The sequence below is a fragment of the Salvia miltiorrhiza genome, chromosome 6 (assembly GCF_028751815.1).
Source record: "Salvia miltiorrhiza cultivar Shanhuang (shh) chromosome 6, IMPLAD_Smil_shh, whole genome shotgun sequence".
Lineage (NCBI taxonomy): Eukaryota > Viridiplantae > Streptophyta > Magnoliopsida > Lamiales > Lamiaceae > Salvia > Salvia miltiorrhiza.
Window position 1 is genome coordinate 9,956,609 of NC_080392.1, and position 71,574 is coordinate 10,028,182.

Sequence of the window (71,574 nt, forward strand, 5' to 3'; positions counted from 1 at the left end):
AATCCTATTATATAATAGATTAGTGTTAGCTAGTTGGCAAATTTATTTTATTTCCTAGTTCGAATTAGATTTGTTTATTATATATAGTTGTATATGGCTATGCATCTTTTGAACATTTTCGTAAATTTTAATATAGTTGTGTTTTATTATAGTTTCTTTGTGTATTTTTGTTGTTGTTGTTGAGATAATATTACATTCTAGTCTTTCTCATATATTGTAACGACTCACTTTCTAATTGTGTTAATTTATTTTAATTAAAAATTAGTATTTTTTGGCGATTTGAAAATGTGAATATTGCTGAACTTGAGGGAAATGTGTAGTTGATCCCCTAATTAGAAATTGAACTTGAAAATTATTTAATCTTAGGGCTTTGAGATTATTTTGTAAAGAAAATAAAATAAGTATGGACCATATTGAGGAATTAATGTATGGGTTCATTATTTTGTGTTTTAATTCTAGCTATTGGGCTTTGGGTAATGAATAGGAGGCAGAAGTTTTATTTATTAAGCCCAAATTTTGTGTTATAAGTTATAACCCCTGCAGAGTGAAAAGAATATCTAGAAGAATTCGATCACGGTTAGATTTCTAATAGGATATGATCAAATTATTATATATATATATAGGAGGGCTACGGTATAAATAATTCTTAACATATAAAATATGAACTAGTTAAAATGTGTAAATTCTATGCAAAAATACGTATGAATTCGATGTGTAACTGTATGAATTGTGAAAAATAATTTTTTTGCTACTTATGAGATTCGAACTCGGAACAATGAATTCATCCAACAAGGTGATGAATCAACCGTAGGTCTTCATGATCCGCTCGCGAATTATTCGGAGCTCGACTTGAAAAAAGCTCGTTCAAATTCGTTTAGAGAATTCCGATAAATAAACAAATCAAACTTGAGCTTGGTAAAATTTGGCTCATTAGCTCGTGAACAAGTTCGTTAAGTGATTCATTTTGAAAAATATAATTATTAGTAGATAAAACTTATATATACTCATTAAAATTAATACTCTCTCCGTCCCATTACAAATGTTTCACTTTTCATAATGAGATGTCCCATTACAAATCTCTCATTCATTTTTTGGTAATATATTCTCTCTCTCTATACCTAATATTTAAATAATTTCCACCAATCCACTTTATCTACTTTCTACAAATTTCTTAATTTCTATGTCCAAAAGTAATGAGACATTTGTAATAGGACGGGTGGAGTAATAATTGTATTAAATCTCTAATTAACTATGTTTGTTATAAAAAATAATTAATATAAAAAATAAAAAAAAATATTTTTAAAAGAAAATAATCAATATTTTGAATATAAATTTAGAAAGTTCATTTAGGCTAGCCTCAAATTATTTGGTAAATAAAATTCGGGATTCGATTCAATACTAAACAAACCAAACTTGAGCACATCACTATTCGATACTAAACAAACCATTATAAGGTCATGTTATAATTGCGATTAAATTGAAAATTGGTGTATTTTCTAGTCAAATTATAAGGTCATGTATAAACCATAAAATTGACAAATTATGGGTATTTTCCGACAATAACCCCTATTAGAAACTTAATCTTGATCGTATAGTCTCATGCATATTTCTAACCAACATCATGCATATATGTGTTTATGTATATAAATAATTATGGCAGTGGTCATGCCAAAAAAATTCAAATTTAATTCATATTTTATCCACGTGTGTATTTTGCCTTTAAATGCCTTAGAAGGCATTTGTCATTTATCACGCTCCTAATTCGCCACATACATACAATGTGTGGTCCATACTTGAGATCTATATACTATGATAAGGACCACACATTGTGCGCAATGTGACGCATTAGGAGCATGATACATGACAAATGTCTTCAAAGGCAAAATACACGAAAGGGTAAAATAAAAATAATTTTTTGAATTTTTTTTTAAAAAATACTCCTACATTATTATTACTCCCTCCTTCCCATTATTCATAGCTCGTATTCCTTTTTTAGCCGTCCCATGTAACTTGGCTCGTTTCCTTTTTGGGCAATAATTAGGGCTAGATTAGTTGCTTAATTAATTACCGTATAAAACTCTAATTCTATCAAATTTTAGTTCTAAAAAAAATCACTGCTCTATGCGACTCTTTCTCTCTCTCTCTCTCTCTCTCTCTCTCTCTCTCTCTTTCCAGTTCGCTCCTCTCTCTCTCTCTCATTTCATCGATTTTTTCACCGCCTCTGTTTCTACACTCTTCTCTTCGACGCTCTCTCTATACTCGATCTAGCAACGGCGAGACGGTTCGCGAGCTTCGCGCCTTACAGCCGCAGATCTCTTCACTCGCGGCGCCTCTGACGAGGAGCATTGGCGGCGGCGCAGAGGTGAACCGCGACGCCGACCTCCCTCTCTCTTCGGCCCCTTTCCCTCTCCTCCACTGTTTCTATTCCCAACGCCTCCCCCTCTCCTCCACAGGTCGTGCCTGCCCGGAGAGGGCTCGGACCTTCTGTCGTTGTTGTGGTCTTACTGAGGTTGCTGCAGATCTCGGATGTCTCGGCTAAGGACGGTGTACGAAAATGGTGCAGCAAATCTCTGAAATCATTCTCTCTTTTAGGTGTTGTTGTTGAGTTTGTTGTTGTTGGGTTTGTGGGCGAAGGGAGGCGGTGTTAGGTGGGTGGCGTCGCCGTCGGCGGGAATTAGAGGAGGGAAATGAGACGAAGGGTGGTGTCGGTGGATTTAGTGATATAGAGCTTTGGCGGCGGCGGCTCTATTGCTATAAATCGGAGCAAGAGCGGGGCGGGTTTCAGGATCCGGTAGTGAGAGAAATGAGGCGGTGGCGCGGTGGTTTTTGTCGTTGTTTCGCCGGTCGGATTGTGGAAGGAGATTAGGGGAGAGAGCCGACTGCGGAAGGAGATTAGGGGGGAGAGAGAACGGTGTCAACAATTCATAATTAAAATTAACACTAAATTAAGTTTGTAGGATATACACTTACCTCTTAATTATACTCTCCTAAATACCCGTGCCGAAAAATTTTGAGCCATGATTAACGGGACGGAGGGAGTATTATTTTGGTCGAAAATTCTTTTTTTGGCACGGTCACCGCCGTAATTATGCATATAATTGAACACGAATATGCATAAACATAAGTACATATAAGCATATCATTGGAATATATATATTTATGGGACTATATGACCCATCAGGTCCTCTCGCCGCTGGTTACCTGATGGGTCGCATAGTGCTATGCATATTTGTGTGTAATGTTATGCATATATGTGTCTTACACAAATATACATTATTATGGGGGTGCCGAACAACAATTAGAGGCACCTGAGGAGTCGCATAGTGATATTCATATTTGTGTGTAATGTTATGCATATGTATATTTGATTAATCTTATGATATCATATTCGGTTGGGTGGATACGGCCCGATATTCAATCTCGGGACAATGCCTTGGATTATGAGTCTTGACCTACCTCCTATGACAAAATTAATCTCGGGTAAACTCAATCTCAAATAATCTTAGGCTAATTTAATCTCGGCAACTGAACGCCCCCTTAGAATATTCATGTACATGAAGATATCAAGACTTGTTTGGATGATTTTGTGGAAAACTGTTTGTGCAGGCAAGTGAGTGGCAAGAAAAATGACGATATATTTTAAAATAAAAAAAATTAAAATAAAAGTTAATATTACTGTTAAAAAAAGTTTTAGAAAATATATTAACGTTTGAATTTAATGAAAAATATTAACGATTGACTTTTAAAATAATAAAAAAGTACTAACGACTAAAATAACAATCGAAAGTAATAAAAATAAATAAATAAATAATTATTATTATTATTGATCAAATTTACGATCGTTAAAAAATAATAAACAAATAAAAAATATTTGACGATGTTAAAAATATTTTCAATCGTTAAAAAATAAAAAATCATTTCAATCACTATTCGGTTGTTAATGGTGTTAATTAATGACCGATAATATCGATCGTTAATCGTTAGTGCCAGTTCGAATATGCAAAAGTTTTTTTTTGGTAATTAGAATGATTTTTATTATCAAGTAAAGTAGTGTAAGCAAAATTTTACAACCAACAATCCAACAAATTATTCAATTCTATCATCTACTCTATCTTCTGTGACTTCAAATATTGTACTCCCCCCGTCTCATTGATCTTGTCCTATTTTTCTTTTTGGTTATCCCATTGATCATGTCATGTTTCTATTTTGGGTAATAATTTTACATTACAAACCAATATGGCTCCACACTTTTACTACACTAAATTAACTCTTCTTACTAATCGTGCCAAAAAAAAAATGGGATAAGCCCAATGAAATTGAGAGAGCATCACTTTTCTATATTGATCCCCTACTATGACAATGAATAATTGACATTGTCATTGCCTTTGTAAAGACCTTTCCCAATTATTTGTGACCATCAAAACTATTAATCAAATTATAATAAAGTTTCAAAAGGCCAAATAATTCAAAAGCTTTGTAAAGACCTTTTCCAATTATATGCGACCATGACAAGTACTAATCAAATTATAATAAGTTTTAAAAGGCCAAATGATTAAGATTTTGGTCATTAATAACTTCATGAAACTTAATACTCATAGCATAATACTCTCTTCGTTTTATAAGAATGTATTATCTGAGAGATGATACGAATTTTAAGAAATATTTAATAGATAATGTATTAAGTGGAGAAAGGATAACACCATATAGAAATGAATGGTTGAATTGAATATGATGTCATATAAAAATGAGTGATTATGATTAAAAAAAATGAAATATATAAAAAAATAATAGTATATTCTTATGAGACGGAAATGGGCATCTTTAAAGGATCAAAGATTTCCTTGTAGCATTTGTTTGTATTGTATGCTTATACCTTATCATTAAATTTAGACGGTATAATTTTGAATTCAAAACTGCTGATTTAATTTTAAAATTTGAACAATAAAATAGAATAGGTGTTAAATTGATTGACCTCTGATTTTTTTTTTTTTGAACTGTAAAGCAGTCGCTCAATATATGAAATGAGACGAATAAAATTAAATGGGAATATAATTTAAAGTTCCATACTTTTTTAGCATCAAAACTCTTAGAATATACTAATAGACCCTCAGATCAGAAGATATTATTGTATATTTCTAACTAGCGTCTAACCCATCGAAATTCGACGGGAATTATTTTATGTTATTATTTATAATTATTTTATGTTATTTTTATTATTATAGCATATGAAATAGTTTATATATAAATTATTTCTTTAATTAATTTGATACGATCAAATTAAATTAGTAGTACAATATTTGAAATAATATTAAATGTAGGTTGTGATAATAGAAATATATTTTTATATAAATATTCATTTGATGAAGTTTATAAAATAATTGATGTGGGATTGAAGATTTTAGAAGAAAATAATATGTAATTTTGAAGTATGATATGATGTACGATCGATGTGTCGCATCTGCTGTTAATCGTATATTGATAATATTTACTCCATCCGTCCCTCAAACATTTTCTTCTTTTTTCTATTTTGGTTCGTCCCCCAAACATCTTCCTAACCTATTTTTGGAAACAATTTCACTAATTATTACTTTTACAATTTCACTTTTTGTGGGACTCGTTCTTCACTTTCACTAACTATCACTCTTATAATTTCACTTTTTGTGGGACATATTCTCCACTTATCAAATACATAATCTGTGGCATCCTCTCTTAGGAAGATGTTTGGGGGACGGAGGGAGTATTCAGTTTGTACGAATTTTTTAAAGGGGTTAATGCCCATAAATCCCGTAACTATTTGTGTTTTCGCGTTTTGCATCAGTTTTAAAATTTCTGCCACAGTATATCCCAACTAAGCATCAGAGCGATTTTTGCATTCTATGTAGTTTTCCGGCAAAATTGAAGCTGACTTGGCAGCCGGACTTATCTATGTGTCATTTAATTCCGATAATCAAAGCGACGTCGTTTTGCCTCATGTTTAATTGAAATTACTAATCACAAAACGACTTCGTTTCGTCTTCTTCACACGTTTCTCTGTTTTCGCGGCCTCCGCGCTCTCTAGAACACTCCCAATCAACTCTAACCCCAATTTCCTCGCTGCATCTGCCATGATTTCCAAGACCCAGGGCTTGTTCTCGCATAATTCCAGAAGCGTACTGTCCTCAATGCACGTGGTACACCACGGGAGGCCGGCGATTTCTTTCCATTCTGGCTTCAGTTTCGACCTCCACCCATGGATGGTTGTCAATCGGCGAAATGTCGGAGAAGAACTACAAGACACTCATGCTGGCCTGACTCGCTCGGGACTCGGCCCGAGTCAAGGCGATTCAGACTCGGCTAGATCTGGTGAGGCTGGGAGACGAAGAAGTTGGAGGGGCCGGTTGAGTGACGGCTCGAGTACACGGCGGTGGCTCTGCTGCTGCTGCTGTTCATCTGAGGGCAGGGGGTGCTCCATTGGGTGGCTTCTCGCCGGAGTTTAGAGGGGAGATAAAGGGGGCGGCACTACCGCTCGAGATACGAGCGACGGTGGTCGGGGTTCAGCAGTGGAGAGCCAGAACAGAGGGGTGGCAAGGGTTAGGCGGCGGTGGCGGCTCTATGGCTGTGCGGTCGCCGGTAATTGAAGGAGAATGGTGGAATTTGGGAATCTAGGGTTTTCTTTTGGGGCTGGGAGAGAGATGGAGGTTGAGGGTGACGATCTCGCTGGAGAGAGACGATCGACTGGTGACTCGGCCGACAACTTCTTGCCGGAAGGGAAGACCCGGCCGACAGCTTCTCCCCGGAAGGGAAGCCACATCCTTTTGAGGGTTTTGGAAGCCACATCATTTAATAAATAAATAAATAATCCATGTAATTGACACGTCAACCAATTTAAGCCACGGGGACTTTATTTCATCTTGTCATCAAAAAATTTGACACATAGATTAAGTTAAGTCGCCGGAATTCTTCGCCGGATGCAAAAACCGCTCGGATGCTTAGTTGGGATATACTATGGCAGAAATTTTGAAACTGATGCAAAATGCGAAAACGCATATAGTTATAGGATTTAGCGGCATTTACCCCTTTTTTAAATTTGACGGATAAGAAATAATTTAATTAAACATATGTCATCTGAGTATCATCTCATATGGACATAATAAGACCAGATAATCATCTGAAGCTCTAAAGACCACATATGACATTTGAATGTCAAAATTTTGAAAATCATATTCTTTGGAGTTTGAAATACCACATCTGACTTTTGAGCACCATCTTGTATGGAGCTTAAAGATTATAACTTACTTGTGACTATCATTTTGTCTAGAATTTGTGAAACTATAATTAAGTTATGAGAATAATCTTGTTTGGAGCTTGACATGTCGTCTCTGACTTTTGAGCACCCTCTCATGTGGAACTTGAAAAATCACAACTTAATTTTGAGCATCATCTTATAATTAAAAACTGAAATATATTCTATTTTTGTTTTTATCGACCCTAACAATCAATCATTAAGCAATAAATCTTATGAAACCAAATGCTAAAAATAATTATGTTCTAAATATATGTCTTTCATGTACCACCATATTCATATAGAAAGAAAAATCATCCCTCATCTTTATCAACCGCCGTCATTATTATTTCATTAACCATTATTTGCTCATCTATCAAATAGGGATATAGCTTAGCGTGCTCTTGTTTCATTTCTTATATGTTGTAAGACATCTCTTCTAATATCAATAGATTTTCTGAATTAGATATGACAGTTTCGTTTGGTAACGGCATGCCATGAAAATTGACTAAACTGGTGGAATTAGCAATAAGTAACTTCTCAATTTCAACCAATGCTAAATTTTTTAATTGGTCATCTGTCAACTGCAAATCTATTTAATAAAAGTCATTAGAACAATGTAATATCTAAATCAAAACTATAAACTATAAATCTTAGATAAATTGAAGCTGGGTCAATATATGGCTCCAATAGTTAGTATTTAATGATATACAACCAAATATTAATAAGATCATGGAGTATTATGTTTAGTGCAAAATATTAATATTTTTTTTTCTTATTTTGTGTATGAAATTGTCTTTACGTACTATTATTTTGTGTATTAAACTTTTTCATTAGTACAATAGATTAATGTTGTTTGAAATTAATGCTTAAATTTTTGTTTTGATGAGTAATATATTGATTCAGATTCAATGTCTCTCTATCAAATTATTTATTTTTAATAGATCATTAATAACATTTATAATCAAAAACTGAAATTTTATATATTGTATTTTTGTTTTTATCGACCCTGACAATCAATCATTAAGTAATAAATCTGATGAAACCAAATGCTAAAAGTAATTATGTTATCATTTGTAGGATAATAATTTGTCCCTCACTAATATCCATTACATCAATTTCATTAAACAAATTAGATCGAAAAATCTTCAAGTTGATCACTAAAATCCCTTTTTCTTTTTCATTTTTATTATGTAATGTATTTCCTAAATTCGGTTATATCCCGAGATGGGTTATATCTAGGGTTGTAAACGAATCGAAGTGAAGCGAATATCACTATATTCGATTTGTATTTATGAAATTATTCAAGATTCGAATCGATATTCGAATACCTTTTGAATAATAAATCTGATTCGTACTCGATTCGAATTGATATTCAAACTATTCGTATTTGATTCGAATATTCGATTCAATTCAAAATTTTATTAAAAAATATCTAAAATAATATTCTAAACAATATAAGATTCTATATTCAACCTAGAGATATGAAAGTGAAAGAAAGGTGAGCGTTTTGCTCTTAAATTTAGGGCTTAGAGATATTAAGATTTAGTTTTAATCATTTTAATTATAATTTATTAGCTTATCTATTTAATCATAAGGTTTAGGTTGGTTGTTGTTATACGTTTCTTTATATATATATATATATATATATATATATATATTATAAATATTTAATCAATACTTACTAATATCGAATCGAATATCAAAATTTTCAATTTGTATTTGGTAACTAATCGAATCAAAAATATTATTTGTATTTGGATTCGATTCGTAAATTTTCGAATATGAATATCAAAATTCGAATATGGATACCGATTCGAACAAAATTATTTGATTCGTATACAACCCTAGTTATATCACATCAAGTTATTTTTAGTTTATATAATGCAAACAGAGATGAAGATGAATAGATGATACCTTTGAATAATTTCCGATGAGAATGGTTCTAATTGAATTTAATTAATGGTTATTTAATAAAATTAAGAGATATGGAAAATTGTTGGAAACTTTGATTAAAAATTTAGAAAAAAATAAAAATGAATGAGAATTGGAAAAAATTAGAATAGAATGATTATACGACGCCACGTAGGATATAATTTATTTTTCTATTATATATATAGATTACTGAGTAACACCTTTATATACTTTCTGCTATATAAGTATTTAAAAAAAAATATTTTAGTAACTACAAAATTATTCACTCAACTATGTTAAATATGAATATAATTTTAAAAAGATTATTATATCTACATATAATATACTAGTAGTACATCACAATATTTTATTCTTAAATATAAGATGGTAATCAGAATTATGTTAATAGGCAAATATACCCGATTTCTTATATTGTATATGAAAAATGTCTTACTTTATAAATTTAAGCATTTTATGCCTTAGTTAGGTGAAGTACCTATTTTTACCCTTTGATGTTGATGGGTGGGTTTGCTTGATTTTTTGTGAAAGTCTTACACATTTGACTCATTTAACACCTATCAGTCATAAAAGTCAACGATTTGACAGCTATCAGTCAAGAATACATATGATTCTATGACTGGTGGGTGACTAGATTATGTGTCCGTCCGGCCGAACATGATCTAGCCACCCACCGGTCATATGTATTTTTGATTGATAGTTGTGAAATCGTTGACTTTTATTATGACTGATAGCTGTCAAATCGATCAAATGTGTGAGATTTTCATAAAAAATCAAGCAAATCCATCAAATCAAAGGATATTTAAATAATAGGGTATAAAATGCTTATATTTATAAAAAATGACATTTTTTATATACTCCCTCTGTTTCACGAAGCATGACACAGTTTCCTTTTTGGTCTGTCCCACGAAGCATGACACGTTTCCAAAAATGGTAAAAAATTTACCCTTTATTCAGATTTTCACTTACCACACTTAACATACAAAATACTCCCTCCGTCCGCCAAAAGTATTCCACTTTGGCTGGGCACGGAGTTTAATAAAATGTGTGATGATGTTGATGTAGTGGAGAAAGGGCCCCACCACTTTATGAGATGTGTGGTTGAGATTGAATTTGAGGTGGGTTTTTTGTAAATAAAGAGTGTTTGTAAGGATAAAATATAAAGACGGATAGTGGGACCATGGCTTAAAAAGGAAAGTGGAATACTTTTTGCGGACGCCAAATATAGTAATTGTGGAATACTTTTGGCGGACGGAGGGAGTACCAATTTCTTAATTTCTCTGCCGAAAAGAACTGTGTCATGCTTCATAGGACGGAGGGAGTATAACTTAAGGAATATGACATTTTAATTTTTTGGGTTATTAGCCTGTAAATACACGAACTTTTTGCATTTTCTGAAATTTAACATGACTTTTTTTTTCAGCCTACAAATACATGAACTTAGCGCCTTTTCTGATTTTTGACACCGAATCGGAAAAACGATAATTGACAGCTGACGTGGAGGCCGGAATACATGACGTGGACTAATCGGACGATATAAAAAACGACACCGTTTTGGACTAAGCTAAACGACGTCATTTGAACCTCAAATTGAAGTTAAATTTAGAGGCACGAAAATTAGGGTTCCCAGACACCATTCTCTTCTCTGAATTTCTATCGTCCATTCCTTGCTACTGTTATGGAGCAACGCATGTGCAAGTGTGGTTTGCAAGCGGAGTTGAAGACATCTTGGACGGACAACAACCCTGCAATGCGTTTCTTTCATTGTTCGAAAGATGTAAGAGTTGCTACTTTTATCTTGTTAATTCGCTCTATTTTGCTTTTATCTTGCTGATTTCGTTTAATTTTTTTCGCAGGCTAAGCCATGTTCGTACTTTGAGTTTATTGATCCCAAGCCCACCTTGATGCAAAGGAACTACATAGTTAAATTAAGGCGTGAACGAGATGCATTAGAAGCCGAGCTTAGAATTAAAAAATGGGAATGTAACGAACTGAAAGAATCTGAAGAAGTAGCGTGGGACAAGGCTGGGCGCATTATTGTGGAGAATCACGAAATGGAGGATGAATTGAAAATTTTGAAGGAAGAAATGAAACGATTGAAAGCTAAATGTTGGTGGAAGAATCTTGTGCTATGTGTTTTGGTTATGTGGCTTGTTGTAGTTGTTGTTTAGAGTTAGTGTAATTCTTGTTGGCTTTCAATAACTCTTGTTGTTGTTCCTGAAATGTTATGGTATCATGTTGTTATGTTATGGAATGAATATAATGTTGTTTTGTTGTCTGTCAATACTTTGTATGGGAAAATAACTAGTAGCTTTACAGGAGCTTTACAGCATGCTCAAACAACACAATTTTGATTGGGATTCTGTCAACGTACCAGGAGCTTCACAGCATGCTGCTGCTGCACCTATTTTAATTCATTAAGAAATTGTTTCAAAATATACAACAGGAAATGCAAACAACAATAACTGACTCTAAGCATGAAAGTTAGAAGGTCAAACAGCAGGAAACCCTCTTCACCACAAAAGTCAGAAAGAGATACAACAAAAGTAAATAAATTCAATCAAGCTCAAAATATCTCATACCAAAAAACACAAGAAAATAGAACCTCGGTGATGTAAAACGACTTCATAGACTAGAACTTGCAAATGACATCAACTTTGTCCAAGCATCCACATCTCTAATGTAATGTGTAAACAAAAGCTAATAGTTTCTGAACCAAAAATAATGTTTTGTAAACAAAAACCAATAATTTCTTAGCTATTACATTCACAAAAACTGAACTCAACATATGTTGTCTAATTGGTGCTTTCTTGAGTTGGTTGGGCCTCAGTTATAGTGTTTTCTGAGGTAGTGGACTTCATTCTTGGTGGCCTCCAAGTTGTAGCATTAATTACTTTCCCACTCTTCCTAGAGCTTGACTTCACGTAGATATTACCGGACTCAGTTTGCAGCACACCTATTCCCTTGTTTGCCAATGCCCTTTCCTTTGCAATAGCTCTCCTGTCAAGTGTTGGGTTTGAAGATGCTTCTTTGGTTATAGTTGCTGCAGAGCTTGCTTGTGAATTCGTATTCACTTCAGTGGATTTCTTTGGTGGTCTGCCTCTTTTTCCCTGCATTGAAACAACATAATCTGAGTATCAACTATAAATGCATCAGAGAAATAAGATTATAGGCTGCATCAAATGACATCCATCTAACCCAATGATTGGCCTACAACCATTGATGAAGCCTTTTTTAAGTGAACTGAACCCAACATATATACCCTTAAACACAACCTCTTGACCCAAAAGTAATTCAAATCTGCCTTCTTTATCAACCCTTTTCATCTCAGCTATATATCTCCTAAGCTTAGCATAATGCTCGGCTACTGTCCCTCGCAAGGTATCAAGTGCTATAGTTCTTGCCTTATACAACCTATTCTTGCCCACATCCACTTTAAACCTCTCCATCAAGTCACTTTTCAAATCAGCTACTGTGAAGTTGTGCTTCACTCTAAAAACATTAAGATATTGCTTTGCAATCCATTTAGAACTCACAAGCAAGTTTTTCATTGACCTATGACAGTTATGTGGTTCATCGAGCACTTTGATTATGAAAGTCTCATCACCTTGAACCATACTGCCATAGCACCTCCAAGGGCATGGTGGAGTGCATCTGGCCTCACATCTCTCTCTACAAACCCTACTGAAATGAATCTCCCACCCCTCAACTATTGCCTTGTTTGTAAGTGCCTCTCTACATTGGATACCACTCTCAAACCTCATCCCAAGCTTAAGTTGTAATGTGTTATGGTCACATTTTGGATCATATGTCACTTTCTTTCTTTTTCTAGCATCATCATCATCATCATCATAATCTATATCAGAATTTACCTCAGCATCTGAATCATCATAGTCAGACTCACACACTATATGCTCATCTGGTACAACCTCAACCCCAACAAACTTCCCAATGTCATTAAAATAGGCCTTATCTATCCTAACATTTCTCCTGCTGCTCACATACTCTTCATCATCAGAGCCTAATTCATTATCACCAAGACTATCATCAGTGTCTTCATCATCACAAGGCACATAGTCCTCATCATTTTCAGATGGCTCAACATGAGAATTATCTAAGGTAAGTGTAATGGTGTTAGGCTCAGTTCGAATTACATCGGTGGTTTTCTCACCCCGTCTACTCTTCCCATTTTCAGTTATTTTATTTTGTTTACATTTCCCCTTCGCACTGACATGCTCTATTTCATCATAAGCATCAGCTATGTCCTCTTGTAATTTACAAAAAGGGTCTTCCGCGTATAGCTCATCTAGGTCAGCTGCACTCAATTCCTCTACCTCTACTGGAGCAAAATCCCCTACTTTAGTTCCACCATCAACATAAATATTTGCATGCCTACATGTCAATGTCAGATTGCTTAACATATCAAGTATATCTTGGTCATTCTTCATAGGCCTATAACTCTCAGAAGAAGGGATTCTATAGCATAATTTCAACCAAGACTCATACCCTAAACCCTTAATCACATCCTCCAAATCAAAATATCCAAACCTGTCTACATCACAATGGTGCTTCGTAAATATATCACCCTTCATATACAGTTCTTTACCCCGATATTCAATAAATTTGCCACCATGCGTGATATACAATGCAAAAGTGTCTCTGCAACAAAAGGTTTGAAAAAAGCCAATCAATTACTTGCAAAAGGCAGAAATCTCCCTGTTTCAGAGAAGGGATAAAAAAGCCAAAAAGCTATAAAACAAAACCTTGGAGAATAAAGAATTAAGAAAAGGGACCTACCTGTTCCCCATTGTAATAGCAGAAATATGGACCACCACAACACAACCCTACTTCGAATTAACAAATAAGCACGCCTCACGTGAAATCCTAACCAAGCGAGAATAAAATTCTGGAGTTGTTTCTTCCAAAGACTTGGGTGTTCAAAGCTTTTCCTGCTTTTGTTATGGCGGCAGAACAAAAAGCTTGCAATTAAACTAAACAAATGGGTTTGACAAATTCAAATAGTTTCATTGATTAGTCGCCCATTTGTTGGGGATTATTCAAATGGGTTTCACGATTTGTGTTTGGGAAGAAAACAAATAGGATTTTGTTTGGGAAGAAAACAAATTAGATTTAAACAAATGAGTTATGGGTTATTGTGCCTCGTTTGGGAATTGCCAGCGCATTTGAGTTATTCAATTTTTTTTTTTTAAATGCCAACAAATTTTTCCAGATCAGCAAAATAATTAGCCATGTAAGCAGTAGATTACACGTCACTGTAGTAAGTCGCCGGATTCTTTATCGGTGTCAAAAATCAGAAAAGGCGCTAAGTTCATGTATTTGTAGGCTGAAAAAAAAAGTCATGTTAAATTTCAGAAAATGCAAAAAGTTCGTGTATTTACAGGCTAATAACCCTAATTTTTTCACGTAAGAATTTGTAAGGCAAAGCTCTTATAAAAATTAGAGGGGCAAAAAGGTCATTAGCGAGAAGTAGATTCGCACAGACCGCAAGCATAAAAAGTGATGATTGTAGGAAAGTCCACCGCACCATTCCTCATTTCCGTTGGTTTCACGCTATCATTCTCTCCCCTCCCTTTCTACACACACCACATTTACCACTGCTTCTATCTTCGCTTCTCCAGCGCAACCATGTCGTGGCAATCATACATAGACGACCACTTGATGGCCGATATCGACGGCTGCCACCTCACCGCCTCCGCCATCGTTGGCCACGACGGCAGCGTCTGGGCCCAGAGCAACAACTTCCCACAGGTCTGCCATCTTTTTCTCGCTCCTGCTCACTATTTTCTGCTCGTTTTTATTTGCTTCAATTTGCGGATCTGATGGATAGAGTCGTGTTGTTTGTTGATTTTGAACTGTTGTAGCTGCTTGTGACGGCGGAGATCCGTTACTTCAGTGCTGATTGTGTCCGTTTTTTTTCCGTTGGTTATACTTTGATTTAGTATTAGGGTAAATTTGTAGTTGTTGTTTATTGCCTTTTTTTGTCGTTTGATTTGGTTGAATTTGCGGATCTGATGGATGATTGATTCGTTTACTTTGATTTGACACCTTGACGACTTGATCTGACTAGCGGCGATGCGTTCAGTTGTTGATGAATGTTGAATTTTTTGTTATATGGTTTGATTTGGTAATCGATTAGTTGGCAGCGGTTGTTTGATAATTTTGCTGTCTGCACAGTACTAGCTATGTTCCCATTAGTTTAAAGTACTTGATTAGGGTTTATCATAACTCGATTAATATTAGTGTAGTTCCTCGTTTGCATCAAAGTCGAACTATTACATCTTTATTATTATTAGGACAATTTCTTAGACTGGGTTTTGTAAGGTACTAGTATTATAATTTTGTTGTTGTTTGAGCACCATTTCATTGGAAAGTGATGTTGATCGTGAATCTGTAGATCCGTTTTCAATTGAGAGAACTTGATAATAGTTTTTGACTGATATATACTCATTAAACTCTCTTAAAAGATACTCGAAATGGAAGCAGAACAAATTAACAGTTTTGGATGCATGGTATATTGGTAAATCTGTTAGTGACTGATGCTCATTTCTTTTGTTTATTTAAATAATAATTGAATGCCCCTGCAGTTCAAGCCTGAGGAGGTAACAGCTATCATGAATGACTTTGATAATCCCGGTTCGTTGGCTCCCACTGGATTGTACATTGGGGGAACTAAATACATGGTGATTCAAGGTGAGCCCAATGCCGTCATCCGAGGGAAGAAGGTATTGTGATCTAATCTCCTTTTTTAATCTTCAAGATTTGTTAATCAGGAATTTGCCTTTACATTTCAAGAGTCTTGAAGTTGTGGGTAGCATGTCTAATGGCTTACATCACTGGCATGATGATTAGATCCTATTACTTTGCCAGCTAATTGGGGTTATTTATTCTTCTTTCCTTCTTGGATGGGGGGTTGTATCCCATTTGGAAAGTAGATCTCCCACAATTGAAATGTAACTTTCTATATGTCATGACAGCCTGTAGTGATATGTTGAATTCATTCCTTAAATGAATATTGTTTAGGGATCTGGTGGTGCCACCATCAAAAAGACCACTCTGGCCTTGATCATCGGAATCTATGACGAGCCAATGACTCCGGGACAGTGCAACATGGTTGTTGAGAAGATCGGTGACTATCTCATTGAACAGGGCCTTTAATTGTTCGGTAAGTAGTTCACCTCTGCCATTGTTTCCTTTTTTACTCGAGTGTAACTTTGGCATTAACCTTGGACTTGTTTCGTACTTTTGAAATGCTTTTTCAGCGCAGCATTGTCGTGGTTTATACGGTATTCTGAAGTTGTGGGTATTGTTGGTTGTGACAGAAATGAGTTTGGTGTTTCAGAAATGATAGATGGTATCTCTGCCTAAATTCAAACAGGGTTTGTCTTTGCATTTTCTGGTTATGATAACTGCTATGATTCCATGCGAGTAAATTATGTATTTTTGGTTGGTTCTTCCAATGGATGTTCAAATTTTTATAGACATCTTTGCAAATACAGAGTTGGGTTTCATATACATATTTCAATTCGTTGCATGCGCGACTCGTCTAATTGTCAGTGTCACAGGATTTCAACTTTTGTTAATGGACCTTTGACCACCCAATACACACACAAACCTATGTCCTATTAAAAAAATTGTTTTTACAAAATTTGATTTGTTTTTATTTTTTCCTTATCATATGATTAAATTGGGAATGATAATGCAATCTCATATTATATTTATAAAAATTACAATAATGTTACAAAACGTATGTTCTATAAAACATGCAATGCTCCTTTAGTAATTGCTTGATTTAAAGGTAATTATATCTTTGTAAGAAAGTAAATGATATTCTCTCCGTTTCATTATAAATGTTTCATAACTTTTTATCATGAAAATTAAGAAATATGTAATTAGTAGACAAAGTGGGTTGGTAGAAATTATTTAAATATTAAGTATAAAGAGAGAATATGTTGTCAAAAAAAAAATGAAACATTTGTAATGCAACATTCCATTATGAAAAATGGGATATTTGTATTGAGACGGAGAGAGTATATCATTATAGTGATACTAATGTATGAGTCAGTATATATAGTGATAAATAAAGTACTCCCTCCGTCCTACTTCAAGTGACTTGTTGTCTTTTTATGTTGTGCCATTTCAAATGTCTTGTTTCCCTTTATGAAAAAATTTGCCTCAAAAAATGAGAATTCATGGGGCCCACATAATAATCTAATTAATTTTTTTCTAAATAATCGCGTCGAAAAGAAACAGAACGTTTGAAGTGGGACAGAGGGAGCATATAATTTGAATAATGATATTAAAAAATTTAATAAAATTTTCGCTCTCTCTAAGATTCGAACTTTGGTAAAAATATTTCTAAATAACGATATTCAAAAAATTAATAAATTTTCGTCTCTGTAAAAAAAAATTCTTTATATAAATATCAGTAATATAATACATTAAAATCAGCATCTACAAATCAATTTAAGGTATCACTATATATTATGAATCTCATTGCAACCATTCTCTCTCTATATATATTATTATTAATGTATATATATAGTGAGACCTTAAATTGATTATTATTATTATTATTATTATTATTATATACGGGTAGCAATGCATTACAACAATCAATTACTCTCGTCGTCCCGCGAAACTTGAGAAATTTTTTTTGGCACGAGTTTTAAGAATTACTCCATCCGTCCCAATAAATATGGCCACTTTTCCATTTTAGTTTGTCCCACTAAAAGTGACCACTTTCTTAAAATGGAAATATTTACTTTAATTAAGCTTAACTAATTAATCTAATTAAAAGTTCTAATTAAACCTAAACCCTAATTAAATACACACACAAAACACATTTTCAGCACACACACAAACCCATCTCGCCACTCTCTCTCTCTCTCTCGACCGACCCAATTTCTCTCAGCACCTGTCGCCGCCGCCGTGGCTACTGCCTCCTCTTCCCTCTCTCATCCCTCTCCTCTCACCCTTTTAACCGTTCACACCCTCTGTTGGCGAAAATAGCACGGCAGACGCCCCGCTGCCGCATTCTTCATCCTTGCGGCAGATCCGCCTCCGCCTCAAGACCACGCCCGACGCCATTCAACACCACGGTCGTCGTCGCCCATCTCGCCCTCTCCCTCTCGTTCTCTGCCGCTTCCTGCCTTCCGTCATCTCCTGTTTTCCATCGCCGCCTCAACAGCGGCGCCATCGATGAGGCCTACCACCACTCCAGGAAGTCACCGACTGTACCAATTTGAGGGTTTAGAGATTTGGTTTTGGAGTTCGTTTGATTTTGGGGTTTGGTTTTGATTTAGGGATTTAGTTTTGGTTTTGAGATTTGGTTTGATTTTGATTTTGATTTAGGGATTTAGTTTTGGTTTTGGAGTTCGCCGGAGAAAAAAGTGAGTTTCGCTGGCGACAGAGAATTGAGGGATACCGGTGGTGGTGGCTCCTGCTGTTGCTCGCCGGAATCGAAGGAATGGGGCTGAGCGGTGGAAATTGAGAAGAAGATAGGTTGGAGAAAGGACTAATTAACTCAATAATTTTGGTGGACCATACTCAATTAAAACTTAACTATCACTTTCTTAATCTCTCTGCCGAAAAGAAAGTGACCACATTTATTGGGACGGATGGAGTAGTATTTTGTGTGTTAAGTGAAAATGTGAATAATAGAGAAAAAAAGAAAGTGCTCCAGCTTCGTTGGACAACTTAAAACAGAATAGTGTTGAAGCTTCGCATGACGGATGAAATACTATTTTACATTGAATTTTTCATATTTTTATGGTAAGTGTCATTTTAAATTTTAAATTATTTTTGCATTATTAATTATACCTTTAATTGTTACACAAATTATGGACTATTGGTTTAGTATTAGAGCATCTCCAACGTGGATCTTCGATGCCGCGTCGATCCGGATCGTTGGAGGGGCAGTCGCGTTGGAGACCCGGGGCATGTCGAAGCCGGGACGAAGCAAAGACACGAGGCGAAGGAGGGGGTTTGGGGAAATTCGTGAATGTCGCGCGAAAGAAAAAAAAAATATATATATATATATATATATATATATATATATATATATATATAGGGGTGGGCTACCGTGAGAGCACATCTTAAAATAAGAAATAAGAGCAATTTTTAATGTATGAATTTTATATAGAACACGTATGAATTCGCTGTATAAAGATATGAATTGTGAAAAATAAATTTTTGCTACCTTTGGGATTCGAACTCAGGACCATAAATCCATCACACAGGATTATGAATCAACCGTAGATCTTATGATCTAAGGGCTGAAAATGATTCTTATTTTATATCTTAAGAAATGCTCTTATTTTAGCCCATCCCTATATATATATATATATATTGGGTGTGGTTCTAGAGAGAACTACATTATTTGTGAAAACGTGAGGACCATCAAATCTAATGCATCCACTGTAAAAATTAATGCATTCGCTGTTAAAATTAATGCACTCAAAAAAATTAAAAAAAAATAGCTCCCTTCAGGATTCGAACCCAACATCTGCATTCATCCAACAAGATGATGCATCCACCGTAGATCTTAATGATCGAATGACTGAAAATGGTTCTCCGTTCTTTTTTTATTTAGTGGTTCTTTCTTGAACATCTCCCTATATATATATATATATATATATATATATATATATATATATATATGGGGCGGTTATTCAATAAACCACCCTTATTTTAAGAATTACGAACCAGCAAAAATGCATGAATTTTATGTATAACACGCATGAATAAACTGTATAAAGGCATAAATTGCGAAAAATAATTTTTTGCTACCTTTGGAATTCGAACTCAGGACCATGAATTTATCCAACAAGGTGATGAATCAACCGTAGATCTTGATGATCTAAGGGTTGAAAATGGTTCCTAATTTATATTTTAAGAAGCGTTCTTATTTTAGCCTTCCCCTATATATATATATATATATATATATATGGTTGGGTTTATGTGGATCCCTATGCTTATAATAGATCCGTAGATCCAAATCTAGACCACACATTTATGACATGTGGCGCATCAAGATGGTGACACGTGGCAAGGCATTTCAAGGCAAAATCTGAAGAGGGGTAAAATAGATATTCTCAAAATAGGTATATTTTAGATGCATAAAGTTTCATACGAGAATGCATGAACTTTCATATAAAAATGCATAAAGTTTCATATAAAAATGCATAAGATTTCACCTCACCACAACCCCACACCCCACACCCCTGAACCCCACCCCACCCCAGAACCCCACCCCACCACCCCCCTACCCAAAAAAAATATATTTTTTTATTTTTTTAAAAACTGATTTTCTGACCACTGTCCCACCCCTACCCCCCACCCCACCCCCCAAATTTTTTTTTTGAAAAATTGATTTTTACATGTATAAAAAAATTACATGTTTTACATGCATATACTTTCGCACAGAAATGCATATACTTTCACACAAAAATGCATATACTTTCACACAAAAATGCATTACATTTTTTGAAAAAATATAATTTTTTTTTGGGCTGGAGGGTGGGTGGGGGGGTTAGCGGTCAGAAAATCAGTTTTTAAAAAAATAAAAATAAAATAAAAATTTTGGGGGGGTGGGTGGGTGGGTCAGCGACTCAACAATCAGAAAATCAGTTTTGAAAAAAAAAAATTGGGGGGGGGGGTCAGTGGTCAGAAAATCAGTTTAAAAAAAAAATTGGGTGGGGGGTGGGGGTGGGGCACGGGTGGGGTGGCGAAAATACCAGATTTATTAAAATGAAATGCATTTTTTGTATAATTTAATGCGTTTTTATGTAAAATCTTTATGCACTTTTGTTTGATTTTATATGCATGTGAAACATGACTATTTTGGGGGGTGGTAATGGGGAGGGTTGGGGGGTGGTGTGGGGTGGGTTGGGGGGGTGGTGCGGGGTGGGGTGGTGAAAATACCAAAGCTGTAAAAATCAAATGCATTTTTCTGTTCAAAGTTATGCATTTCATGTGAAAACTTTATGCATCTTCGTGGGAAACTATATGCATCTAAAATATATCTATAGGGGAGGGCTACAGTGAAAACACTTCTTAAAATATATAAACGTTTTTTAATGTACGAATTTTATCCAACATGGCTACGAATTCATCCAATAGAGTTACGAATTGCGAAAAATAAATTTTTGTTACCTTTGAGATTCGAACTCGGGACCACGAATTCATCCAACAGGGTTACGAATCAACCGTAGATCTTGATGATCTAAGGGCTGAAAATCATTTATATTTTATACACTTAAGAATGTTTTTATTCTAGCCCTCCCATATATATATAAATATATATAGGGGTGGGCTACCGTGAGAGCACATCTTAAAATAAGAAATAAGAGCAATTTTTAATGTATGAATTTTATGTAGAACACGTATGAATTCGCTGTATAAAGGTATGAATTATGAAAAATAATTTTTTGCTAGCTTTGGGATTCGAACTCAGGACCATAAATCCATCCAACAGGATTACGAATCAACCGTAGATCTTAATGATCTAAGGGCTGAAAATGATTCTTATTTTATATCTTAAGAAATGCTCTTATTTTAGCCCTTCCATATAAGAAAATGATTCTTATTTTATATCTTAAGAAATATATTTTCATCCCTTAGATCATCAAGATCTACGGTTGATTCGTAACCCTGTTGGATGAATTCGTGGTCCTGAGTTCGAATCCCAAAGGTAACAAAAATTTATTTTTCGCAATTCGTAACTGTGTTGGATAAATTCATACGTGTTCTACATAAAATTTGTACATTAAGAAACGTTTATATTTTATACACTTAAGAGTGTTTTTATTTTAGTCCACCCCTATATATATAGGGTGTGGTTCTAGAGAGAACTACATTATTTGTGAGAACGTGAGAACCATCAAATCTAATGCATTCACTGTAAAAATTAATGCATTCGTTGTTAAAATTAATGTACTCAAAAAAATAAAAAAAATTGCTCCCTTTAGGATTCGAACCCAGGATCTGCATTCATCTAACAAGATGATACATCCACCGTAGATCTTGATAATCGAATGGCTGAAAATGGTTCTCCGTTCTTTTTTTATTTATGGTTCTTTCTTGAACCTCTCCCTATATATATATATATATAGAAGGGTTCAACAGAGAAGCTAAATATTGTGGAGAATAGAGAATTCGCAAAATAAAAACGAATAGATCTATAGTTTTAATGAACAGATCAATGTACCGCATGAACAACAATTTGCCTCGGGTTCGAATCCTGCTGGTGGCGAGTTTTTCTATATTTTTATTAAATACGTCTGTTCATTACTTATGTTGATCTGTTCGTAAAATATATAGATTTGTTCGTTCTCTCGAAAAAGATAATTCTCTGTTGAATATACAGTTTATTCATGCGTGTTATACATAAAATTCATGCATTTTTGCTGGTTCGTAATTCTTAAAATAAGGGTGGTTTATTGAATAACCGCCCCCTATATATATATATATATAAGAAAGTTCAATAGAAACACAAATATTTTCAGAGAAAGGAGACTAAATCTCATGCGTTGATCTTATCTAATCTAACGGTCAGTGTTGGTTCGTTCATTTAACGTTCAACGAGAATTGTGTTGATATATATAGTGTGATTCCATTGAAATTTTGTTTTTAGTGAGACATGAGAATAACGAATAAATTAATAAAATCTATGAATAAATCAATATAACCCAGACAGCCGTATCCAATTAATATGGTTAAAATTTCGCCCCCTCCTGACAAAAATATGCATATTGATATGGTACATTGATTATTCATGAAATTATTGACTTAATCGCTAGATCTATTGTTCTCCCCCTCGACCACACTCCGCCATATTCCCCGACGCTCGACTCATCCGAATAATTCTACATTTCATCTCTCACCGTTCTCAAAATGCCGAAACACTATAAATCTTGGTTTCTTGTAGTGGTAGATTGATTCAATTCTTCCGTATGTTGCTCCTATTAGCTGATGTAGTTGGAGTATATGGTATGTGTTGTTAGTTGTTGCAGGGAGATGCCAATTGAGGTGAGGGGACCATTCATCGGAGCCATTACTCAGCCGCTCATAATAGGGTTTTGGAATCGTTGTTGTGGTTGCTGCAATCTTATAGTTTTTTAAAATGAAAAATATTCACGGAATAACAACGAAATATTTAAAATAGAAATAATATTAATGATGAAATAACGACTCAATATTTAAAAAATAAAAATAAATTATCGTTAATCGGTCGGAAAAATCTAACAACAGAGTTTAAGCAGCAACAAAGCAGTGTCAATTCCTTTCATTAATCTTGTTAACGATGGATTTCGTATATTTTTCATTCAATGTTTAAACAAAGTGTAGTGATGGGCTTTTTCCATGGAAAATTTGGATAGACATAATAAGCGAGTAAAAACAGCACAGCACAATCGAGTAGCTTACAATACATATGGCAAAACTCAAGAGCTCATAGTTCTCAGGGTTCATAGCAACAAAAATACAATTTTTTCGAAGCATTCAATTTTCTTGCAACTAATAAACACTTGAGTTTTTGTCACGCTCTCATCCTACAAGCTAGGAACCTAAACTAGAGCTAAACCATACAGAACTTCTTAGTTGGTGAAAAATTGGGGTGCTTGATAGCTATACAATTGAACGCAGGCCTTGGGAGACCAAGGTTTCGACAATTTTCTTCGTCCACAACCAAGATACTGCAATAGCACGAACGTTATAGGAACACAAATGAAGCAGCCATCAAAGAGCAGCCTAGGACCAACGTTGAGACTGCTTGCACAGATGATGACGATGCTTTTGCTGAAGGATTTGCGGTTGCATTGGCAGCTGCAGTTTTGTTGGCCCTGCAAATCCAAGAATAGTTGAGTCGAAAGATGTAAATGCCAATGCTAAATATTTTGGAGTTTACTGATGAACAGATATTGCGTACCCAAATGTCATGTAGAGGCAGTTGTCATAACCTGCAAAATCAGAAAAATGGCAAGTGAGTTATAGGGGAGGAATCTGCTATACTTAAGCCCTCCGAAACACATCCTCAATCCTCAAAACCCGAAAAAGGAATCAAGAAAGTGAAGTTAAAGTACATATACTACTAATGCCATAAGGATTTGAACACCAAATCAGTGAATCAATCAAGATAAGTCAAAAGAGCCCCATCATTAAGATAAGTTACACGGGTGTGTGTGTAACTTATATACATATATAAGCCAATCTTAATCGGCTCAAAGGGCTGGAGTATCATGTTAGGTATATTTTATTATGATTTATAAGTATAGTGTGTCAAATTTAAAGAATTAGAGGCGATGATTAATGTACGTACTCGGGTTCTTGTTCGTTCTGACCCCTGCTCCACCAAAACTGCAAGCAATATCTGTAGCCCCATTCTGCTGGTAGTAACTGTTGAAGGCATAAGAAGCATGAGATACCAAGTTATCAGGCTCGAAGCAAGGCTGGCTCGGCTGAATAGCCGAACAGTCAACATTTCCAGAACCACAGGCCCAATCTAGACCATTCCTAAGATCGGGTTCAGAGGCAGTGGTTGATGCAATGCACCATGTTGTTCCATTCGAACCAGTTGTCACATTTGTGTCTGGATTGATATCCACAGTACTCTTTCCAGTGAAATCAAGGTTGTAAACACTTGTCTGGTCAGGAAAAAACAGACCCCAATTCCTCTCTGATTCCAAACCTGGCTTCCTATTCTCATTGAACAATGAGAAGATGTATGTATCTATTTCCCCTCCTGGCTTTGCAGGAGTGCCGGTGTCATTGATGAGATGACGGATGAGATTCGTGTTGTAAGTTTGGGCGTTATCTGGAGTGGCAGCAGTCTCCTTTGGGGATCCTTTCGAAGGCCATCCTGTCTCAGTTACCATAATCTGAATAGTTCGGAAATTCAAAGCCATGAGTGCAAAATTAATTGCATCAATCTGAGCATCAAACATGTTTGTGTATAACAGACCAGTATTTGGATCAATAACTTCAGACGAGGACTCAAAAAGAGCATAGTCGAGGGACACATTGCTCGAGGAGTCTCTATAGGCATAGTAAGGGTATATATTAACCATAAAAGGAGACTGATTCTCAGCAAGAAATTCTAACATTGGTTTCAGAAAGAGCGCAAATTTACTGCTGAAAGCCCCTGCAGAAGGTGGGAACGATCGGGACAAAACACCCAAGGAATGGGTGCTAGAGACTTTAATCTTTTTATGAAGACCAGCTTTCTTGAGAGAAGTTAAGACATTTTGCATTGCAGGAACTACCATTGCGGAGATATTACTGGGAGCTTCAGTGACTTCAGCACCAACAGTTATGTAAGTGATTTTTGTGGCGGGATAGTACGGGAGAATGCTGTTTTTTAACCATGTGTCAGCATTGGATTGGAATTGAGAGAACGCTAACAAGTCGGAGTTGGGGATCCCGATCATGAGCTCAATTCCTGTATTTGCAAATGTCTTCAGCACTTGGATATTAGAGTCGTATATCCTTACATATTTGATATTGTGAAGTTTGATCAGCTGCACTGCTTTATCAGGGGTGGGTAGATCATCTGCATTTCTCCCATAGCATACTCCAATTTTGCCACCTCTGCAGACACCTATCACAAAAATAGGCATATTTAGCATCAAACCTTAGCACCAATCCCTCATGTGTCAAACCATATTATAGTCATTCTGACATTTTGAGAAGCAAAACATGAACCTAAGAAGCATGAGAAATTTCTAAAACTATTTCTGGAATGTCTAGTGAACAATACTCGTGAGATCGTATAAAGATTGGTTTTCATCACCTTACGCACAGATGTATTTCTACATGTTCATGAATCTCTCTATATAGTAATGATAACTCTTATTAGAGAAATTAAGAAACTAATAACTTCATATAACAACCCATATAAAAATTGATAATAAGCCAACAGGCACAACTTTATGCCCTACTCTCTGAAAATCTAGATCTTTGAATCATCATGAAAAAAGAAGAATTTTTCGCATATGTAGATACAGTTTCTCTGCTACGTCTAAAAGTTACACATAAAGCTGACTTGACTACAGAGTAGTTTAGTTAGCATCATGTTCAATGGTTGTGTATATTAACAAGACGTGAAATGGCAATGATTCAACCAGACATTTTAAGACCATGATGTATCCAAGCAGAGTGAGTGAATACAAATCCATATATTATTAAATCCAGACATGCAGCGTAACATACAATACAAGTTAGATGATTCTTCAGCATTACATACCCCAAGTTTATAATGATATTTTTAGACAGAAAGGTGGTTGATGAGAGAAATTTGAAGGTCCAACTATTTGTCATACTTGAAAATACAAAACTTCATCCAAGAGTTTTGCTTAACGTGTCGCATAAAATGATTCGCATGCTGCCTTCGTAACGTCTATCTTTCCAACACAGATCACCACTGTTGCATTTTTTTCAAGAACCCAATGAAGTATAACCCAAGACTACCCAACACTAAACTAATCATTCTTCCATAAGCCATTTAACTAGCTACTCTCAAACTGACTTGCCTCTGTTAACAAGACTGATAAGTTTCATGATATTACAATAGTAGAGATGCTTCTTTCATTAGCTATCGCACGAGTTAGCCAACTTATGAACGGTGGAGATGCTCCTACAAAAGAAGTATAAGCCCTCATCTACAACTATAAGGGAATTATATCACCATATGTAGAAATGCCATAGAGATCAATTTTTAGCTACTTGAAAACTTCATGTCAATGATAACCAAGAACACTTGTGCCGACAACCATATTACTACTATCTTTGACATAGAACACATGAACTTTAGAGGAGTACAAAATATGGTTCTGGCCATATTTCATTAAGTAATATAATCTCTAAGCTAAATATATCATGGGAGGGCCTACTTATACGAATATACCCCTCCCCTGCACATGGTAGTTGCTGACAGCAAGATTTCATGTAAAGTATTGTTACCACTTGAACAAAATACCCCATGTAACCAATCGCATACAATATAGACTAATCTTTGACTAATTATTGGAGCAACAGCAACACACATACACAAAATCAAATCTTACATCTTTTTTCTGGGGTTACATACCAATCAATAAAGCAAGAGATGCCCTGATTTAACACAATAAAAACGAGTTCTTGGAGTAAACATTTGCAACAAGTGTGTCTATGTCCGGAAAAGGAAACAAATGCCTCAAACAAGTTAGAGAGAGAGAGATCATGTTTAGAAACGAAAACAGACGGAAAGTGAAACTGTAATGTCGGCACATTACCAAAGAGCATAAGCAGCTGAAGACTTGCGAAGACAAAAGCGCTCCCCATTTGATACCTAGTTACTGTGAAACAACTTACTTCAAAACTCCTACAAAGGCTTTAAAGTATTCTCTCAAACTCGATGCTTGATTTTTAACTTCTGCTGAGCAAATGTAGCGCTCTTACAAGTTACAACGTTCTTTTTTCCAACGTATCTCTTCATACAAGGAAAAGGGCATCTCTCTCGAGCACCGAGAGAGACGTAGAGAGAGAGAGAGAGAGGTGCTTCGCTATGTGTCTGAAGGTGTCGGGCAGAGTGTGTCAGCAAGGAGGTATGCGGACTTGAACAATTTTATGAAATTGAATTGACAAATAGGTTGTCGAGTCCGAAGCGGAATATTTGAGCATGTCTGCTACTATTCCCCACAAAAATCCACTGCGCGAACTGTTTCAGCTTTCTCAAATCTCGAGTTCCAATGTTGCTTTGCTATACGCCAATATCAACGGTCACCATTGCACCATTTTATGAATTTTTTTATCGACTGCTGCTAATTGAACAAAATGGGGCCCTAACCATCTCCAACTATTTACACGAAAGAAACAATAGGGCCGAATGACCTTATTCAACATACAACATCAAATGTTGTCCACCATTTGAAAAAATATAAATTTTGACCATTTTTTGTATATCATGACTATTCTACCCTTCTCTCTCTCCTCTCTCTTTCTCATCTCCGATCCCTCTCTCTCTCCAGAAACGGTAGGTTGTGCGGCCTCTCGGCTTCCGATCTCCTCGGGTAGAACTCGCAGCTGAACTGGCGGCGGCCACCGACGATGATAAGCCGACCGTCGGGGAGGATGTGGTTGGTGGCGTACCAGCAGCGCAGGGCGAGGGCAGGGTTGATCTCCTGCTAGTCGTAGGAGGCGTCAGCGGCAGCATAGGGCTTGTAGAGTCGGGCGACGCGATCGCCGTCGTTGTAATCGCCGGTCTGGAGGACGGTGCCGTTGGGGAGGATGGCGGTGGAGGAGCACCAGGTGTCGGCAGATCTGATCTGATCTGTAGGTGGCGGCGGCAGATCTGATCTGATGAGGCGGCGGTGGATCTGATCTGATGAGGCGGCGGCGGTGGATCTGATCTGATTGTTGCGCCGCCTCCTCCATCGGCAGATCTGATCTCCGCCTCCTTCGATTTCAGCCATTCACAGATCTGATATGTGCTGCACGTATGGAACTTATGGCACTTTTAGTGCCATAAGTGCCTTAAGTGCACACTTCCCCCTAGGGTTTAGATATTCCATTTAGGTTTAGATTATCCATTTGGGGTTTAGATGTTCTATTTTAGGGTTTAGATTATCCATTTAGGATTTAAATGTTTCATTTAGGGTTTAAATGGTGTTGTTGTTTCTGTATTTGTACTGCACGTATGGCACTTATGGCACTATTAGTGCCATAAGGTCGTGTTTGACAGAAAGAAGTAGATTAGAAGCTATTGATTAAATAGAGATATGTAATCTACATTTTGTGAGATTAATTAATTAAACTCATGTTTGATGACATTTAATTAATGTATGTATAACATGTTTTAGGTGTTTGACAGGCTCTATTAAAATACATATCTAATTCCCTCATGTTCGATAGAATTAATTTTGGAGATACATTATCTGATGAAATTACGTTATTACCCTCAACTTAGACATGACATAATTGAAAATACCCTTCAGGCATTTGGGAGAAAATCTACAGATATTACCGCCATTTTAAGGCGCCAATATTTAGCTCAGCCCCTCCAAATTCCTCTGAACATCCTCATATTCACTTCCATACCTCTGTAGTTTGAGCCAAATTAGTTTTGAATACTGACGGAGCACTCGACCCCTGTGTTGTTGAGAAAATTTTTAGGCCCCGTTATTGTGTGTCATCGTTTCGACGCACACACATTATTGACACCATGAGTTCCCTTCGTCAAGGTGAGTCTTTTTTTATGATTTTTCAGGCAATACTTGCTTCGATTTGAGTCTCAATTCCGGCTCCTTCCTATGTAATTTTATTGGTAGTCATTGAGGTTTGAGAGTCATTTTTTATTTTCATGGGTATCACCTTGCTGTCGGAATTTTTTTTTGGATTTTGATTGTTGTCAATCATTTTGTGTGAATCATTAACTTGTACAAGCTTCTTGAATTTATATCCATAAGCTTTCTTGAGTACTATATGGTCAGCGTTTACTCGATGTTTGGGTTTATACTAAAAATGGTGTGTGTTAGTTGAACTTATGATGTGGCTTCGAACAATGAATTGATGCTAGCAGGCTTTCAATTTTTGCGATTGTGTTAGCTATGTTTGGATTCATGAATAAGTTTACTCATTCCCAGATTCAGTTAGCAACGAAATCGGGCGTTGCAAGACTAACAAGTCGGATAAAACACGACGTAGTTGGTCAAGGAGGGAAGAGGAGGTGCTTCTCGCTGCGTTGAAAGAAATTGTCGTGCAGGGTTGGAAGTCGGATAATGGATTCAGGGCTGGGTATCTTGCCAAGTTAGAAGAAGCGTTAAAGAATACGTTTCCAGGGACGGATCTCAAGGGAATGCCCCATATTCATTCCAAAATCTCAATATGGAAAAAGAACTACAATTCACTGGTGTATATGCTGGGGAAGACTGGAGTTGGGTTCAACGTTGATGGCAAATACATGATAGATTGTGATACCGAGTTATGGGAAGAAATCATGAAGGTTAACATATTTTGTTATTTTATATGTTTTCGAGTATAGTATGTTCGTATAAATTGCTTATTGTTTACTGTCATTTGCTGTTTCATTCTGTGTAGTGTGACTCAAACGCACGTGTGATGAAAACTAAGAGTTGGCCCTACTTAGAAGCTTGGACTGAGATTTTCGGAAAGGACCGTGCGAATGGTATTGAAGCGGAAGACGTTGCTGATGCGGTTAATGACATGAACCATGTGGAAAACACTGACACCGAAGGAGTGCAGGATAATTACCATCCTCATGTTGAGACGGAGGCTGAGAACGATGTCCCCGATGATCGTGTGAGTCAGCCTGCAAAGGAAGGAACCTCTGCACGAGCAACAGGCAAAAAACGTAAATCTAATGATGTATTTGATGGCCTTTGCCAGATGTGGGGAGACATTAGTCAGGACGCTAACCAAAGAATGGACAAGATAGCTTCACGAATTGGATATGAACAAGACTTGGCTAAGGCAAGAAAAGAAGTCTTTGATCAGTTGAATAGTATGCCTACTTTGACTATGGCTGACAAGTTCGATGCCTATGAATCCTTGGCGGGTGACAGACAAGGTCTTGAGTTGTTTATGGGACTCCCAAATGATGCAAAACCACACTACGTGTTGCGCATTGTGCTGTCTAAGAAGCTATAGGTTTGTTAGGATTTCCAGCCATCTATTTTTGGTGTGGTCATGTATGGCTTAGAAATAGGGTACATCCATAGGTTTGTTAGGATTTCCAGCCATCTATTTTTGGTGTGGTCATGTATGGCTTAGAAATAGGGTACATCCATAGTTTGCATTTCATAAGTAAACTCATATTTTCTGATGAAAACTTAGGGGGGCAGCTCTATGTTTGCCTAGCCATCTTTTGTGCTGATATTTATATCTTTTGAAGTATGATTTCTCTATATATATACAGGTTGCAATGTGTATCCAATACCTTGGCATTTATATTTTGCTTGATCTTTTATATATGATGATATCTAAACATTGTTAGAAATTAAGCACAACAACATTTAATAAACCAAAGGATTTTATATCATTCTAGCACAGCTGCTGAAAATCTACATATTACAAAAGATAATCCTCCTTCGATTTTCATGAGAAGAAAACGACACTATATTCAACCATTCTTGACAAAGAGGAGAAGCCCACAAAAAGATACACAACCACACATATTAGATATATATAAACATAGTAGCAGCCTAATTGCAATCCCAATAGACAAAAGTATTTACCCGAGTTCACCGACGACACAATCGAGCTTCTTCCTAGCCTCCTACATATGCGGGCTAGACGAAGCACACGAGCTACGTTCGATGCATTCTTCTTTCCCATCTACTTCTTTTGGCTTAACAGGAAACGCATTGGCCGGGGGAAAGGCTAGGCGCCGCTCGATCGGCGGCCACACATGGTACACATGAGAAGGCGTGGCTGGTAGAGGTCCAATGCTTGACTCGGCGTCATCTTCGAAACTCATCTTTCGTGCGGTGGGGGGTTTCATCACCGGAGACGTCACTTCATCTTCGGAAGATGAGATGCAGATATTGGTAGACGGAGCCACTACACCATGAGGTGAGTCACTTATTAAGATCACCGTTGGGGATGCCTCCTTCTTGATGGAGTAGTAGCCGAACAGCCTACATAGCTTGTCCCATAGTGGATCTCCTTGATCGTAGTAGGCTTTAGTGAAATGATCCTCCTGTTGTAGTATATAAGGAAAACACCAGAAACCACACATTCAAGTAGCATATGATGGATAGTATCAGTTACATTCCAAAGCTAAACATCAAAAATTATAAAAACTAAAAATTTTCAGATGGAGGTGAAAAGATTTTTACCTCGAAGATTTTCTTCCAAACTTTCTCATCCGCCGTGATTCGATTGTTTGAGACATCCCAAACTGTCTCTACACGACTAGCAAGCTTCTTGAAGCAATGATAACGCTTTCTAAGGAGATTCACGCGATCTACTACGTCACTGTATGTGACAGCTGCTCCTACCTCCTTGATCAAAGATTCCATGGCACAAATAAGTGCATGGGGCGAATCTGCGGGTGGAACTGGCTTGCATTCCTCTTCGTGCTCGACCAAACGTCTGATCAAATACGAGTCCAGTGCAATGTTCCATATCCCATTGTATAGGGACCATTCTTGTTTCGGCTCACCGCAAGGTTTCGTGGCTGATTTTTTGGAAATTTTCTAAGTGTTGGTGAGTATCATGTTTGCATGTAGAGACAGGGGTATATATTTTGGAGTGTTGAGGCATTTTTCAGATGTGGTGACTGGTTGAAATTAATTGCAACAAGTAAATGTGGTGGTTGGGGAGTTAAGTATGTGCTAAATTGAGTAGACACATTTTTTATATATAAAATCAGATCCTTGCGCAGCCAAATACATGAGATTGAACCATGCAAGTTGGATTTAAATTTGACATGAAATAGTTAATCATTACACACAATAAATGTTGAGCACATTCCAAAGCACCTCTTACCAATTTTTTTCCCAAGCATCTTGCAATGAATAAATATATATTACTAAAAATGAAAATTGCAAAACGAAACGTCAAATTTTAAGACTTTAATATTTTTGGGGCAACCAAATCACATTAGACAATCCATCTTGGCAGCTATTCATGGCATGATAGCAAAATGCACTGAACAGACCATATCGAGTCCTACATGTTTCAGACTACAAATACTAACAAGAGGTACATATTTTCAATATCTTGAACATTGGCTTAATTAAAATAGCTTCCCAATGGTGATTCCAATCATCACCGTGATGGCCAACAGAAGGAGAAGAGGCACTGGGACTTCATTTTCACGAAGGGATCGACCTTGATTGTTGTCAGTCAACGCCGGAGAATCCACAACTTGTGAGCTTGCAGCTTGATCAGAGGATTGGGGCTGGTAGCTCTGGGCAGGCCATGCAGTTGTATTCGGCATAAGATCACGCCACGAACTATGGTACTCGTCATACCAAACAAATCCTCCAGGATGACCTCTTCGTGTAGGACATGTGTAATACCATCTCCCCGGATGCTGGGCTTTCGGGCCGGCACACATTAACAACATCCTTCCATGACATAATGGACAATGTGGGGCAAGTCTCTCGTCCATGACCTGAGAAGTATATTAGATATAAGTTCCACATTCCAACCAACATGCATCTATTAGCTATCAATTATGCAACAAGAATTTATAACAAGCAATCAATTTGGTTCCACTAGAGTTCATACATCGTGCGAGATCAAGTATAAATTGAAAGCAAGCATCAAATACAGCAATCCACCAACCACAATCAGTTTACAAACAAGATTCTGGACAGCCCACTATCCATCAAATTAACTAGATATCATCTACACAGCAAACTTAATTGGATATCAATACAGTCGAACTAGTCTTCACATCCAAAAACAGCAGCAATATACACAGAATATATCAAGTATAACCGTCTAAACACATCACTGACACAAACCGATTCAAGTATTGTTTATATAATTAAGCCACATCGCTTGGGCAATTGTGTCTCTCTCAGCATTCCAAAGAGGAGAAGCCTCTATCCCATCAATAAATTCACTATCTCCTTCGACATTGTAATCATTGTTCGCAGCAGCATTGTCAAATTCTTGCTCCAACGGATCGTTAGGCATCTCCCGGCGGATGAAATTATGCAAAATAAAACACGACATGATTAGACGGTTTTGGGTTTTAATAGGATAAAAGGTGGCGCTTCTCAGAATCCCCCAACGCATCTTCATGACTCCGAAAGCACGTTCAATAACGTTTCGAGCCTTCGCGTGTCGCAAATTGAACAGTTCCTTTGCATTTTGGGGGCGGGCTGTGTTCGGTCCCCATTCCTTTAGGTGATAACGGATCCCCTTATACGGAGTAAGGAATCCCTCGCTATTGGCGTATCCGTTGTCGCATAGATAATAACTTCCTGCAACATAAAACCCTTGGACGAGCATCAGCTACTAGTAAAAAAATGAATCAAAACACTATGCACCTTACATAAATTGATGATCTATTCCAGTGAACTACCTTTAGGTACCCTCAGCCCGTTCTCTCGTGTCAAGGCATCACGCAATATTCGTGAATCCGCTGCGGATCCTTCCCAACCAGGCAGCGTATAAACGAAATTCATATTCCGATCACAAACCGCGAGGGTGTTGGTTGATATCTGTCCCTTTCGAGTTCGGTACCTCGGCTTGTCACCGTTGCTCACAATCAAGTTTATATACGTGCCATCGAGAGCACCCAAACAACCCTACACCGAGTACCAATATGTTCAGTTAATAACTATGAAAGATAGACATAACATGCAAAATATTAGAGCTTCTTGATTTACTTAGGCAGATTAGTCGAAGACTAACCACCTTGAAACTTCAATAAAAATGAAAATGCATTACCTTGAACCATTTCCACCTGTTATCCGTACAGTCGGCTGGAACGGGAACGGGTTTGACGAGCAAAACAGAGTGCAAATTCAGAATTGCCTTTAGGACCAGGTGCACAAATCTAGAAATAGTCTCACCAGACCGCCAGAAATCGAACCCAAGGACCCTATTTTTCTTGTGGTGGGATAGAACGGACAAAAAAATTGCAACTTGTTCTTCTACCATAATATGCCTCCCGTTTGATAATCCACCTAAATCGCGCAACAAAATACATAGTCTGCCGAATGTATCGCGATCCATGCGTAGATTTGCAATACAATCTACATCGTTAACACCGACAAGCCTATTCATGTGCCTTACTTGATCAGGGATTCGTTCGATTATGCCAAATGTGTTAGAACCCCTTTTTTGCTTACGTGATGACATTCCAACCAAGATTTGATAAGCTAGAAGTAGGAAAATTAAATGTTGATGGAGAATTTGTTCTTCCATCAACAGATATATGCATAGTACAATATCGTCATCGACTCGGGGCATTTTGAATGTCAACCAACAAAACCAAATTCAAGTCTGCAAACAAATAACAGGTGTTTTATAGAATGTGATAAACTACTATTACTTCCAAGGCTGCACACAAGACCAAGCAGCATATACCCAAGAACAATACAAATGATGATTATACTCAACAAACTCTCCAAAACCAAGCAGCATATGCTCAACGAAATCAAAATCAAAATCATGAAAAGGTCATTAAAGTAGTTGCGTACATCAAGCAAATTAACTAGTGAGAGAAAACATTAAGCATTTCAGTATTACATAAAACCACCAAGAATCAGACTGAAGTGTTACAAATTCACTCACTGTGAACACAACAAAGAAAACTGAGGCCGTGCTTTATGTAACTCATAGAACAACAAACCAGATAAAAGAAATATATGGATTCAAACAAAATATGGAGCATTTCACAGATAAATATCAATTTGCCAAACAAATCTCAGCTTCACCCATTTTAGTGAACAATGCATTTCAGCTTCTTCAACATTTGGTAAAATTCTAGAACGATGTACCTCGATTGACGTCGGTGAACTACAGCCGCACTCGTCGATGAAACACCAGATTTGGTACTACTTCACAAAAAAAAATCGAAGTTTTTAGGAATAACAGAGGTTGAAATCCACAGAGCATGTCAGATTAGTTTAAAAACTGAAGAACCTATGAAAAAGAGAAATAATGGAAATGTAAACTCCACCTGAAAGCTTACCCAAACTTTGTCAAAATTCAATCTAGAAAATACATCGAACTCAAACAATCACTCAATCAATCTAAGAGAACGCACAACAAGCAAAAAAAATTGGGTGCCCAAATACAGATCTTGTAAACCAGTAGATAAAAAGAAAAAAAAATAAAAAAAACCCAACTGAAACTTGCATCAATCGAAAATTTTCGATGGCAACTTAAAATCGTATGAATTGATTTAAAAAAGGAACAAATTGTAAAATGCACAGTACAATACCCTTCTCGAAGATCCGACGCTCAATCCTGCTCGTCGACTGAAGAACCTTTCTCTGCTGTGTGAAAGATGCGCAACAAATGGGCGGTATTTGGACACCACTATCGATTTTTTGAAGTATTTTCAGGGATAAAATTGGAATAAAAAAACCTAATCTAAAACACTGTTCAAAGCAAGAAACCCGATCAGGGGGGGTAGGGGAGATGTATTTTCTCAAAGCTACAGTGTTTTATCTGCGGGCTTCATGAATTTTGCGGGCCTGTAAGAATATTAAAGTAGCCCATCAAACATAGTGATATGGCGAGAATAATTGTCAATCTCACTTAATAAGTCACCTCAAACACGGCCTAAGTGTCAACGAAAATCCAAAATAAAACCAAGTAAAATGGTCATTTGGGCACTTATGGCACTAATTAGTGCCATAAGTGCCTAACCCGACCCGGCACGCGATCCGTGTAACACCCCGTATTTTGTTTACCTTGCAATAGTATCGAAATACTATTGAGAGTTGAAGACTAGCTTACTAAAGACGAGAGGAAGTTATTGATGGATGGTAATATGAGTAAAATAGAGATGTTGATAGAATTGAGAATGATGTTAGAATTGAGATGGAGATGTTATTTGTTTTCGAGTTGAGACGAAGTGCGAGAGATAGAGTCGAGGTAGTGGTTGAGAGTTACTATAAAGAGGATTAAGCTAGAGTGACGATTAGATTAATGACGAGTGATGGTCCGTTTTTTATGTGATAACTTTGTGAGTTATTTGATTGGCGTTATGTGATTTACTTGATATGTGTGCACTTATATTTGAGTAATTGTGATCTTTGAATAATAGCATACATGATTTTTATTTACCACCACACATTCCTACACTCACTCCCATTATTTTAATCTTTCCCACATGTGGGATTAGACAAGTGGCCAAGTGGGGAGACAAAGTACTATTAGGGAATTTAATGCTTTTTAGCTTAGAGAGTAAGGTTTGTGATTAAAACAAAAGACTTCTCTATCTTTCCGTCACTCTCATTTTCGGCCCTTCACCTTCTTCTCTCTCCCTCACGCCATTCTCTCTCTCCTCCATTGGAGACTAAGCTCAAGCTTCTCAAGTCATAACTGTGATAATATACTCCGCTAAATCTAGTCCTTAAACATTTTATACTCTTGAATCAAGAAAATTAGTGGAGTTTAAAGCTTGAAGAATAGAGAGAAGACTTCCTTTTTCTTAAAACTGTTTGAGTAAGTGTTCTGATCTTTTAGATCTAGACTTTTTGTGAGATATATGTGTGTGTAAAAGGATGATTTAAGCATGAGAAACTCCCCCTCCTCCATTTTCTTCACTTTCGAAAATTTGGGTTCATGCCCTTTAAAAATTTTCTTTTCTTAAATCGAGATGAGAAATGTGTCATATGTGATGATTTGAAGTGATTAAGGTGTGTTTTGCAAAACTTAGTCTTGAGATATGAGTTTTTACAAAATTTAGTTTGATATAAGAATTTGGGGAAAAATCTGTAAGTTATGTCTTGAATGATGATTTGATGATGAGTAAGAACTTATGAAAGGATTAACGTGATATTTGATGATTTTAGTGTTTGTAAGAGTTCGTGAGTTGGCTATGATGCTGAATGATAAGTATTTTGATGTTTGGGAGTGTTTGATGAACTTTGAGAATGAAAAAGTTGATGAGTTTTCGAGTTGCTCTTGACTGCACTGTTCTGCCTTGAGTCTTGTTCTACTCTGCCGAGTTGTGATTTCGCTGCTCTGGACAGAGAGTTCATTTCTCCGCTATGCCAGAGAGTTCGTTATTCCTCTGCACTGACAGAGAATTCTTCATTTCTCTGCTGACAGAGAATTCTTCATTTCTCTGATGACAGAGAATTCTTCATTTTTCTGCTGCTATGACAGAGAGTTCGTCATTCCTCTGGTATGACAGAGAGTTCTTTATTTCTCTGCTCTGACCGAGAATCATTTCTCTGCTCTCTGACGTAAATTTTCCCTCTACCCTGATGTAAATTTTCCTCTGCTCTGCTCTGCCGAGCTTTTCCACTCTGACCACCGAGCATTTCTCTGCTCTGGTCACCGAGCCAAACTTATGTTTGTTGGTTTGTGATATGTTTATGTGTGAGTTGTATGCTTATGTGATTGTGCATGTCTATGTGCTTGATTGCTTTTAATCTAGCCTTTTGAGTGTTAAGTTGAGAATAAGATTAGAGTTTATTGTCATAGAGTTGAGTGATTAGACGGAGATAAGCTGAAGAATAATTATGATGGATGCTATAATAAGATTAAGGTTAAGCTTTTAGAAAGGAAGTTTCTAACTAGTTCCTCTAACTTGTCGCATGCACTACTCCGATGTTTACAACTAAAGAGACCAGTCAAGGACGCAAGTGAAGATCACTCTGAGTACCACCTGCAGTAAGCCGAGCTCTACAGGTGGGCAGTATGTTCATAACCACTTTTACGTGGACAATACTTTGAGTATGCAAATATTACGAGCTTTCTGAAATGATTTGATGATGTTATGAGCTTATCAAATGTTGAGTTAAATGATGTTTAAGAACTGTTTGACTTGCCAATTTTTGATGATGAACTTGTGTGTTACCCTCTACTGATGAGACGAATTCGGATCCTGCCACAAGCGGGGTTGTGTACACAGAGGTGATTGTGAGCCGTCTTTGGGTCGGCCGGTCACGGTGCTTGAGAAGGAGGCCTACTTCTCAGTACCTTGGTTATGATGATAAGTTGTAGATGCGGTACATACATGTTGATTTACTTGTCTGCAGACACTTATTTACGATGTTTATGATTAAAACTGCATGCACAGATTCATTTACGCTAACTTTATTTCTGTGTATTGCTGATTGATGAGGACTGAAATATGCACCAGCGTTGTGCACTATATAATGGGAACATTTCTATTTATGCTTATGATTAGTATTATTATTATTAAGCTAACCAGTGCAGGTTTAATTGAAGACTTGGGATAGTAAAATAAATAATAGAGCTTCCGACATAGTCAAGCAAGCATAGGCGACTCAGACCAAGGTCAATGTATTAAAGGGGGCTTAAGCCCAATTATCTTAGGGAATGGGCTTGAGGCCCTAAGGCTTGTTTACATGCTTATAAATAGAGACTTAGTAGTGGGTTAGAAGGGGATTATGATCTCATTATTCATTCATCTCTTGTAAAATGTAATTCTCTCGAAGTATAGTGAAAAAACCCCAAAAACACCCCGTGGACGTAGGTCTTCTCGACCGAACCACGTAAATCCGGTGTCGTTTACTGCTTTCTAGTTTAGGTGTTGGTTTCTCGTTTTACCACTGATGATGTGGCAAGCTTCAAACATATAGCTCTAAGAGCACCTTTCTTGACTTTCGGCGTCTGCCCACTGAGTATTATGTACTCACGCCCTGCATATATTTCTAAATGTGCAGGATAAGCATGGCCGGAGGATGGCTTGGTGTTGGCGGGGATTGTTGTTTCGGATGATCACCTTTTGTCGTACTTTCATCTCTATGGCAGCATTATGTTTTTGAGTTGTTCTAGACTTAATTAAGGAATACACTCTCAGCTATATGTCTCCATACATATAGTTTGATCACTCTTTTGTTGTGTAACTCTGTATATATTGAATCCTTGTATATATTGAATCCTTGTAAATATTGATCTACGACCGTTTGTAAATGTTGACAAAAACTCCGATGCTTTGGTTTTTATAGCGATGCCGATGTTTATGATCTAGAAAGGATGTTATGCTGCTAAAGTTAGTATGAATTGTTACCTTGCTTCCGCATAAAGATGAGATCAGTTTTCCAACCTTTGTTTCCTTCTTTTATTTAGTCGTATCGATACCCGATCTACGCTATCACTGGCTAGACGGCGGGCTGCGACAACCCGCGTGCCTGATCCTACCCGGTCCGCCTCATTAAGGGTAAAAACGTCCAAATCAATAAATATGGCCAAATTTTGTGTTTTTTCAATGTGTGGCCATAAATTGTGTTTTATGCTTCATTTTGGCTACTTCAAAATTTTACTCTACACGAAATTTAAACTTATTTTTACCGTGCATATCACTTTTAACGATAGCTCTACTTCGTTGACAAAAAAAAAACGATAATCCTACTTCAATTATTTATATCAAATCAAATTTTAAAAATTATTCGATAAATATTTTATTTTCACCTACTTTTTGTACTTTTTCAATCATACTTATCTATATTTATTTATTACTCATTTTATGCACGAAATAAATAATCTTTGTTAGTTTTCTTTGGAGGAGAGCCGGGATTGTTTGGGGACGATGGTTAGGCCGGAGTTTCGGAAACTTTCCCCTCCGCTCTCCTTCTTTTTTGCTTTCTTTCTTAGACGGGTACTCTTTTTCCTTTTCTCGGTTTTTCCCACTGGATTTTCCGTGAAAATGTTTTAATGAGGCTCGGCCCTTAGTCTGCTCTCTTGTGCTTTCAAGGGTTTTCTTAGGTTTTTTCTTTTCTTTTTAATAAAATCGCATTTAATAATAATAAATACGCATATTTTCTTTTTGGTTCATCCTCTAAATAACTACTCATTTCCTTCTTTAGTAAGTATAACCCACATATATCACTCACAATAAATAAAAAATAGCCTTTTGTTCCATTCACACACATTTAATCAATTTTTAAAAACTCGTGTCACTATCAAATTAGCATATGAAAACACATTTTAATAGCAACTTATTTTTACCGTCAAATCTATGAAAAATTAGCAATTATCTTTATCAATTGAGGACAACTTCACAAGTTAATCACAGGCCGCAGAAGTTAACCCACTAACCCATGTTTGACTATCTAATCTAGAAAACTCCCACAAAGTGATACGACTCTTGAACATCTTCTCATTAACAATGTTTTTCTTCATCCTAGAAGAAATAATTTTTTTGTTCTTATGAATCTCTCTAATCCCTCCCCAATCAAATTGTCAATTTGATGTACACATTGAATTAGTTTTGGATAATGCGCATAATCTTTTGAAGTTTTCATACAATGAAGACGAAGAAGTATCGATTTTGTGAATTTCTAAGATTTTGGCGATGTTTTATTTTCTAACCGCGGTAGTTAATGACAATTTGAGTTAAGACACGCCGATCAACGTCATATTCTCAGCTGGCCGGAAATTTGAATCGACGCTCTCCTCAACATATTCATTATTATTATCGTAGGTTTTGATTTCATTGTTCTCAGAAAAACGAGGGATGTTTCTGCCTCTTCAGTGCACGTCCTGTGCGCGTAGCATGAGAACAAGATGAAAGCGCGCCTGAAGGGGAAGCAGTCTGGCAGGTGGCGAATCACTCCCAACAAGATTGATCCCTTTAGATCTTGGTCCATAATGGTCTTTTTATTGATTTTTGACGATTTGATGAATCTGTTCACACGAATTGCTCAAGGTTGGAGAAAAAGCATTGCTATTGAACCGAATCTCCTGTTATTGAGGAATGGTAGATGGGAAAGATCCCGACAAGAAATGCTTTTGTTCAATGCCATTGATCTGAAGCATTTTATTGTGAATTTATTAATAAAAAATAACTTTGTTCAAATGTTGTCCCTTCAACTTGATAAGATAGCATGTTTTGTAAAGTCAACTTTATTTGAATTTGAATTATACCATTTTTTTTTGCTCAGACAAAGAAAGCAGATTTTATTAAAAACGGTACCAGAAGTGCCCAAGAGAGAAAGAAGAGTAAACAACATAAAAACCAAACATGAAGGAATAAACAATCCAAGCAAAATCAGCGAGACCAGAGAAGAGCTAATCCCCGAGCTTGACCGCTGCAAACCAGCGTCTGAAGTCAGTACCCGAAGTCGAGACATTGAAGGCTGTCGACCAACTCCATATCCTCGTCTTAATCTCTGACAACAACTTCTCTCTGCACCTCTTTCCTTGATTGAATTTGCAGTCATTCCTCTCTTTCCAAACACACCAGATAGCACAAATCCAAACTCCAATGAGGAACCTCTTGTCCTCTTTATTTCCAAGATTAATGAAAGCTAAGAGATGATCCTTCGCCTTGTGATGGAGTACTGACTGTTTCCCGATCCATGTCAAAAATCATTTCCACATTTCCTCTGATTTGTAACACTCAAAAAAGAGATGATTGATAGTTTCCACTGACGACTTACAGAAAATACAAAGTACCTCCGGATTTAGAATCACCACTTGCCTTTTAAGAAGATTGTCGCAAGTTGCAATCCTCCATTTAAGGACTTTCCAGATTGTTGTAATAGCCTTGAAAGGAGCGGGAGCTTTCCAGATTATCTTCCATTTCTTCGCATCTTTATTGGTAAGGGCGGGGCTTCCTTCTAGGCTCAAAACCTTGTATGTCGATTTTACTGTAAAACGCCAGCTTGCATCTGTTTTCCATCTCCAACCATCTTTAATACCTGCATCCACACGAAATTTACGAATGACAGAGGCAAGATTAGTGTATAAATCAAGTTCTCTGCCCACCAATTCTCGCTTCCAAAGGAGCTTCCAAACCCACTCCTCCTCAACCCATTCTCCCATCTCTTTAATGTACCCTCCCTGATTGGAACTAAGATGAAAGAGTCTTGGAAAAGATTCCGCCAAACTCTTCATCTCGGTCCAACAATGATGCCGAAACAGGAAAGAGTTACCCTCCCCGAGTTGCACCTCAAGATTTTCCCTAAGCCACTTTCCCCCTCTCCCCGACTTAGACTCAACACCTTTTTCCACCACCCCGAACCCGACCCCCTAATCCCGTCCACCTTGAACCATTCCAACCAAGTTCTCCCTGACTAGCCCTAATCACATTTGCCCAAAGGAGATCTTTATTAGTAAGAAATCTCCAAATTCATTTAGAAATTAAAGCATAATTAAACAATTCCAAATTTTTAATACCCAACCCCCCAGAGCTAGTATCAAAACACAACTCTTCCCATTTAATCCAATGGATCTTCCTCGCCTTAACCCCACCCCTCCACAGAAACTTGCAAGAATAGGAAAGAATTACAGACATCACTCCCTTAGGAATATTGGCAAACGACAGTTGGTAAATCGGTAAAGAGAAAAGGACCGAACGAAGAAGAGTTAACCTTCCCGCAAATGATAACTTCCTGTTATTCCACCCGCTAATCCTCTTTTTTATCTTCTCACCCAGCTGTTTCCAATCCCTCGAACGTGAAAAACTAGCTCCAATCTTGATACCCAAATAATTGATTGGGAGCTCGCCGACTTTACACCTAAGGATTGCAGCCAATTCTTCGCATTTTGAAGCCTCAACGCCAACTCCCGAGATGCAACTTTTATCAAAGTTAACTTTTGACCCCGAAAGAAGTTCAAACAGTTTGAGGATACACTTGATTGCCCACACATTTTCCATCTTCCCAGGAGCCACGAACATTGTATCATCTGCATATTGAAGGTGAGGAATCTCAATCCATTCCCTCCAAAAATTGATCAGTTCCAAAAAACCCTTGCCGACTGCTCTTTCAGCAAGAATATTCAAACCTTCTGCCACTATGAGGAAAAGAAAAGGTGACAAATGATCACCTTGTCTAAGTTCTCTTTCCAAAATAAATTCTCCCGACGAGCTTCCATTCACCAAAACATTTGTTGTTGCCGAACTGAGACACCCGACGATCCACTTTCTCCATCTAACACTAAAGTTCATCTTTTCAAGCATTTTATCAAGGAATCAGCTTTGAATAGAAAAATGTCTTTATTTTTCCTCTTGGCTTCTTCAACAATTTCATTCAAGATGACAACACCATCAAGAATGTATCTCCCCTCAACAAAGGCACTTTGATGGTTTGAGATTATCGAATTCAACACCTTTTTCAATCTAGAAGTAAGGATCTTAGCGATTACCTTGTAAAGACAATTGATGAGTGAGATGGGGCGAAAATCTTTAAGATCCGATGCGGCTTCTTTCTTCGGTATTAAGACCACAAAAGAAGTATTACATCCTCTTGCAAGCTTACCGTTTGAATGGAACTCCTTCAGAACCTTGAAGAGATCTTCTTTAATGATCTCCCAGCACCTCTTCAAAAAAAGAAAATTGAACCCATCAGGCCCGGGACTCTTCCCACTGTCACAATCCCAAACTGCCTCTTTAATCTCTTGTTCCGGGAAGTTAGAATCCAGTCACTCTCTCGACTCGTCTGAAATTTTATAATGAACGAAATCATCTGGGATTTCAGGGCTAAACCTGCTGCTCTTACGAAACTGTTCTTGGAAATGTGATCGAACAATTCTTTTCACTTCTAGAGGTTCTTCAACCCAAGCGTCACCCACTTGAATGCCCGAAATCTTATTCTTTATCCTTCTTCCTCCGATTGCCTTATGGTAGAAACCGCTGTTGACGCCCCATCCTTCAACCACCGAATTCTTGCCTTTTCAAAATTCACTCTAATTGATTCCTATTGATTCTGATTTATTCCTTGTGTTTAAAGATAATTCTGATTTTATTTAAATCTAGCCAACTTAGGTTTAATTGGATTACAGTCAATTAACACCTCCAATCCGTAATTGTTGGAATAGGGCTGATTAGTGATAAAACTACCGTATTCGTAATAGGAATAACTTGGTGGATTGATTATTACTAGCGTATCTAAGATAATTCGTCTAAAACTGGGTTCCTTCCTCTTAATGCTATTATAATATAAAATGTAGGTCTGACGTCTACAGCTAGGTTATATTTTAGGGAAAAGGGGCAGATTGGCCCCCGAAGTAGTAGCTCCTTGATGTGTGTATTTTAGCTACTTAGTTAGTGTGTGTTTCGTCATGGTTTTATGTGATTTTACATGGTTTGTGACATTTTGGCGCAGGAATTTGATGGGATGGAGATGGATGCTTGAAGATAGAAGAAATATTGAAAGTCGAGAAATTGGTTGAAGAAGTTGGTGAATTTTTGGAGAGATTTAGAGATTTGGGCTTTGGAGATATTTATCTTGTAATTTAATTAAGCCAAATACTCTTTTAATTATTTTTTGGGCCTTAGTTTTTTGGAAAGGGCCGAAACCCATAATAATTAGGGTGTTCGGCCACTTAAGGGTTAATTCCCTTGTATTTGATGGAGATTAGGACTCTTGGTTTATTAGGAGCCGCCACTTTAGATTATAAGGAGGAGAATTGTTGACTTTTAATTACCTTTGAATTTCTTAAGGCAGTGGACGTTTTTTACTTCTTAGAACTTATATATATTTTGCTTTTGGGAATTACTTGAATTGGTGATCAAACCAATTAGCACTAGACGTCAATTGGCATATATATTCAAGTTTGACTTTTGCTTTAGATTATTGTTTTTAGAATTTTGGCATTAGAATTGGCGGCTACTTTGTTGGAGATTAAGGAGCAGACGGTTTACTTTCGATTCTTCAAAGTGGTGACTTTTAATATTTTCATTCAATTTATTTTCTCGTTTATGTTTGCTTTTAATTATTTTGATTGTTCTAGTTTTAATTATGAGTAGCTAATTCTTTAATTCGGCGAGAATAATGAAACTCTAATTTATTAATCTGTGAGACCTAATTGAGCATACAATTGATTCCTGTTGATTTCGATTTATTCCTAGGGTTTAAAGATAATTCTGATTTTGTTTAAGCTTGATCAACTTAGATTAAATTGGATTACAGTCAATTAGCACCTCCAATCCGTAATTGTTGGAATAGGGCTGATTAGTGATAAAGCTACCATGTTCGTAGTAGGAATAAATTGGTGGATTAATTATTACTAGCGTATCTAGGATAATTTATCTAAACTGGGTTCCTTCATCTTAATGCTATTAGAATATTAAATCTAGGTCTGGCGTCTCCAGCTAGGTTATATTTTAATAAGGGAAATAAGCAGGTCTGGCGTCTCCAGCTATTTATCGATACAGTAAGTAGGAATTGGGGTACGTCCGTTGCGTTTCACGGTATCCTATAACTGGTTGGTTGATAGGGATTAATTAATCTTTGCGTCGATGATCAGAGCTTGGAATTAGTGTGGATTTATTTGAGCCGAGTTACCTTTTATTGATTTATTTCAAGAGTTATTTTTATTTGATTTATTGCATTCTTAGTTTTAATTAATTCTTCTCAAAATTAAGGCGTGGTGGCTACACCAAAATTTTATAGATTTAGGGAATTGAATGGTTTTATCTGCTCTCTGTGGGATCGACCCTGCTTATCACGATACTAATTTATTTTGATAATTCTGCAGGAATTATTTGGTGGTATACGACGTCCACCACTCCTATAGTGTATAACCCCTCTTACTCACTGTGTGTGCAACTAAACCCCTGAACTCCGAGAAAAGGGTGCAAATTCCCCCCTCTGACCTAACGTCGTTAAGTGTCCGTTAACGTTTGGGTTTAATTGTACAATCTATACTTCAGGGGTGGATCTGCACCTTAATTTTTTTTTTGTTTTTCTTATAATTTCAGCAACCCACCTCCAATCATCAACTTAACCGCCCCCCGTACTCATTGGCTCCAACTTACACTTTGTCAGCTCGCACGCGCTCAATCTCTTGATCGTCGACTGCTTACCGCCGACATGTAGCAGCATCACCAACTCCAGATGTGGACCTGGATCGAATCCTGCTTGGTCCAAATCCATATCCGTATTTTTTTACTTAGGTCAAGATCCGGTCCAAATCCATGAGGTCCAAAAAATGAGATTCATGTCCAGATCCATTCTTTTTTCTATTTTAAAATAAATTTACAAATATTAAATTAACCAAAAATAAAATCATAATTATTATCTAGAGTTTTAATAATTATTCAAAAATAAATAAATAAAATTTAAATATATATTATATAGATAAATATATACACAATTAATATCATAAGATAAGCCTAAAAGGTTAAGGTGTTGGAGGAGATGCTGTTGTGCGGGGCGGTGAAGAAGCTGGTGGTGTTGCTGCATGTAAGCGGTGGGCAGTCGACAACCAAGAGATTGGGCGCGTGCGAGCTGACAAGGTGCAAGTCAGAATCGATTAGTACGGGGGCGGTTAAGTTGATGCCGGAGGTGGGTTGCTAAAATTATAAAATAATAATAATAATAATAATAATAATAATAATAATAATAATAATAATAATAATAATAATAATAATAATAATAATAATAATAATAATAATAAGGTGCAGATCCACCCTAGAAGTAGAGGGTGCAATTAAACTCAAACGTTAACGGACACTTAACGGTGTTAGGTCAGAGGGGGGAATTTGCACCATTTTCTCGGAGTTCAAGGGTTTAGTTGCACACACAGTGAGTAAGTGGGGTTATACGCTATAGGGGCTACTACTTCGGGGGACTAATCTGCACCTTTTCCCTATATTTTAATAAGGGAAATAGGCAGGTCTGACGTCTACAGCTGTCTATCGACACAGTAAGTTGGAATTGGGGTATGTCAGTGCGTATCACGGTATCCTATAACTGGTTGGTTGATAGGGATTAATTTATCTTTGCGTCGATGAACATAGTTATTAAATTAGTATGGATTTATTCGAGCCGAGTTACTTTTCTTTGATTAATTTGCATATCGTCAATGAAGTGTTCGTAGAAAATATCAATGAACTTATTGATGTTCGTTAATATGTTCGTAGAAAACCAATGAACATACTGATGTTCGTCGATATGTTCGTAGAAAAACCAATGAACATACTGATGTTCGTAGGAAAATAATGAACACACTAATGTTCATCTATTATGTTCATTGACGGATCAGGTCCCAGAATGGGAAAAGAGGAATTTCCGGGATTTGTTCAACGGGATCCCATATTTCAGTAGATTTGAGTGGACTTATTTACCCTTTTTGGATTAAATAAATGTAATTAACCAATATTTAATTACATGTAAAATCAAATCAGGAAATTATATGAACCGTTGATTGGAGTGAGATGAATGACCTTGATTTGGTATCTTTATTTAAGGGAGTGGTCTCCATTGAATGCGACCCTATATATATATATATATGTATATGTATATATATATATATATATATATATATATATATATATATATGGTGTGGTTCTAGAGAGAACTGCATTATTTGTGAGAACGGGAGAACCATCAAATCTAATGCATTCACTGTAAAAATTAATGCATTCGCTGTTGAAATTAATGCACTAAATTTTTTTTAAAAAAATGCTCCCTTCAGGATTTGAACCCAGGACCTGCATTCATCCAACAAGATGATGCATCCACCGTAGATCTTAATGATCGAATGGCTGAAAATGGTTCTCCGGTCTTCTTTTATTTATGGTTCTTTCTTGAACCTCTCCCTATATATATATATATATATATATATATGGTGTGGTTCTAGAGAGAACTACATTATTAGTGAGAACGGGAGAACCATCAAATTTAATGCATCCACTGTAAAAATTAATGCATTCGCTGTTAAAATTAATGCACTAAAAAAATTTAAAAAAAAATGCTCCCTTCAGGATTCGAACCCAGGATCTGCATTCATCCAACAAGATGATGCATCCACCGTAGATCTTGATGATCGAATGGCTGAAAATGGTTCTCCGGTCTTCTTTTATTTATGGTTCTTTCTTGAACCTCTCCCTATATATATATATATATATATATATATATATATATATATAGGGGGCCGCTCCAATGAGACCCCCTAATTTTAGTGAGATCTAGGGCACGATCTGGTGTGTTTATTTTATCAATCCTATGGCTGATATTGTATCAGGAGAGTGATTTTTTTTTCGCAGGGTTCGAATCCTGGAGGGAGCAGAATATTTTAAATTTTGTTATTCATCAGTATATACTGCATTGTTCATCAGTATATACGGCCTTGTTCATCAGTATATATGTCTTATTCATTACGAATTTTTTAAATTTTATTTTTCATCAGTATATACATCTTGTTCATTAGATATACGTTTTATTCATTAGTATTATATGTCTTATTCATTGTCCTAGTGTTTCACGAAAAATAGAGGGTCTCACTGGAGCGCGCCCCTATATATATATATATGAATCTGGTACATATGCATGACATAGGGGTGAACGAACAAATTAACATAGAACTTTTTTTTTATATATAAAATCCCCTATTCCACGTTTGTTACCTTTAAATTATTATTTCATGTATCACAATTTTTAGTATCTATCTTTTCTTTTTTGGTATTCATTTTTATTTTTTGTAAAAGTAGATGAGACCATTGCTCTAATTTAAATATTTTAACACTCACGTAAAAAGTGGAACCCTTATCCACTCACAACACATTCGATCACTTTATTAAAATTCGTGTCACTCTCAAATGAATACTAAAAGCTGATACAGATGGAGTATAATTTTTAATATTTTTTTAATATTAATTTATTACTCTCTCCGTCCCAATAATAACGTCCCAAATTTTTTTTGGACATCTCAACAAAAAAAAAAAATGAAATAATTTACTTTATCTACTCTCTCTTCATTTACTTTATCTCTCCCTAACTTTTTCATTAATCTCTCTATCTCTCTTTTCATTACTTTATCTCTCTTTTACTTTATTTACATTTTCTTAATTTGCATACCCCATAAAAATGGGATGTTATTATTGGGATGAAGGGAGTATATGCTAATACTCCTTTCGTTCATAAAAAAATTATTAAAAAGAGTCTCACCTAAAATGTATTATTAATAATGATAATTATATTACGAGTGAGAAAAATGGGCCCATCATATGGGGTATTGTCCATAAAAAAATAGACTAATTTTTATGGACGTTTTAAAATGACAAAATAGACCATTTTTTGTGGACGGAAAGAGTATTACTACCTAAAATTCACTTATTCAAATTTTATAACTATTTTTATATTTATATAAATTAATAAATTTAAAGTTAAAAGTATATAATTTTCAATTTTGATAGTAAATATTTATTAAAATTTATCATATATTAATATTTTTATTCTTATTTTAAATAATAATAAACTAGTATTATATCCGTCCTAATTTAATAAGCTATATTTTCCTATTTGAACGTCTTATTTCAATAAATTACTTCCTAAAATAAAAGGTCGAGACATAATAAATAACCTCACTTCAGATCACATCGCTCACATTTAAAGAATATATATTCATTTCTCTATTCTACATATTTTTTTAAAAATATATCTTCAAATAAAATTACTACTACTTATATTTCTTATTTTGTTATTAATTTTTTTTAACATTCATGCTCAAGTTTTGTGATTTATTGAAGTAAGATAGAGTAAGCAAGATATAAGTAGGGGTGAGCAAAATAATCGAAATCGAATAACTGAATCGATCAAAACAAAAAATTAAAGGGTTAATTACGCCAAAAACCATGAACTATACCTCCATTTCCAAATTTACCATGAACTTTATTTTTTATCAGCAATTCCATGAATTTAAAGGGTTGATCAATTTTTTCATGCTTTTTTGCTCCGGTGAAGCTTCGAGCTGAGATGGCAATTACGAGCTGACATGGCGCCTACTATGACTGAAAATTGACACATGGCAACTACGGGCTGACATGGCGCCGACAGGGCACTGCCCTCTGCCGCCGCCGCCCTGCCACTCTTCTCCACCACCATCTCCAGATCAGCCACCCTATGCCGCCGCCCTCTGCTGCGTTCTCCCACCACCACACCAGATCCGCCGCCTTCATCTTCCCCCTCGCGCCACCACCACGCTAGATCCACTGTCTCTCTCCCTCCTCCCACCCCCAAATTGAAACCCTAGGACCGCCTCAAACACATTACAGAACCAAAACAATTAACATCTGGAAAATCAAAGCAACAAATTGATGCAAAATTCTCGAGTTACCGACCAAGCGAATTGGCTATCGAGCTCAACAATGTCGCAATTGCAGAACACGCACCAGAGGCGATTCTGGTGCGCGAGCTCGGGAAGGATCGGCATCGGAGTTTTGAGGAAGAATTTGACGTCGTCGGAGAGCTTCGACCTGGTGGCGAAGATGTGGCCCTAGGACCGCCTCCCTCCTCCCACCGCCGCGAAAATCTGACTCCAGCAAGCAACAGACTCCCTCCTCCCACCGCCAAGCGGTCCCGATGACGTCTAGTGAATTTCCCGGCTAGGAGGCATGGTTGGGGCTCAAAACGACGTCGTTTTACCCCCCCCCCCCAACTAAACGACGTCGTTTTGATTCAGTTCCGGCGATGCCATGTCAGCATTCAATTTGGGGATTTTTGAAAGTCATGGAAAAATTGATCAACCCTTTAAATTCATGGAATTGCTGATAAAAAACAAAGTTCATGGTAAATTTGGAAATGGAGGTATAGTTCATGGTTTTTGGCGTAATTAACCCAAAATTAAAATATGATTCGATTTTTTTGATTTTCAATTTGATTATGTAAAATCGAACAAAACCAAAAATTAAATTATATTTATTTAATAATATATTAATATATATACATATATTTACATATATTTTATATAGGGGTGAGCAGAAACCAAACCGAAATGCAAAATCGAATCGAACCGGTTCGGTTCGGTCCCTATTCCACTGGTTCGATTTTCGGTTCGGTTTCAAAAATTAAAAACCGATAAGTTCAGTTCGGTTTCAGTTTTCACTTTTTGGTTCGGTTTTAAACCGAACCGAACCGATAAATATTAATATTTTATTATATATTTAATATTTTATTATATATTTATATTTTATAATATATAATTAATTTTCTAATTTTTAATTGGTTTATATATCTATATTTTATAATATTTTATTATATATTTATATAATTATATTTTTACATGATTTTATAGGTTTTAATTGATTTTTTCGAAGAAAAAAAAAGGTTTTTTTTTGTTAACCGAAACCGACGGTTTTACCGGTTCGATTTGGCATCCCCAATTGGTGCAATTCGATTCCAATTTTAACCATCAGTTCGGTTTTAAATTTTGAATTTTTAGTTTGGTTTTGCTCCGATCCGATGCTCACCCCTAACTTTTTATGTATGTAAAAATATATATATTGATATATAAATTTAATAATCCTATTAAATATAATTTAATTTAATTTTTTTATTTGACTTTCCAATTTTTTCAAAATTTGGACTATTGAAATATCGTTCGATTTTTATTCTAAAAATTTCAATTTTTCAATTTAATTTATTCGATTAATAAAATATTTTTTAAAAAATTAAATATAAATTTAATTTAATAAAAATCGAACCGAAAAATCGTATGCACACTCCTAGTGTAAATAAAATATGGTTGAACATTAAATTGTGGCACAAAGTATCCCCTCCATTTTGTTTGTAGAGAGAGAATTGAGATTGAAATAGCGTGTCAAGCTTCTCCCAACTAAAACGAAGAAAAGACAATTGAAATGGCTATAAAACGCAAAACGTGATTAAAAGATGGTTTGATAGATAGTAAGAAAGAAGAGTAGGCAAGCCAGCCGAATCAATTAACAACCATTGTATTGGTAGGCTTTGGTGAAAATGTTAAGGGGGGCGACGATCTCTTGGTAATGGTAGCCTTTGGCCTAAATTTGTGGCGATTTAAATTGCTTCCGTAGCTCTTGCACGATTTCATTCTTTTCTCCTTCTTCGCCAGATCTTCAACACTCTCCACACTCGTCAACGACGCAAAACTCTCCGATTTTCCCTCATAGTACTTGGACAGACCCCTCCTGAACAAGCAATTCAACTTTAATTAGGATATATTCAATGATTTTTGCACTTTAAATAGTGATAGCTAGAATTTTGACTTACTTGATGGGCAGTTGAGCCATGAGGTCGGCGAATTCAAAGAGTGAAGAGGTTGTTGCGTCTTCAGATGAAGATGATGATGCCTCTGAATCACTCAAAGACTCCATGGATTTACAATTCTCATCTTTCTTCATATCTGCCCACCTCACTTGCCTAGACCTTTCCAATTCCATTTCCATTAAAAGCAAAAGTGATGAGTCCTAACAGCAAACAATGCATATATATACGCTTTCTGATTTACGAAGGAATTAAGAGAGAGAGAGAGGATATGCGGCTGCAATTATTAATTGTTTATAGTGGAGAGAGATAATATGATATATGTGTGGGTGTAATTGAAGGGGGATTAGGGTTAGAAATGATCCTTGCCACGTAGAAGAAGAGAGGAGCGGTCGTTTTCATAGTGTTTGAATTATTTACCTTTCCCATTGTGCAAGGAAATGAAAAGAGGATAAGGTTGATTTTTGAACAAATCCAAATCCAAATCCGAGTCACCACCACCTTTGCACTTTATTTTAGGTAATTTTTCAAGTCACAATCTTGCACTTGTCCCCCCAAAGTTATGACACGCCTGCCTCTTTTAATGTTTTCCACACTAATTTCCCTCTCTAATGGATAAACCTATTCGGCGCAGTCACATTTAATGGATCAATTTTTCTTTTTTGTTTTTTTGAATAGGAAATTATATGGAGCCATAATACCCCTAAAATTTTATAAAAATAATTTATAATTAAAATACCCTTTAATTAATTTTGGTATATGATATAAAGTCCAACCGTATAAATGCATGATTCCAATTTCCAAACACAGCAAATTTATTGGAAAGGAAAGAAGACCAAAGTCCATTCTCCAATTTTTATTTTTATTTTTTACTTTTATTTTTATTTTTATTTTAAGAGTCTACATGCTTATATTTGAAAATCCTTCGTAATATCTATAAAAACAAAAAAGTTAGAAATCATAATGTATAAGATCATATTTATTAATAAAAATAATGGAGTTTCTCGATTGTCAATCTAATTTATTCTAAGTCTGAATACAATTCATACTTCTTCAAATTCCACTAAATATTCTAAAAATAAATTTATATATTTAATATAAAAAAATCAGGGTATTACAAAAATAATATTTAATTACAGTTGTAATTGCACATGTGAGTATTCTAGTAATATAAAAATTACGCTGAAATTTAAGTGGGAAAAATAATTTTACTATGTTTATGTTTAACTACTACCTAAAACTATAGAGTAGCATAATAATAACATATTAATAAAAATTGGATCCCAGCATTCAAATTTTCAAATACGGATTGATATAAAACTAACTAAGATGACGCTGGTATTTAGGGTGAAAAATTGGATCACACATTGAGTTTTTTGTTTGATTATTCATAGTAAAAAAAATGAGAAATTAGTAAATGGGAATTGAACTGAAAAAATTATAATTTGAACCCGATATATATATATATATATATATATATATATATATATATGTGATTTTAAATTAAAATGAAACAAATATTTGAAATTATGTGTAGATTGTTGTTTGTGCTAATTTGAGTGTTAATATGACTAAAAATTTTATATTAATATTGATTATGAGAGTAGAGTGTATTGTTAGTGTTAGTGCGCATATTGTAAAATTAAATCAACATTAACATTTATAGAACTAATTAATAGGTAAGTAGGCAAATTTATATTACTCCCCAGTCCCACGAATCTTGATGCATTTATTTTCGGCACGGGAATTAAAGAGTTGTAAATTAGTGTTTTAAATGTGTATGTAGTAGTAAAATAGAAAAGTGATAAAGTGGAAAAGTGTGTAGGTAATAAAGTGATACAGTAGGTCATTAAGAACCCTTATTTTTTAGCTAATTGTTACTATATTTAGAAATGCATCAAGATTCGTGGGACGGAGAGAGTACAAATTAGATATATGAACTTATATAAAAATAAAAACTTAATCTCAGTTCGTTTCATATGGACTCGATCCTCAAACTTTAGGTACTCATTTACATACCTACTAACAATATGAAGAGTTTGGTCATATATATATATATATATATATATATATATATATATATATATATATATATTATAATTTTCATTTTCATTTTTCTTTCATTTTTATTTTTATTTTTATTTCAACCTTTATATTTGTCTTTTTCATCATGGGTGGGGCTAAGATAACATAGACCCTATGGGAATTCTTAAATTTTAGTCCTTTATTCATAATTGTGAAATATATATATATATGTATATATATAATATGATAGAAAATTTTAAAGGAATTATTTTATTCTAGACTTGAGAAATCGTTGAAGAAAACTTAGAAAAAAGAAGATGAAATAAAGAAGTTTTAGCAAAAACGAAGAATAAATGTGTTTGGTGTGATTTAAGCAACATAAAATATAATTTAAAATTTTAAAGAAATTACGTTGCTATAGAGTTGAGATATCACTGTTGAATTTTTATTTTTTTTAAAAAGATGAATTAAAGATTTTTTTTTTTTAAAGAATAAGTTCATGTAGTTTGGTGTGGTTTAAAACTGTGATATTTTTATCAATAAATCTATGCAGCCACATTGTGTCCATCCACAAACTATTTTAATTGGAAAATTTTTAACTTATTTAACTTATTTTTTTAAATAAAAATAAGATTTAAGTATTTTATCATTGTAGTTATTTTTTTTACTTTTTTATTTGTAATTTATTTTTTAACAAAAATAAAAAAATTACAAAAAAATTGTAAAAAGTAATTCACAATGTGGCTATTTAACATCATTCTTTTTTATTTACTTTTTAACAAAAAAAGTGACATCGTTACAGTGACATGATACTTAACAAAACTGTGGTTTGACTTTCCAAGAAAAATGAAATTTGTATTAATTTTAATATAAAATTATAAATAAAAATTTAGTTATATATCTAAAATTTAGAATTTAAAATATTATATAAATTTATTTAGTTATGTATATGAATTATTTATTTATATAAACATAGTTATTGCTATATTTTTTTATATTGTTCATATTTTTTTGGATTTTTAATTAATTTTGGGCTATTTAAATATAAACTTTTAATAATATAGTTTGGAATTTTAAGAACCCAAAATTGTTATATTAAATAATAACTATTAATTTTGTTATATTAATGGATTAATGTTATTTTCTCAAAATGATATTTAATTTAATTATTTGCGCTACAATCTATAAATTTAATTTTTATGATACAATACTTATTAAATTTAATATTTTACTCATTAAGACGATAATATTATTATCATACAATATTTTGAATTAAATACTAATATCAATATAATTTTTTTGTTACCAATTAATCTAACTCATTAATAATGAAATTTTGATATTTTTACATAATTTGAAAATTTTAAAAATTATAAAATATATCGTTACACATGCATCGCGCATGAGAGCGCATTAGTGTTAACAAAATTCGAGTAGGAAGAATATTGGTCTCATAATCAACAATAGTTAATTATGTTTTCTTAAGAGCATCTGCAACGGTTACACGTTAGCAGCTTACTCGTGTAAGCTTGTTATCGTGTAACCGATGCAGCAGAGAGTTACACGAGGGCTACACGTTCTATCGTGTAGCCCATTTCGATGATAGCGTAAGGCGCGTGTGATGCACGCGCCAATTAAAAAAAAACGATTTGACCGTTGCTGCCTCGATTTGCGTGAATTTTGACCGTTCAAAAATTTTAAATTATGTTTTTAATTTTTTTAATGTAATTTTTAGGTTTTTTATTTTAATGAAATTTTAATTATTACTAGTAAAATGTGTTATTTAAATTTGAGCAATTAAATTTAAGTAAAAAACATAAAAATCAAAACTAAAACTATCATGTAAGCTATCATGTAACCCTACTGCAACATCTTTACACCATGTGATCCCCCCTCATAAAGTAGGCTATCATGTAAGCTATCATATAACCACAATGCGGATGCTCTAAGTAAATTAAAACGAATTCCTACCAACAAATTTTTGTTAGTATGTGTTTTTTCTAAAAAGCAAGCATGATTTCTTATGTATGCAAAAAGCAAGTACGAAACTGCACAATTCCAATATGATCAGGGTAAACTGCCCAATGCCCATATCTAAAATTAAATCAAATACGCCATTAGGTAATCATTAATTAGTCAAACATAGTAGTATAATTAATTGAATATATATATAAGGAAATAATCTTTAGTTAATTAAAGAAAGAAATATATGTGAGGGTAATGTTGTAAAATAATAAATCAATGACTAAAACTAATTAAATATATAATTACAATAAATATAAAATTACTAATTTAACCCATTATAGCAGCTGGCAATTTAGCACTACCCTTTTTGAATTTAGTAAATCATTAATTATAGTTGGTGTATCTTTACAAATTTGCTGTTTAATTCTTTTGTTTGCACTGCCTCATGAAAACTGCCGCGAATTTTTGCTTTTCACATTTCAACTTTTATTTTTTCTAACTCACCATTTGTCTCATAAAATATTTTTGCTCAAGTGGTGGGATTTGTTAATTTTGGATTTGAAAATGGGAATACAATAGAAACTGGAAAAAAGAAAAACAAAACTGATTTAAAGGTGACACGATTTTCTTGAAAAAAGAAAAAGAAAAAGTAAGGGGACACCAGATGGAGTTAACTGATCTTTCACTTTCACTCGAGAGTTAAAAATAACTATTAGCTCGGTTCATCAAAAACATACCATAATTATTAATTTGACGTCCATAAAATTATTATTTTCTTTTAAATATAGCATTATTTTTTTAATTATAACCACTTATTTTTAGAGTAAATATCATGAAAACCCTTGAACTATACTCACTTTATCAAAAATACCCTGAAAGTTTTGAAATGTTCTTTAAACCCTCAAACTATCAGGTTTTTATCAAATATATCTCACATCTATTTTTTCGATTCCCAGAAACGTGATGTGGCTCGCCGAATGCCACAATGTAATTTGTATTATATTTTTTTTAAATGACATGGAAAAAACGACTTCATTTCGTACCATATTCTATCGTGTTTATCCCTAATTCTAGGTTATTAGCGTGAATTTCAAACACGATAAGAGTGAATTTTAAATTTCAGAGTGATTTTTTTAAATAATATGGTACGAAACGACGTCGTTTTTGCCATTGCATTTTAAAAAAATAGAATATAAACTACATTGTGGCGTCCGGCGAGCCACATCACGTTTTTAGTGACCGGAAAATAGATGCGAGATATATTTGATATAAACCTGATAGTTTGAGGGTTTAGAGAACATTTTGAAAGTTTGAGGGTATTTTTGATAAATCGGGTATACTTCAGGGGTTTTCATGATATTTACCCTATTTTTATATGAATTCACATTCAATTCAACCACAACCACTTATTTCTGCTTAACACATATGTACCAATTATTTTATTAAAACTCGTGTCCATCAAAAATTGTACTATATTTTTTGTAGATAGAGGTAGTACCATTTTTCTTATGGGTGCGTTTATTTTGATTATAAAATTTTAATTGGAAAATGATGGATAAGAAAAAATGAGAAAATGTTTTTTTTTCTTCTTTTTTGTCATATGTTTATTAGAGATGAAAAAATAAAAAAATAATAAAAAATATTTTCACACAATTACCTAAAGATAATATTATCAAACATTGAAAAGAAAATGATTGAAAACGAGCTGCCCGAAAAAATATTTCACTCTACCTGAAAAAAAAATTGTATCATAATAAATATATGAAAATAATAAAAATGTATATTTTATATATTTTTCCATCAAAATAAACAGACCCTTAAAAGAAAACATTACACATTTTATTGAGGGATAATGTGGTGAAGGAGTGATAGAACTTTGTGAGTGAAAGATCATGAGTTCAAACTCCATATACCTATAAATTGATATTTTAAAGGATTTTGAATTCTGGTTTATTTATTATTTTAACATGAAGACATGTGTAATCCAAAATAAATAGTCAACCAATTGACAATGTTAAAAAAGAACTGCACTAGCCGGATATTCACTCCACCGCCCTTGGACTTGGTAAATAAAAGATATAGTACTAGTATATTTTACTGCACTCAGTTAGATCAAGATTTATACAGGTAAAGGGGTATTGCAACTTTGCAAGCAACCTAGTAAACATACTGAGCAAGGTGTTCCTGTTTATTGCTGAGAACTTTAGAAATATCACAATTGTTCATGTAAAAATCAATTTAGATTTATTATCGTGTTGTTTCCTTTTATTTCACACTATCAAAGACATCAATATTTTTTTAATACCAAGAACGTAGCAATCAAAAAAGAAACGTGACATCGCCACAAGCTAACAAGAATTAAAGGCTACAATAAAAAAAAATATCCCACCATATATATAGTAGAATTACTTAATATATATATATATATATATATATATATATATATATATATAGGGTGTGGTTCTAGAGAAAACTACATTATTTGTGAGAACGTGAGAATCATCAAATTTAATTTATCAACTGTAAAAATTAATGCATTCGCTGTTAAAATTAATGCACTAAAAAAAATTAAAAAAAATTGCTCCCTTTAGGATTCGAACCCAGGATCTGCATTCATCCAACAAAATGATGCATCCACCATAGATCTTGATGATCAAATGACTGAAAATGGTTCTCGTTCTTATTTTATTTAGTGGTTCTTTCTTGAACCTCTCCCATATATATTCTAAACATAAACCTTTTGTTGAAGACCTTTATTTCATACTCCCTCCGTCCCAGCTTTTAGTATTCAACTTTCCTTTTTTGGCCGTCCCACATTTTAGTATCCATTTTTATTTTTGGTAAAAGTAGGTGGGGCCCTTACTCCACTTTAATTATTTTAACTCTCACATAAAATGTGGGACCCTTGGTTTCACTCACAACACATCAATCACTTTATTAAAATCCGTGCCGTTCTCAACTGGATACTAAAAGCCGGGACGGAGGGAGTATTAATTAGAAAAGCTCCACACTTTTGGACATGTATATATATACATACATATATATATATATATATATATATACATACATATATAGGGAGAGGTTCAAATAAGAACCACTAATTAAAATTGGAACGGAGAACCATTTTAAGCCATTCGATCATCAAGATCTACGGTGGATGCATCATCTTGGTGGATGAATGCAGATCCTGGGTTCGAATCCTGAAGGCAGCAAAAAATTTATTTTTTTCGGATGCATTAAATTTAACAATGAATGCATTAATTTATATAGCAGATGCATTAATTTTAATGGTTCTTATGTTCTCACGATAATTATGGTTCTCACTATAACCGCACCCTACATATATATATATACATACATATATATATATACATACATATATATATATATATATATAGGGAGAGGTTCAAATAAGAACCACTAAATAAAATTAGAACAGAGAACCATTTTAAACCATTCGATCATCAAGATCTACGGTGGATGCATCATCTTGGTGGATGAATGCAGATCCTGGGTTCGAATCCTGAAGGGAGCAAAAAATTTATTATTTTCGGATGCATTAAATTTAATAGCGAATGCATTAATTTATATACTAGATGCATTGATTTTAATGGTTCATTCTTATGTTCTCACGATAAGTGTGGTTCTCACTATAACCGCACCCTATATATATATCCTAAAAGTAAATTTTTTGAAGAGCTTTATTTTTTTTGTTTAAAAGCCCCGATACTTCTTGAACATATATAAGAATCCTTTTGTAAAGACCATATTTGAAGCATATGATACATAAGAGTTCATACATTGATGTATGAGTTTTCATTCATATCATAATGTGTGTTGTTATTTCTCGCAACACACCTAGTTATTTTTGCTCATGTATTTACGATATCATTAAAATTTCGCTAACCAAGTTGTTACTACAGAATGGCTGGAGAAATAGCAAATGTACCTAATGCCGAAGAACCTGCACTACAAGCTGCACCAAAATGAAGAGCGACAGAAAGGTTTCGCAAGCACAATCCACACCACTTTCAACTGAATGAGTGATTCAATGGATGCAAAAAAATGGATACGGTCCTTGTAGCGAATCTTCGACTTCATGGGTTTTACTGACAATGAGCGTTCGATATGTGGTATCTTCCCACTAACACACGAGGCCGAGTATTGGTGGGAGTTAGTGCAAAGGACATTGTTGTGACAACAATGAAAGGTATACACATGGAAAAATATCAAGGAAGAGGCCTTACTGCGCCTTTTCTGTCTGTGGCTTTGTTTTTGGCATTTTCTTGGGGGTCTGCTCGCTGCTTGAGTTCTCTTTTTGGGTTGATTGCTTGGGTTTTTTTTTAGTTTTCATTTGTTGTTTCTTGTTGGCTCGGGTTTGCTCAGTCGGTTCCTTCAAGTTTCTATTATTTTTTTCGTTTTTTTTTTGTTGCGATTGTCTTTGTGGATATTGCGGTTTTTTTACAGCACTCTGGTGAGCTAGGTGATGCGATCGTGGCATCCATATGTATGTCTTCTTGGTGGAGGTGTTATGCTCTCTTTCATGATGATCTATCGGCGTGTTGTTGTGGTGTTAGATACAACTGGATGATGGCCATGACGAAGCTCAACTTTAATCCGACTCCTAAATGTGCGTATCTTTCGTGCATGATCTATTTTACAAATTTTCGGTGCGCTGGAGCTTGAGATCATGGCCGATATGTGTTGCTCAGCCATGATAGTTGGGCGTCCTGGGTGATGGTTAGTCCGAAGCTTGGGACGCTTATGTTGTCTGATTGGGTATTTTATTTTATTGTTTCCTCTCTTCGAATGATTCCTTTTACGAGCACTCTTTTTCCCTTCCTAGGATTTTTCCCATTGGATTTTGCTTAGGGAGGTTTTAATGAGGCCCAACCCTTAGTCTGCATTCCTGTGCTCTTATGGTTTTTTCATTTTTTTTCATTTTTAATAATAGTTGCAAGTTAATAATCGAATCCAGAAAGAACCAGAATTATGAAATCTTCGACAATGGAATAAATATGTCACTGAGTACAACAGATTGTTCGTCCAATTATCACGCTACTCTCCACGCTTGGTGGATATTGAGGAGAAAAGATCTGAGAAGTTCACAAGAGATCTACGACACGAGATAGGAATGCCCCTGGCTAGTCAAGGAACATTAACTTATGCTCAATTTTTAAGCAGAGCACGCGATATTGAAGCCATGATGCCAGAAGAATTGAAAATACCTATTCAAGCCCCTAACTATTAGCGTGCAAGCAACAGGCGAAAAAGAGCATGACGTAGAATTGATCACCAAATGCAGCAAAAGCAACAAGAAGGGCGAAATGCCCAACAACAAGTATCGTTTTGCCAAAACTGCCACAAAAATCACGTCGGAGTTTGCAAAGCTGAGAGCGACGCTTGCTATAAGTGTGGAGAAAATGGTCACTTTGCTCAACAATTCCCAAGAACTCCACAAGGTGGTCCTCAACAACATAATCAGAACCAACAAGAAAACGAGGCCAAATGCCATTTCAAATAGCAAGAGCATATGCACTTAACCTACAACATGAAGCTCAGGCGCCAGAAGACGTAGAACGACCATATAAAATTGACTTAATAGAATAAGTAAAGTTCGTGGTAATAGTAAGTTATCATTTGGGATGATATTTAGAATTAGAAAAACAAGCATATTGTTACAGTATAATCACTACAAACCATAAGGAGTATATGATAGCTATAAGTTGAGAATGATGCTCATAACCATAATTTCGAGGACGAAATTATTTAAGGAAGGTTGTAATACCCCTATTTTCCTCAATAAGATTTTAGAAGAATTATTGAATTTAAAGTTAAGTCGATTCGCACCTCGGAAAAAAATATACTTTAAATTCCAATAAATAATTTATTAGAGATCTAAAGCAAAATCGAACTTCATACTTTGCATAATTCGATGTTATTATATGAGTGTGATTTAAGTTTTCATATGGATTATAAAATACTTCCTCCGTCTACGAAAGGACTTTATACTTTTTCTTTTTGGGAAGTCTACAAAAGAATTTCCTATCTATTTTTGGACTATACCCCACCACTCACTTTTCACTTTTCACCACTCCCAATATTAATTACAACATCTTTTCACCAAACAATCTTTTCTCACACTTAACAACTTTTTTCTTAAAATTTGTCTCACTCCCTTCTAGAAAGTTATTTCGTGGACGAAGGGAGGGAGTAGGGGTGAGCATTCGGTTATATGGTTCGGTTTTTGCTAAAACCAAACCAAACCATATTTTAGTTCGGTTTAAAAAAAATCGAACCGAACTGAATTAACCGAACAAACCGAACCGAATTAACCGAAATTTTTATAATTAAAACCGAACCGAACCGAAAAACCGAATTAATTCGAAGAAAACCGAAATTTTCGAAAAAAAAATGAAAATTCCAAAATAAAACTATAAAATTTAAAAAATATTAGAAGTTAGATATTATAAAATTATAATTATATATTATAAATATAGTTCGGTTTTAAAAAATTCGAACCGAACCGAACCGAAAAACCGAAATTTTATGGGAAAAAAAATCGTACCGAACCGAAAAACCGAAAAAACCAAACCATATTTTAAAATTTCGATTTGGATCGATTCGGTTATTCGGTTTCGAATTTTTTGCTCATCCCTAGGAGGGACCTCAAAATTTATTTATTTTGGAGATGAATTGGGCCTAATGGATGGTTAGACTATTAAAAAGTATTTTGGGCCAGATTCTTCATATTCTTTTTAAGCCCATCAAGTTTTTTGTTTTGGTTTTTTTGAGCTTACGTGTTTTCTTCAAAGGTGAACCAGATATGTCACTTTTACCTTATTATTATCAGCCTTCCTCCACATTCCAGATCGCCCCACAATTCAATGTCTTCAGTTTCTACTCACAATATTTCCCCCAGAATATCTTTATATAATCGCTGCAATATCTCTAAATTCTAATTTAGAGCTACCTATTCTCGTTCATAACTTGAAGAAAACCACGGTCTGTTCTCACACAGCTAATCTCATCTTTCACATTTCCAACATAACACATACACCATGGACTCTAAGTCTGCAGACCAGAAACCAGAAAAAGAAATTCTCTACAGAATTGAAAAAAAGAGAGTAGATAATCTATATTTATATGAATAAAAATCAAACTTGAACGAGATAGAAGAAGTCTAAAGAGAAGGATATGCACATTATATAGCAGTACAATCTGTTTTTCTTTTCTGCAATATGGTGTGTGTGTGCTGATGTGTGCGTGAGTCTTGGGAAGGTGTTCGGCTGGTTTTTATGAGGGAGAACGGAGAAGGACCGGCGGGGCTGCTGTCGGCCGCGACGTCGATGAACGGCTTCTCGCCGGAGAGAAAGAGCGGAAGACCGTGGCCGTCGGTCAGACAGAGAGGCGGAGGGGAGCGATACTGTCAGGTCGGAGAAGAAAACAGCGCCGCTACTGTTGTCGCCGAAAAAATCAAGGGAGGCGATGGCGACTTTGGGGATCCAGGGTTTAAGGCGGCGGCGACCCCACTGCCGTTACTGGAGTGTCGGAGATAGAGGAGAGGTTGAGAGAGAGAATGATGGAAGCGGCGGCGAGGCCCGATGTGTGAGTGTGCGTCTGTGAGAGACGAGAGAAAGGGGGGACCATAGGTAGGGACGAGGCCACAGAGAGGGGCGGTGGTGACTGGCGGCGACATTGGCCGCCGGGTTTGAAGGGGTAAGGCGGTGGAGAGAGAAGAAGAAGAGGGGATGACGGTGAGTGAGAGAGAGAAGACGATGAGAGAGATCGTGTCAAGACTATCCTCCTGACACTCATCCAACCCAATCTTAGTCTATTTTTTAATAAAATATTCATTTTTCCGTCATCCACCTACACAACCCACAGTCTAATATAATTTTTACTCACAATGATGACATCAACTCAACTTACATATTTTTTCTTTTCACTCTATTTTTAAATTATCTAATATCTAAAATAACATATAAATTAAAATTAAATAATTATTTATTATATTTAATAAAATAAAATAAATATTTAAAAAAATTATAATCATATTATATTAAACATTATCATATAGTAATTGATATTTAACTCAATCACAAATGAAGATTACAAAAATTAAACACATAATTGAAATTAAATATATCAAAGTACAATACGTGAAACTTAAAAATACAACTAAAAAAAGAGAGAATTTTTATTTGGGTGTGAAAATATAGTGAAATTAGGCTCTATTTATAGAGCTATAAATAAGAAAAATTTTAATATAATTTTAATATATTTTTTATAAAGGAAAATTATTATAAAATTTTATCTATCATAATATATAATACACCAATCAAAATAAGACATGTGGCAAAAGGAGATGAAGGGAGAGAGGCGTGACCTAGGGCGGCAGAGCTCCTAGGTCATGCAATATGCTTGACTTTTCATTTAATTTTAATTATCAAGATTTTTGCCTTATATGGGTGACCTTGGAGGAAAGTCAGGTTGTGGCTAGTCTAAAAGAGAGATGGGTTGGGCTGGAGTCAAACTGGGCCCTAATTAAATTTTGGGCTCTGATTAAAAGAAAGAAGAAAACAGACTGGATTTTATACTCCCACCGTCTCACGAATCTTGAGTCATTTTCTTTTTTGGCAATTTTTTTTCCTTTATTCACCTTTTTTTTCTACCTGCCACAGTTAACACACTAAATACTATTTTCTTAATTCTCGTGTCGAAAAGAATTGACTCAAGATTCGCGGAACGGAGTGAGTATATATTAAGGGTCATTCTATTCATAGCCCCCGTTTTACTCTCTATAGCCTCCATCTAAAATAACAATAATAAATAATTATAAATTTCAAGTTGTGAGTCACCAATTTAAGGTTATGACGGTTGTTTTGATTCTAATCTTGAGATTAAACTAATATTATATGAAGATTCAGTGTTTGCAACACAAAAACTTGTATCTTGATTTGATCCAAACCATAAACCCAGGAGGCCAGAAGTGTTATATGTTCAAGTTAGTGATAGATGCAAGACGAATAATTCCTTTAGACAGGAGACTACTCGTGCTCGAAAATAAACTGAAACACACCAAATGAACAATCTACTGATCCAATTGTATATTTCTGATAGCAAATATCACGCAGATGAACAGAAAAAAAAAGGTAGTTTGTGTTTTTCAAGCGTACAACTGTAATTAAAAAGTTATTCATGGAAACTCCTGGCCTTCTGGGTTTATGGTCTGTATCCAGTCAAAACTTGTTTCATTGCGTGCTTGAAAGTGGTAAACACTTGTTTCATTATCTCAAATAGCATCAGCAGACAAAATTAAAGTACCGTGAAGCTTTAAATTTTCTTTTTATTTTTCCATGACTTTGACGAGAGATCGAAAGAAAAAAGAAGAAAAAAAACAGTTTGTGTCGCGGTGTGAAGAATCGTTCGATTCGAACTCTTATGAAGAATTATGACGGCAAACATGAATGCACTCAGATTTGGTGCAGAAGATGATGATCCTTATGAGTGGACGTTCAAATAAATAAATATTTTACTATTTTATGAGTTATAACAATATTTAATTTCGGGCTATGGCTATAGGATAAAATAATAAATTTATAATTATTTATTTTTATTATTTAAAATGGGGGTTATACTCAGTAAAACGGAAGCTATGAATAGAATTACCCATATATTAATGGGTGAATCTGTTCATAGCCCAGTCATTATGTATTATGTCGAATTAAGAATTTCATAACTTTTTTTTATCCCCAAGGGGACACCAAGCGGTGCAGACTCCTGTCTACGAAAAGTGAGGTTTAGAGTTCAAACCCAAGCTCCCCCTCCCCCAAAGTAAAAAAAAAAAGAATTTCATATCTTTTTAACGTAAAATATTGCATGAATGTGCGCATGTAAATATTGACTATTTTATGTAAATATTAAATTAAATTTAAATGGTAAAAGTTATACTACTATTTGTTTAAAGATTAAAACCTAAAAAAAACTATATCCACTCTCCTCTTTTTTCTTTTTTTAATAAGTCCATCTTTTAATTCATTTTCATTTTTCTTTCAATTTATTTTCTTTTCTTAATTCTTTTTTACTTTTTCATTATCAGTTTTTATTACTGTGAATTCTTCTTATTTTTTTATATTTAGTTAGGCTGCGTTTATTTTGATGGATAAATTTATCCATGAAAAAGGATGGATAACAAAAATTTATGTCTTTTATGTCTTTTTTTCCCCAAACATTTGACAAAAAAGACATATTTCCTTCTTTATTTTCACTTCGATGGATAATAATATCATCCCTCCATTTTTGGTGTGATAATATTATTGACATTTGGAGTGAAAAGTTAAATGCTAAAAAAGAAATAAGACATTTAAAAATATAAATTTTTATTATTCATCATTTTTCATACATAAATTTATCAATTAAAGTAAATCCAGCTTTAATAGAAATGTGTTTTTGAATTGAAGTTATGACTTATGAGGGAAAAAGTAATATTGGTGGTGTCGTGTTAATATGAAAAAATAGGTCTGGAATCGGAACTCAATAATCCAAAGAAAGCCCTCTCTGAATCTTGAACGAAAAAACAGATTTTGGCACAGCTCCAAATCCTACTCCCCCATCACAACCATGGCAATCCCTTCATTAATCTTCATCCACAACTTCTAAACCCCTACCTAGATGCACTCAAATTCTCCCTAAACCAAGAATTCTTCAAAATTACCAAGTTCGATAAAATTGGGTCGAATTTGAGGGGCGGGGTGGATGGGGAACAAGATCGCGCGGACGACGCAGGCGTCGGCGACGGAATACTACCTGCATGATTTGCCGTCGTCCTACAACTTGGTGCTCAAGGAAGTTCTGGGCAGGGACCGATTCCTCAAGTCCATACTCTGCAAGCACGATGAGGGTTTGGTGCTCGTCAAGGTCTACTTCAAGCGCGGCGACTCAATTGATTTGCGAGACAATGAGCGCCGTCTCTCCCGCATTCGCGACATATTCTCCAAGCTCGATCACCCCCATGTCTGGCCCTTCCAGGTTAGTTGCCCCTTTTCACGCTGCAGTTATCTTATTCTTTCATGTGTGTGTGTGTGTGACATAAAACTTTAAATGGTGAAAGAACATATTAGTTGGATTTGATGGCTTTATAGGTAGCTCTTGTTCATGTTCAGTTATTGATGATTTCATGAATTTTCAGTTAGGTGATATGGTTAGCTGAAAAGCATATTTTTTAGATATGTAGGCAGGAAATTAGTTTCAGAAATAGACCTTAAAATTCTCCTGAATTTCCTCTTTAGTTGTCATTTAGAAACTAGAGTGCATCATGTTACAGTTTAGGTCGTAGCCAGGAGTGGGAGATAACACCATGTTACTCAAGTCTAACTGACTGATAGATAAGCTATAGGTGAATAAGTAAGACATATCTCTCTCTGTGGCTTTTTAATCAATTAAAATTGCTTTCTGGTCGTCGTCAGAGAACAAACAACATCTTCTAAAGTTGCATCTTTTAATTTATTGTGTGCAGATGGCTCAACGAGGGTCTGTAGTCTTAGTTCCTTTGAATCTCATTCCTGCAGTCAGTGTCTCATTTTTCAAACTGTTTTACAAATGCCTTTTTCATTGAATTCATTTTTGCAGTTTTGGCTTGAAACAGATAAAGCTGCTTATTTGTTGAGGCAGTACTTCTTTAACAATCTTCATGATCGGCTGAGCACTCGACCATTCCTAAGTCTCGTTGAAAAGAAATGGTTGGCTTTTCAGGTTCCTGTCTGCCCCTGTCTGTTAAATCTTGGTGACACATTAGAATGGAACTCTACCTGAGAAAGTAGGAAATTATTTCTCACTTACTATTGTTTGCAGTTGCTTTATGCTGTGAAACAGAGTCACGAGCACGGAGTGTGTCATGGTGAGATAAACACTTGAATTTATTTTAGGTACCTGGAACGTCTCTGCTGTGCTTCTTCTTTAGCAAATCATAATTTGTTGCAGGCGATATTAAGTGTGAGAACGTGTTGGTCACTTCCTGGAACTGGCTCTACCTTGCTGATTTTGCATCATTCAAGCCTACATATATCCCGTATGATGATCCCTCTGATTTTTCATTCTTCTTTGATACTGGGGGAAGAAGACGCTGTTACGTTGCACCTGAGGTGTGTGTAATTATGTATTCTCTTATTTATTTTTTCCTTTGCTATGTCTTCTCTACCAGGAGCTATTGATATTTCTGGGTATATGATAAAATTTGGATCAGGAAATGTGTAAAATGCAAGATTGAATCTTAGGCACGGATATTACACTCTCATATGGTCTCATTAGCACCCATCTTGTTAGTGAGGGGACACTAAGAGCGAATGTTATTTGTATAATTTACTTGAGCGTGGAAGAAATTTGCAAGGATTTGTATATATGAATGAACCTTTGGATTTACATATAAATGAGACAACAGATGGATATGCCCTGACCTTGTTTCTCTATCATGCCACAGCTTGCCATCCTCCAGATATAAGATGGCATTGTTGTTTAGTTGAGATTCTAGAAACCCTTATAATAGACACTTGTCAGGCTGTGGATATTGAAGCACTAATATTATACTATTATGTATTATCCTTTAATGTAAATATCAAAGCAATATGCTTATATTATTGCACTGATTGATATTCCATCTCAATTTTCTGGGTAAGTCATTACAATCCATAACTAATGACTTGGACAGCTTCTATCAATATCAATAATTAATGTATATATATTATTCATAGCGTTTTCAGTAACTCCCTCACCGGACAAAATTTAGCCAGGTTAGTGAGAACTAGATAAGGATTCCATATGATGGTATCTTATTTTGGTTTCAAGTAACTATTTGCATTTTCAGTTATTTTTCTTCAAAAGGGGAAGGGGCGATGGATGTCTTTTAAAAGATGACTCGTTCCCTTCCTTCCCTCCAACTAACAACCTTCTTGCTTCAATCTGGCATCCTCTACACTTCTTTGTGGTTATTGAATGTTGAATGCTATATTTTCAGAGGTTTTATGAGCATGGAGGGGAGGCGCAAGTTTCCCAAGATGCAAATCTGAAGCCCTCAATGGATATCTTTGCTGTAGGGTGAGTATTGTACTCATAGATGCATTATTCCCTATGATGGAATTCATATAAACCTCAGTTGTATATATTCATGTGATGTATCAACTGCGGATGTCTGAGCTTATATCAGACAGTGAAATGCAGGAAGATCCCTAGACGAATGGATAACAACGCCCAAGCTTTTCTTTTAAATGCCCAGGGAAAAACCACTAATAATCTTTCTCTGTTTTCCACATTCAGTTTGCGGACAGTGGAGATGGCGTTTTTTTAGGGTTAATTGCCTGTAAATAGACAAAGTATACCCAAATTATGGTTTTAACCAACACTAATTTTTTGGTCAATTAATACATAAACTTCGAACCTTTTGGAATTTGGCCCGAAATGAAATTCCGGACACATTTAATTCTACGTGGACACCGGAATTTTATTGCGTGACATTTTTTTATATGAGCTAGCTACAACGAAGAAGAAAAGAAGATAAAATTCCGGGGTCCACTTGATAAAATTATGGCGTCTACGTAGGATAAAATATTGTTAGGATTTTAATTTGGGGCCGAATTCCAAAAAGTTCTAAGTTTGTGTAATAATTGACCAAAAAAATTGTGATGGTTAAAAACCAAAATTTGGTATACTTTGTTATTAACAGGCATTTAACCCTTTATGTGTCAAAAGAACACATATTGGGAAATGTTCACTAAAATTGACAAATTGATTATTGCTTTACTAGTTTGCTTAATATCTGATGAATGTATAATGGTTCTGGCATTTCACAGTATTGTCTTAAGGAATTATGCTTAATTTTTTCAGCAGCTGTTCTTTTAGCAGATGTTGACGTGTTACCCAATAAAGTAGTGCCTGTCAACTGCAAGAGAATTGCGAGTAGGTTATCAATAAATTACAGACTATCATATTATGAAAGGAAGTATATTCTAGCGAACTAGACACTACCTCATTCAATTAATTCCTACCAGTCTATTCTTTGTCTCATTGAATAATTATCTTTTTGTTATAGAATTAGTTAGTAAAGCTTTAAACTTACTGATGCTAATATCTTTAGTCATTTGTAGTAGTTTGTCATACATAACCCTGATATCTACATTTTCATGGAGCTTTAAGGTGTTTAACATTCAAAATTTGATTTATACAACTTTGTGTTTCAGGTGTGTGATTGCTGAGCTTTTTCTTGAAGGCCAACCCTTGTTTGAACTTTCTCAACTCCTTGCATATCGAAGAGGACAATATGATCCTACCCAGCATCTTGAAAAGGTACCTTCTTATGCTGTGGGCATATCTTTTCAAAAACCTTTGGTTTGCTTTTCAAATTCTGTTTTCTTTATCTGTCTGAGTGCCATTGATCTTCCTGGGGTAAGCAAATAATGTCTCCTTCTACAACTGTCAACTGAGCTCACTGAATCATTAGAAGTTAACTTCTCTTCTGGTTTCCTATAAATTTACCTCTGCTGAGTGACTGCCTTATCTTATTGCATGAATGAAGATTCCAGACTCAGGAATCCGTAAGATGATTCTTCATATGATTCAACTAGACCCAGAGTCAAGGTGCTCTGCTGAGAGCTACCTGCAGAACTATGCGGGTGTTGTGTTTCCATGTTACTTCTCACCATTTCTTCATAAGTTCTATTCCTTATTAAATCCTCTGAGTTGTGATGCAAGGGTAAGGGAATCATAATGATCTTTTCATTTTTATACTCTATGCATAGTCATTTT

General features: G+C 35.3%; 7 protein-coding genes and 1 long non-coding RNA gene across 10 annotated transcripts in view; 3 read left to right on the forward strand and 5 right to left on the reverse strand.

The window, feature by feature from the left end:
- Positions 1-10,871: 10,871 nt before the first annotated feature.
- LOC130990466 (uncharacterized) lies at positions 10,872-11,364 on the forward strand. The gene is made up of 2 exons (XM_057914698.1): positions 10,872-10,970; positions 11,050-11,364. The coding sequence occupies exons 1-2, from the start codon at positions 10,872-10,874 to the stop codon at positions 11,362-11,364; spliced, it is 414 nt and encodes a 137-aa protein (XP_057770681.1).
- Positions 11,365-14,677: 3,313 nt separating this feature from the next.
- On the forward strand, positions 14,678-16,728 carry LOC130988542 (profilin-3-like). 2 transcript variants are annotated; one of them, XM_057912425.1, is made up of 4 exons: positions 14,678-14,962; positions 15,799-15,936; positions 16,235-16,376; positions 16,474-16,728. In XM_057912425.1, exons 1-3 carry the CDS (start codon positions 14,714-14,716, stop codon positions 16,367-16,369), a joined length of 522 nt encoding a protein of 173 aa, XP_057768408.1. In that variant the 5' UTR covers positions 14,678-14,713; the 3' UTR covers positions 16,370-16,376; positions 16,474-16,728. The 2 variants fall into 2 exon arrangements, with proteins under 2 accessions (XP_057768408.1, XP_057768407.1); XM_057912424.1 differs by having other exon boundaries at positions 14,722-14,962; positions 16,235-16,728.
- Positions 16,729-23,617: 6,889 nt separating this feature from the next.
- On the reverse strand, positions 23,618-27,951 carry LOC130988544 (glucan endo-1,3-beta-glucosidase 13-like). Of its 2 annotated transcripts, none has more exons than XM_057912426.1 (4): positions 27,481-27,951; positions 24,531-25,808; positions 24,141-24,171; positions 23,618-24,054 (listed from the first exon to the last, which is right to left on the reverse strand). In XM_057912426.1, exons 1-4 carry the CDS (start codon positions 27,527-27,529, stop codon positions 23,925-23,927), a joined length of 1,488 nt encoding a protein of 495 aa, XP_057768409.1. In that variant the 5' UTR covers positions 27,530-27,951; the 3' UTR covers positions 23,618-23,924. The 2 variants fall into 2 exon arrangements, with proteins under 2 accessions (XP_057768409.1, XP_057768410.1); XM_057912427.1 differs by lacking the exon at positions 27,481-27,951 and adding an exon at positions 26,454-27,036.
- A 4,848-nt stretch (positions 27,952-32,799) lies between these two features.
- On the reverse strand, positions 32,800-36,362 carry LOC130988546 (uncharacterized). Its single transcript, XR_009090130.1, has 3 exons — positions 36,117-36,362; positions 35,671-35,730; positions 32,800-33,326 (listed from the first exon to the last, which is right to left on the reverse strand). It is a non-coding gene; the product is annotated as an uncharacterized LOC130988546 (long non-coding RNA).
- On the reverse strand, positions 33,321-35,143 carry LOC130988545 (uncharacterized). Its single transcript, XM_057912428.1, has 3 exons — positions 34,616-35,143; positions 34,248-34,473; positions 33,321-34,146 (listed from the first exon to the last, which is right to left on the reverse strand). Exons 1-3 carry the CDS (start codon positions 35,138-35,140, stop codon positions 33,686-33,688), a joined length of 1,212 nt encoding a protein of 403 aa, XP_057768411.1. The 5' UTR covers positions 35,141-35,143; the 3' UTR covers positions 33,321-33,685.
- A 5,528-nt stretch (positions 36,363-41,890) lies between the features above and the next one.
- LOC130990467 (uncharacterized) lies at positions 41,891-43,772 on the reverse strand. The gene is made up of 3 exons (XM_057914699.1): positions 43,001-43,772; positions 42,278-42,522; positions 41,891-42,166 (listed from the first exon to the last, which is right to left on the reverse strand). The coding sequence occupies exons 1-3, from the start codon at positions 43,770-43,772 to the stop codon at positions 41,891-41,893; spliced, it is 1,293 nt and encodes a 430-aa protein (XP_057770682.1).
- An 8,655-nt stretch (positions 43,773-52,427) lies between these two features.
- Positions 52,428-53,255, reverse strand: LOC130988547 (protein OXIDATIVE STRESS 3-like). Its single transcript, XM_057912429.1, has 2 exons — positions 52,795-53,255; positions 52,428-52,712 (listed from the first exon to the last, which is right to left on the reverse strand). The coding sequence occupies exons 1-2, from the start codon at positions 52,968-52,970 to the stop codon at positions 52,484-52,486; spliced, it is 405 nt and encodes a 134-aa protein (XP_057768412.1). The 5' UTR covers positions 52,971-53,255; the 3' UTR covers positions 52,428-52,483.
- A 14,012-nt stretch (positions 53,256-67,267) lies between these two features.
- The window catches only part of LOC130988548 (serine/threonine-protein kinase VPS15), a 9,808-nt gene continuing 5,501 nt past the window's right edge, over positions 67,268-71,574 (forward strand). Inside the window, exons 1-7 of the mRNA XM_057912430.1 lie at positions 67,268-67,809; positions 68,410-68,532; positions 68,632-68,677; positions 68,761-68,921; positions 69,791-69,870; positions 71,010-71,115; positions 71,345-71,521. Of these exons, the coding sequence (XP_057768413.1) occupies positions 67,537-67,809; positions 68,410-68,532; positions 68,632-68,677; positions 68,761-68,921; positions 69,791-69,870; positions 71,010-71,115; positions 71,345-71,521 (966 nt within the window). The 5' untranslated portion in view covers positions 67,268-67,536. The remainder of the gene's footprint in view (positions 67,810-68,409; positions 68,533-68,631; positions 68,678-68,760; positions 68,922-69,790; positions 69,871-71,009; positions 71,116-71,344; positions 71,522-71,574) is intronic.

Bases quoted from the DNA above. Each gene is read 5' to 3' on its own strand.
- LOC130990466 (XM_057914698.1), top strand. From the start codon at position 10,872: ATGGAGCAACGCATGTGCAAGTGTGGTTTGCAAGCGGAGTTGAAGACA. The intron at 10,971-11,049 runs GTAAGAGTTGCT...TTTTTTTCGCAG, and splicing joins TCTTTCATTGTTCGAAAGAT to GCTAAGCCATGTTCGTACTT.
- LOC130988542 (XM_057912425.1), top strand. From the start codon at position 14,714: ATGATTGTAGGAAAGTCCACCGCACCATTCCTCATTTCCGTTGGTTTC. The intron at 14,963-15,798 runs GTCTGCCATCTT...ATGCCCCTGCAG, and splicing joins AGAGCAACAACTTCCCACAG to TTCAAGCCTGAGGAGGTAAC. The intron at 15,937-16,234 runs GTATTGTGATCT...AATATTGTTTAG, and splicing joins CCGTCATCCGAGGGAAGAAG to GGATCTGGTGGTGCCACCAT.
- LOC130988544 (XM_057912426.1), bottom strand. From the start codon at position 27,529: ATGGGGAGCGCTTTTGTCTTCGCAAGTCTTCAGCTGCTTATGCTCTTT. The intron at 24,172-24,530 runs GTACGTACATTA...CTGATTTTGCAG, and splicing joins CAGAACGAACAAGAACCCGA to GTTATGACAACTGCCTCTAC. The intron at 24,055-24,140 runs GTACGCAATATC...TTGGATTTGCAG, and splicing joins TGCCTCTACATGACATTTGG to GGCCAACAAAACTGCAGCTG.
- LOC130988545 (XM_057912428.1), bottom strand. From the start codon at position 35,140: ATGCCCCGAGTCGATGACGATATTGTACTATGCATATATCTGTTGATG. The intron at 34,474-34,615 runs GTAATGCATTTT...TACTCGGTGTAG, and splicing joins ACAGGTGGAAATGGTTCAAG to GGTTGTTTGGGTGCTCTCGA. The intron at 34,147-34,247 runs GTAGTTCACTGG...TTTATGTTGCAG, and splicing joins CGGGCTGAGGGTACCTAAAG to GAAGTTATTATCTATGCGAC.
- LOC130990467 (XM_057914699.1), bottom strand. From the start codon at position 43,772: ATGAACTTTAGTGTTAGATGGAGAAAGTGGATCGTCGGGTGTCTCAGT. The intron at 42,523-43,000 runs GTATTAAAAATT...GTGTGGATGCAG, and splicing joins TACTAGCTCTGGGGGGTTGG to GTATTAAAGATGGTTGGAGA. The intron at 42,167-42,277 runs GTACTTTGTATT...ATCGGGAAACAG, and splicing joins TGGTGATTCTAAATCCGGAG to TCAGTACTCCATCACAAGGC.
- LOC130988547 (XM_057912429.1), bottom strand. From the start codon at position 52,970: ATGGAAATGGAATTGGAAAGGTCTAGGCAAGTGAGGTGGGCAGATATG. The intron at 52,713-52,794 runs GTAAGTCAAAAT...TTGCTTGTTCAG, and splicing joins ATGGCTCAACTGCCCATCAA to GAGGGGTCTGTCCAAGTACT.